Source organism: Diadema antillarum, unplaced genomic scaffold, assembly GCF_040938485.1.
Source record: "Diadema antillarum isolate AM-2024a unplaced genomic scaffold, OU_Dant_1.0 seq00001795_RagTag, whole genome shotgun sequence".
In the NCBI taxonomy this organism is placed as follows: Eukaryota; Metazoa; Echinodermata; class Echinoidea; order Diadematoida; family Diadematidae; genus Diadema; species Diadema antillarum.
Window position 1 is genome coordinate 541,173 of NW_027272473.1, and position 72,089 is coordinate 613,261.

At 38.9% G+C, this 72,089-nt stretch overlaps 2 protein-coding genes across 2 annotated transcripts; one reads left to right on the forward strand and one right to left on the reverse strand.

Moving 5' to 3' along the window:
• Positions 1-16,754: 16,754 nt before the first annotated feature.
• Positions 16,755-23,605, forward strand: LOC139712373 (beta-1,4-galactosyltransferase 5-like). Its single transcript, XM_071624200.1, has 7 exons — positions 16,755-17,016; positions 18,328-18,390; positions 19,118-19,389; positions 20,115-20,231; positions 21,292-21,479; positions 22,335-22,559; positions 23,374-23,605. Exons 1-7 carry the CDS (start codon positions 16,755-16,757, stop codon positions 23,603-23,605), a joined length of 1,359 nt encoding a protein of 452 aa, XP_071480301.1.
• A 5,963-nt stretch (positions 23,606-29,568) lies between these two features.
• Positions 29,569-57,716, reverse strand: LOC139712378 (monocarboxylate transporter 7-like). Its single transcript, XM_071624204.1, has 4 exons — positions 56,752-57,716; positions 33,036-33,179; positions 30,690-31,754; positions 29,569-29,805 (listed from the first exon to the last, which is right to left on the reverse strand). Exons 1-4 carry the CDS (start codon positions 57,515-57,517, stop codon positions 29,648-29,650), a joined length of 2,133 nt encoding a protein of 710 aa, XP_071480305.1. The 5' UTR covers positions 57,518-57,716; the 3' UTR covers positions 29,569-29,647.
• Positions 57,717-72,089: the final 14,373 nt, after the last annotated feature.

Sequence of the window (72,089 nt, forward strand, 5' to 3'; positions counted from 1 at the left end):
CAGAGATTTGTGACTTGATCATTAGTAACAACTTAGATCTTCTGTTCCTGACCGAATCATGGCTGTGTGGTGATTACCATGACAACGTCACAATTGCGGACATTACCTCAACTCTGCCAGACTTTCGTGTAATACATGAACCTCGCAAATCTAGGGGTGGAGGCATATGCATCATACATCGCTCGTCCTTGGAACTCACCAGGAATTCCTCCGCGAATTTCTCTTCTTTTGAGCACATGGATGTTATGGTCCGAATCTCGAGTTCTGTCGTTTTCAGATCTTGTGTCATATACAGACCACCCCCATCATCGAGGAACAAACTGTCATATCACAATTTTGTGACAGAATTTTCATCACTACTAGAATCACTTGTGATTGATCAACATCAACTGATGATTGTAGGGGATTTTAACATCCATGTCGATGACGAATCTGACAGAGATGCTAAGATATTCCTGGATATCTTAGATGCAAGTAATATGCAACAGCACGTTAGGTTAGCTACACACCAAGCTGGGCACATTTTGGATCTGCTCATTTCAAGGAAGTTCGGTCATCCAATATTGAACATGGACATCATTTCTGGACTTCCTTCGGACCATTCAGCTGTGCTTACCACTCTGAACTTTGTACGTCCTGTGTCTTCAAAGAAGCTGATCACTTGTAGGGAACTTCGTGATATTGACATTGTCAAGTTCAGGAATGACCTTAAACTTGCTTTCCTTGAACTCCCTCCAACCAATGATGCTTCTGATATGGCTGTACAGTATAACACTGTCTTGAAACAACTCCTCGACAATCATGCACCGAAGCAATCTAAACTTGTCTCTCTCAGGCCAAAAGCTCCTTGGTACACGGATGAAGTTCGCGAAGCGAAAAGAGCCAAACGCCGTGCTGAACGTAAACTGAAGAAGTCTGCCCTTGAAATCAATAGACAAATATACAAGGAGAATTGCAAATCCTACTACACTATCTTACGTCAATCAAAATCTCAGTACCTGACCGATGAGATAGCGCAGTGTGATACTAAGCAGCTTTTCCAGTTCACGCAGAGGCTTTCTTGTCCAACGGCACAAGTTCTTCCTGATCATGAGTCAGATACAGGTCTTGCCAACGACTTTGGACTCTTCTTTTACAACAAGATCCAGAATATTATCTCGAGTCTTAAAGAGGTCTGTCATTCACCCGATGTTGATGGAGAAACAATTACGTCCTGTAGACTTTCCAACTTTGAACCTGTTACGGTTTCTGAAGTTCAGCAGGAGATTCGCAAAAGCCCTTCAAAATCATGTCTACTAGATCCTATCCCAACGTGTCTTGTGAAGGACTGCATCGAAGAGCTTGCTCCATTTATAACCAGACTTATAAACCACTCTTTGTCTTCTGGAGTAGTACCGGCGGCATTCAAACAATCGCATGTCTTTCCTCTCCTGAAAAACGCATCACTGAATCGCAACGACTTCAATCACTACCGTCCCATTGCAAACCAGGCTTTTATCGGTAAGGTCCTTGAGAGGATTGTTGCTGCCCGACTGAGGTCACATCTGGACGATAATAGACTATTTCCCGCAACGCAGTCCGCTTATCGCCAATACCACTCCACGGAAACAGCCCTTCTAAAAGTCACTAATGATCTGCTGTTAGCTATAGATAATGGACACGAGGCTGTTCTGATACTGTTGGACTTCTCTGCAGCGTTCGACACGATCGACCACACCACAATGATACAGCGCTTCCATTGCAGATATGGGTTTGACGGAATGGTCCTGCAGTGGCTCAGTTCTTACCTGGAAGATCGAACGCAGGTTGTAGCTATCAACAATGTGCAGTCTAACCCATTTCCCCTTCCATGTGGAGTACCGCAAGGGTCCGTCATGGGACCACTGGACTTCATATTGTACACCGGACCTCTGACTGATGTCATCAATGCTCACCAGGACATTCAGCACATCATGTACGCAGATGACACTCAGTTGTATGTCATCTTAAACTCTAGTGAGGTTGCAAGTGGGATGTCAAAACTAGAACACTGCATATCTTCTGTGAAATCCTGGGCTACTAGAAATCATCTGAAGTTCAATGGTGCCAAGACTGAATTTGTCCATGTTACATCCACATTCCGCAGGTCATCAGAGCTCCCAAAGTTTGAAGTTGATGGGGCTGTTGTCAAGCCATCGGAATGCTCTAAAGACCTTGGGGTTGTAGTGGACGGTAAACTCTGCATGAAACAACACATTCAGAAGATCTGCAGAGCTGCTTCATTCGGCATCCATAGAATAGGGAAACTGCGAAAGTACCTTGACAAAAATTCCACCGAGAGACTGGTCAATGCATTTGTTACTTCGCAGATTGACTATTGTAATAGTCTGTTGATCAACTTGCCTGCATCTCACTTGTCTAAACTCCAGCACATCCAGAACACAGCCGCACGTCTAATCACACGCACGAGAAAGCACGAGCACGTTACTCCTATTCTTCGTTCACTTCACTGGCTTCCTATTCCACAACGTATTCAGTTCAAGATTCTTCTTCTAACCAGGGAGGTGGAAGAGAGAGTCTTCTTCCACCTCCCTGTTCTAACCTACAAGGCTTTCAATGGACTCGCACCATCATACATCAAAGAACTCATCAAGCGCAAGACGCAGACCACTTCCATCCGGCTCCGTTCATCATCATCAATTCACTTACAGCTAGCACCGGGTCCACGTACTAAGACTCGCTACGGTGACCGTGCTTTCTCTGTGTGTGCCCCCAAGCTTTGGAACGATCTCCCAGTGATAATCCGTGACTCTCCTTCTGTTGACGCCTTCAAAATCAGACTCAAAACATATCTATTCAATGGACTGTAGTTCGATTCACTGATTCCATGTCATCCAATCTATTTCGTTCAATTACTTATTATAATGTCATGCAATGTAATGTAATATAACGTAATTTAATGTAATATTATGTAACGTAATGTTATATAATTTTATTATGTTTTTCAAAATCCTTATACATGTATTAATTTAAGATTTAAATGTTAAGCGCTTAGAAACTACTGTAATAAGCGCTATATAAATGTACATTATAATTATTATTATTATTAAATAAAACATCGACACCCTGATTCAATTATGATAAGAAAAGTATTCCTACACATTTTTTTTTTGAAGCCTCAAGGAAACGTCCTAGCTCAGAGGTATAATGATATTCTTGCAGCATGTTCATATGCCAAGTGGATTCACGGTATGTCGAAACGTTCAGCACGCACAATGCTATGCCACTGCCTTGAGTGCAATGATACAATGGATACATAGCAGTGAATAATAATACTAGTAAGTAACTGTACTTTGGACTTCGAACTTAATTCATCCGTACACTCACAGGATTCACCCTCACTGAACCTGACGCTTTTCTTTGGTGCAAAATGCCGTCACTGTTATTATAACAATATCGTTGGACCCTGAAGAAAAAACAATTTTAGTATGATAATGGTGAGGCCCTTGATGAAAAAAAAAAGGAATATTATAGTTCTGCTGCACACTTAGTGTGGGTGGTATAGCATGTGCATTCATTGCAACTGATTGACAAATTGCCCTACATCGACGGTGATCAGGAGGTCGTAGGTTCAAATCCTGCTCAAGTATGTACGCCCATGATTTTTTATCATGGCTACTACTAAGACACTGATCAATTCAGTGCTTATTTACGTCGATGTAGGGCAATTTGTCAATCAGTTGCAATGAAAACATCTCGACGGAAGAAAATCATAAATTTGAATGTGTAGTCATTGCTGTTGCTTAATGAATATCGTCATTACATGTAGCAGTATATATATATATTTTTTTTTTTTGGGGGGGGGGGGGTAGGTGACGACAATGCAGTAAAAGATCTCAGGCCATTTGCATTTCAACAATGTGTAACTTTTTTTTTTAGCGTACGTTCGAAATTAGAATGTGATTATTTGTTCACAAATTATTTGTCGGGGACACGGACAAAATTGCAGGATTTAGGGTTAGGGTAATGGTTGTGATAGCGTTTTATAGGTTTAGCTTGATGTGAGGATAAGGATTAAGGTTACAGGGTTATATTATGTTTATGGGTAGAATGTATGTTTGGCTTTGCGTGCAGGTATTTCATGGGAGCAATTGTTGCAGGAGCAAAGGTCATAGAACCCATTTTTCACTGTCGTTTCTCTGACATATTGACTTCTAAATGACGTTGCCATTTATTCATTTTTCTGTCCAAAATGCTTTCTGTGCAGGCTAACCGAGACTTATTCAACCGAGCAATGCTAATGAATGTTGGATTCCTAGAGGCACTAAACTTCACCAGATACGACTGCTTTATCTTCCACGATGTCGACCACATACCCCACGACGACCGCAACTACTACGGCTGCACGGGCATGCCGAGGCATTTCTTGTCCGGAGTGGACCGGTGGAATTACAAGTAGGCGTACGGTAGTCCCACAGACTGATATACGTGTGGGTTGGATTATTGGGGCATTCAAGACATTTTATATAATTTCACATCATGCAGTACACGATTCGATAGTGCCATGTATAGATTTGTTGAATGATTATTGTGGTCCTTGAGCAGATAAATTAACACTATGAAAAAAAAAACCCAAACATAATACACTGAACAATAATGATGACAGAGGAGGCTCACATATTCCAGTAATGTAGCAATGTAATTGCACTATACCACTTGCTTAACAGTTCACCTGTGTAGAATTTATGCATGATTTTTTTTTTCTTTCGTTCTGGGTCCTTGAGCACCCATTCATGCATTCTTATGTGAATCTGCTATCAGTCATCACTCTTGTTCATTGTGATTTGTTGTAAATTTCGAAAACAGTCTCATTCCTCATACCAATCACTATTGATTGGGAAACTCTGTACCAATATAGATGTTAAAGTGTAAAAGCCTAAAAGTCCATTATTCTATAAGCAATTAGAGAGAAATCTAGCAATCTTGAGATAATTTTTTTAAAAGATCTTTCCTGTTTGAGCACTCTGAGCTCCATGGTTCTGTTTATGCTAACATTTCTATTATACAATATTATATTGTGTCAGAATGGTCCTGTGGTTGAATTACGGGGAAAATTATTAATAAACATTTGAAAAAAGAAATAAATCACTATTTTGAGTGACTTAAGACTTACCCTACTCATCCCCCCACCCTTGATGACAATGAGATAAAGATAGAATAAACCTCATCGAAAACCGCTTTCTAGCATGTTAATGTTTGTTCTAGGTATTTTAAGTGAAATCAATTTTATATGCAATAGGTTATGATACAGGTCACTCTACTGTTACTGCCACTGCAACACTACACATATTGATACAGCGTGTGTAAACCTACTGGATTAATTGCTTAGAATAATGGACACGTGAGCATATAAATCATACCAAAACTAAACATACCCTTGGCTAGCCGCAACAATTGAGGCTACTCCCCAAAGTGCAATGACATTTCCTGTCAAGAGCGAACGAATATTCTTTGACTAACTGCCGTTGATTCAATATATACAATGACTAATCCTTTCCGTGTGCCACGTTCATATTTCTTAACAAAATGTTTCACTTGCATTATTTGGTTTGTCTATTACTTTCTTTTGCTTATGTTTTTTTTCTTTGTTTTGTTACTATGTCTCCCTTTCTTTTTCAAGATTGATGTATGAAGACTTTTTCGGAGCCGTGACAGGGTTGACGAGGGCCCAGATCCTGCAGATCAACGGCTTCCCAAACGTATACTGGGGATGGGGCGGGGAGGATGACGAGATCCGAATGAGAGTAGAGGAGGCTCACCTAAACATAACGCGGGCAAAGGGCCCTATAGCATTCTATGATGTCATTCATCACCACCATAACAGGGCGCCGCCTGCTTTAGATAGGTAGGTCATACTGAAACACATCGTGTGTTTCTAGAGCAGTATCTGCTTTAGCTCGTTATGAACTGACGTCATATGTTGTTGTTTTGGTTGTAATGGCGTGTATCACTCAGAATTGAATATTTACACCAGGCTCCTCTTTTCCATCTTATTTTTTTTCTCTTTTTTGTCAAGTTGGCGTGTTTCATCACTTTCCTCATAGAATTGAGTAAACATGTGATGGCCTTTGTTTGGTCGGCTATTAATTGGTCCCCTGAATATTTGCTGACAAGATACCTTCTGGCCAGACCGGCTCAGTGCGTCGAGCAGTTTTCTCAGCAGAAAAGTAATCTGCCTAGGGCAGTAGGGTCCAACGCTCTCCAAAGTATGAATTTTGGCCAACTATTGTGCCATGGTGCTAGCCGTTCTTACAGAGGGAGCCCTTCCATTATTGTTAGCTTTCTTGCGCCAGCCGTGCGATAAACGTTTGAAGCAGATTTTCCTTACAAAAAAAAGTTTGTCTGTAGGTGTCTCTTCGTGAGTATTTGCGTGTGTTTTATAACTTCAAGTCTTCACCATGTCTCTTTTCTCCCTCTTAATCCGCGACAGATGTTCCTTCACACAGAAAATATTGTTGTCTATCAATTTACTTATTAAATGTTATCTATCTCTTTGGTCATTGACCTTTGTATTTTCGTATTTCCTCAGGTTTACTCTTTTGGACGCGTTTAGAACTCGCTACAGAGAAGATGGACTAAACAACATTTTCTACCCTGAACCGACATACACATTTAATTTACTTTACACTAACGTGAGCGTTGATATTAAGCGAATATATCCGACTGGTGGAGAAATGAGATCAACGGCACATACTAAATTACCTGATCGCCGATGATATTGCAATAATATTGCAATAATGTGCACTTCGAACGATAGTGATTTGGTGACACGGGATTGTAGGATACAGAACGAGCTTCAGGGTTCAAGTATAAGGCTGACGTCACACATCGCTGAAATTGACGCAAGATTGCCGTGCGAATATGCAATTTTCAATTCCGCATGAAGTTAACCCCGAACGTGGTTAAAAAGCCGATCAAAAGCCCAAGCAAGTACGACCTTTTTTTTAGCAGCCTGAGAAATTCCAACGGTGGCGGTTGTGCGATGACTTTAAGATGCCCTCACGACTAATCAGTGTTTATACGATCAGAGACGATACAGTATTTGAACATTATCCTTTACCGTGTGCCCATCTTTGCTCAACTTCGGGACAGAGTGATGCCTTTCTTTAAGTTTTCCCTTGAAAGTGCCTCCAACCGCTACACAGTCAACCAGTGTGTGCCGTATTATCATGAGTGCCTCTTTTGAGCTACGTCCATGATTTCGGAATCTACACCTATAATTTGATAACGGGTGTATTTCAATGTGAGTGTTTGACGCATACTGTGTATGTGTGCGTGTTTGCGTGTGTTTGTGTGCGTGTATTCGTGTGTCGTTATCACTGTTCGTGTCGATGTGATAGCATTACTGCATCATCGGTATTGCTGCACAATCAACACGTATGTCTTTCTCAAAGAGATTTTATGGTGTAAAATCTCTTTGGTCTTTGAGTAATATGTACGTTGGCCAGTGTTTGTGCGTCCGAGTGCGTCGCATGTAAATGTATACGTTTATACTACACACGTGAATATTTATTACACATGCTTTAGTTTCTTTCTTTTTTTCCGTTATGTGCCTTCGTATCAGACAGTTTACTAGCATTACGAAAGCAGATGGATTTACTGTTTATGTGTTTTTTTTTTCTATTACGACATAGTGTGGCTATGTCAGGAATCAACGTAATACCTGGGGCCCGTTTCATAAAACTTGTTATCGGTGACAACTGCCACATTTCTATGCCAAACATGCCAATCAAATGCAAGGATTTCAGTAGCTTGTCACATCTATGACAACTTGTCACTGATGACAAGTTTTATGAAACGCGCCCCACTGATCTAGCCTAAAGAAAAAGCTGAGGTTTTAGCCGAGTACAGTGCCGAGCTTCGGCGAGTTGTGGCGAGTTGCCTCAAAGGGGCACTCGCGATAACTCGCGACAACTCGCGTAACTCGTAGTGAATCTGCAAAACTCCCCGTGAACTCGCGAGTGGTTCAAAAAATTTTGAACATGTTCAAAATTTTCCCTAACTCGAAGTAACTCGTGCTAAACTCTTTTAAACTCGTAACACACTCGTAATACTCGTAACAAACTCTCCATACTCGGACGAAGCTCGCGATGAACTCTTCGTAACTCCCAACCTTTAAGTATATACGCGAGTTCTGCTCGAGTTTTGAAGAGTGCGATACGAACACTACCGCCCTACTACCAGTATGTGTAATTGCCCTCGAGCCAATGGCGAGTTTAGATCGAGATATGCGACTTACAACGAGTTTTGTATTAGCTTATTCAGAGTGCATTGTACTGACCTATCAATATGGAATTATTCACATTTTCCCAGCGTTTTCAAGACAGGAGACATTCATTCGACTTTAAATGCACATGCACGTGCAAAAATACGTCATTGCCAGTACATTTGTAGAACTACGTAAAACTTAAGACAAAAAAAAAACAGACCTCGGCTCACGAAATCCAAGAAAAAACCGGAGAAGGAAATGGAGATCAATCAAGCAATGGTAGAAGTAGAGGTAGAAGAGCAGGAAGAGACAGTAGAAACAGAAGAGATCATCCGTGATGAGCTACAGAGGCAGTCAGAAGACTAGGCCTCTAAACAATTAGACCCACAAGACCAGCCTGGTCCCAATAAAAGAAAATGGGAGAAAAGATCCCACTGGAGGCCAAACCGATCAGCAGGGATTGCGCGAACTCATAACGGGCTAGTAACGGGCTCGTAACAAGCTCTTTATAACTCCAAGATCGGCGTGACTCGTATCACACTCGGATCACTCGTACAACTATCGTAATAAACTCGATGTTGCCTCGTAGATCGCTTATGCGCAGCTCATCAAAATTGACAAATTTTACGCGAGTTCACGCGAGTTCAAGCTCGCGCAGCTCGGCACAACTCGAGACTCCAACTCGGCTAAGTGGGAACCTTGCTAAAGGCTTTGCTGATTTTTATTTAATTCCAATTATTGACTTAATACTTTAAACTTTGCATGCGTCTTGTTGACGGAGTGTTCCTGTATATCTTTACGATGCATATCACATGTTAATTGCAACGAAGTATTCAATATCGTTTTATGAGCAAGGTTCCCACTTAGCCGAGTTGGAGTCTCGAGTTGTGCCGTCCTGCGCGAGTTTGAGCTTGCGTGAACTCGCGTGAAATTTGTCAATTTCAATGAGCTGCGCATGAGTGATCAACGAGGCGACATCGAGTTTACTACGATAGCTGTACGAGTGATCCGAGCGTGATACGAGTCACACCGATCTTGGTGTGAGTTGTGATGACCTGTGTACGACTTAAACCGAGCTTTCATCGAGTTATAGAGCTTGTTACTAGCCCGTTATGAGCCCGTTATGAGTTCGCGCAATCCCTGCTGTTCGGTTTGGTCTCCAGTGGGGTCTTTTCTCTAATTTTCTTCTACTCGTATCGCACTCTTCAAAACTCGAGCAAAACTCGCGTATATACTTGAAGGTGGCTAGTAACGAAGAGTTCATCGCGAGCTTCGTACGAGTATTGAGAGTTTGTTACGAGTAGTACGAGTATGCTGCGAGTTTAAACGAGTTCAGCACGAGTTAATTCGGGTTAGGGAAAATTTTGAACATGTTCAAAAATTTTGGAACCATTCGCGAGTTCACGGAGATTTTTGCAGATTCACTACGCGTTTCGCCGAGTCGTGCCGACTTGTCGCGAGTTATCCCGAGTTACATGAAGAGCTTTACGCGAGTTATCGCGAGTGCCCCTTTAAGGCAACTCGCCACAACTCGCCAAAGCTCGGCACTGTAACTCGGCTTAGTGGGAACCCTGCATTTAAGCCTTTATGTAAATATAAACGTTTCTCACTGACCAGGTTTAGCCACCAAATTTTTGAAGGATGTCGAGACCTCTTAGGATAAGCAAATTTCTTTTTACCGTTTATCAATAAACTTATCTTATAAACGGGTATTAACATAAAGCTTTACCCTGAATAGAAACAAATAAGAATTGATATGCATAACCGCGACATCCTAGTGCATTACGAATAATTTAAAAAGAAACCACTTTGCCAAACAATTCAAAATTTATAAACTCTAACTTTAAATCTAATAAAACCTGGCTGGTAATAAACAATGAAATCATTTTAAAAAAATATGAACCAGTTGCTGATGTTTATATAACAATTATCATATTACAAGAACCAAGACAATATCAGAAGCCTTCAACAATCTGTTTGGAAAATAGGCCAAGATCTTGCCATCAACATACCACAACCAAATCACCTGGCCACTATTCAACTCTTTAGTTATTTTATTTTCTAGACATTCTCTAAATTCCTCTATAGATTGGAAATCAATCTATAACATTGTGGTTAGGCAGGGCAAATCCAAAATTACACTTGAAATTAGATTTCGAAATCTATCAGATTGAGATTTTCAATCTAATTTTGGATTTTCCCACATCTCAATCTAAGGAATTTAGAGAGCAAAAGCAAAGAAGAGGAAGTAAAGGATATAATGAATATTTTAGCTACGTAAAAAAGCTAGTGCTTTTGAATGTATAACAAATATAGAACGAAATTTATCTTCCCTTTATCATTTATTTTGAATATGCCCTGATTGATAGACATTGTACAGGACCGCTTGAACTTTTGAAAGTCGATCCCTGGAGGCATTCAGTATACATCATAAAACGGGACAAAGGAAAAGACCCACTTTATCAGACCTAGTCAATATCCCTCTTAAAACCCTTGTCTGAAATATTGAAAAAGAACATCGATAGTGAACATAACGACCTTTTAAGATTTATAGTTTGGATTCAGAAAATTAGTATCCCCTAAACCACTCGTGCTTTACTAACGTTGATTCATAAGATCGCCAGTGAGTGCTATCGACGACCAAGCTTTTATACATTGTCGTCAATTTCTTGGACCTCTCCAAGATCTCTGACACGAGAAATCATGATATTTTGTTATACGAACTTTGCTATTTCTGAATACGTAGAAAGGCCTTGGACAGATTCGAAAGCTGTAAATCCTTATATAAAACAATTTGTTGCCATATGGACATGAATCTCGATCTTGAATTAGAAGAACACCGTGTGGTGTTGCACAAACAAACAAAAAAGTCCTTACTCGGACCATACACTTCTTTTCATATTTCACATTAATGATTTCCCTAACATTTCCGACAGTCTGTCCGACCTGCTGTCTTTTCCCTCTTGCAGATGAGTCTAACATTTTTATTTTGTTATCAGAACGTGATCCCCAAATCCTCGTACTGTAGATACAGAACTAAAGCAATGAACTGAAGTTCGTCCAAGATTGGATATAATAATATTGCATTACATCGTGCAAATAAGTTATCTCTGAATATGTGACCCGCCACAACAAAAGGGTCCGAAAGTCGCTGACGGCTGAGCCGAGAAAATCGAGTTTGAAGTCAGATCATCAAAGTCGATCAAAACCATCGAATATCTGTTTTTGACATGAGTTTGTAGTCTGATGCTAGGAGCATACCTTTTATTGTCAAGAGGTGAAAACTGTCTTTCCTCCCCTTGATCACGATTGCGTCGGAAGAAAAACTTTGAAGGCGGTTTTCTCAAAACGCAGATTTCTTAGACCATTGTAGACCACTCGACGTGCTCTCATAATATCATCGATATCTCCGCAACCGAGTTTATGAGTCGTGTTATGTGGAATTAATGTGGAACAGTAAGGGAATAATGTCTAAGAAAATCGACCTCCCCCTGACTTTTGGATCCTTTTCTTGTAGCGGGTCACATATAAAAAAGAAAGAAAAGAAAGTTACAACCATTTTTTAGTAAAACACAAACAAACATGATTTTCAAAACTTTTTTTTTTCTGAATTTCAACGCTTACTCTCACTTTAACACTTATATATTTCTGGAAGTTCGTCAAGGATTGGATAAATATCACAATTACATGCATTGTGCAAATAAATTGTCTCTGAATGAAAAGGAAAGTTACAATGAAAACCACGATTTTTGCTATTTTTTGTTCTCCCTCACACGGTAACACTTGTATACTTCTTGAAGTTCGTGAAGACTTGCATTCTTATAAATTCCGAAGGGGTTACGCAATCAAGCTCCATTATCAAAAACACTGCAAAGTATACTGTTTAAGGAATTACATTAATTTGTTTATTCCTTACATCACGTCCGCAAATAATCCAAATATGCGGTGCTTGGGCTTGGCCCCAATTTAAGAGAGTGTAAATGTATTTTCATCATAAATGTTATCCTATTGTAAGAAATCCGTCTTCCTGTGAATAGATTGATGTTTTGTTGTTGTTGTTGTTTTTTCAAAGATTCTTAGCGTGGCTTCTTCTTTGTAGCCAATGTGCTATCGAATGGCATGTAACTAGTTTTAATTATAGTGTCGCCTTCGGGTTTGAGGCAATTATGCGCACAAATACTCAAGCAGTTTTGTGCAATACTGAAACAGTACATCCTATTTACAATACATGGATTTCAATGTAGGGCAAGTGACAATTTGATATTCAATCATTTGACTCTCAAAGTTTTGCCACAGTAAATATTTTAAAGCAATATGTTTTTGCATTGCATATGTAGTTTTATTTTTTTATATATAGTAGATTATTATTCATTGCCAAAGTTTGATAATTTAACGTGTATCTGTAAATGTAACGTAATACTATGTGAAGCTCACACTATTCTGTTTACACCAATTTGCCTTATTCCAAACTTGAAATTCAGTCACTTTCAGGCGTACCTCTCTATCAAAATAAATTCAAAATAAATTTCTTAAGCATGAGACGTGCAAACGCAGTGTATTTATTGAGTTTATGTTTCTATCTCTTTGTTTCTATGGGTTTTTTATGCCTCCGCCACGAAGTGGTGCCGGAGGCATTATGTTTTCCGGTTGTCCGTCCGTCCGTCCTTCCGTCCGTCCGTCCTTCCGTCCGTCCGTAATGAATTTTGTGGACAGGGTAACTATCAAAACCTTTTGAGGTATCCTAATGAAACTTGGCATGTATGTGTATTAGGAGGTGAAGTTGTGCCTATTAACTGTTGGGTGCACATGCTCAAGGTCAAAGGTCAAAAGGTCAAGGTCAAATGCTTAAAATTTCACTATTTCCCCCATATCTATGCAATGCCTGAAGATATTTTCTTGAAACTTAGTGTATACATGTATTACCCAATTAAGATTCTCTGGTAAAAGTTTGGGGTCATGAGGTCAAAAGGTCAAAAGGTCAAAAGGTCAAAAGGTCAAGTAAAATGTTAAAATTTCACTTTTTTCTCTGTATCTTGGAAATTGTTCAAGGTATCTTCATGGAACATAGTATATATGCATCTACTGACTGGCAGTAGTTATCTAGGGAATTTAGGGTTCATATGGCCAAAGGTCAGGGGTCAAAGGTCAAGGGCAATACTTCAAAATTTTACTATTTTCCTTATATTTATGCAATGCCAGCAGGATTATTTTTTTTTTTAACTTGATGTATGCATGTATAACCCAATAGAGATTCTCTGGGATTTTTTTTTTTGCCAAGAAGGCCAAACGTCAAAAGGTCAAAGATCAAGTGAAAGTGCTGAACTTACTCCTTTCTCCATATCTCGGAAGTGGCTCCAGTTATCTTGAAACTTAGTACATGCTGAATTTATGTATGCTCTGCCTGACAGTGATTCTCTCATAAATCAAAGGCCAGATGATGTTCAATTTACTGTTCGATACAGAAATTGCGCTTTTTCTCCATACCTTGAAAATTACTCAGTGCATAAACTTATGAAATGGTCAAAGTCAAGTTAAAGTTCTTAAATCCCCAAATGCATGCTCTCCTATTCATCCAGTTAAACATACAATGTAGGTCAAAGAAGGTAAACATTCGATACATTTGTGACAAACATGTCATTTTGATATTTTGCCAATTTTGTGAAAATGTAATCACACATTGTCCACATGAACTATAGACCTATTAGGAGAATATTGCATTATGGCGGAGGCATACCAGTCGCAATAGCGACATTTCTAGTTTTCATATAATTTGGGAAGAAAATTCTTATCGTATAATAATTAAGCACTTTTCTATGTCTATCCTTGTCTATCTAGAGAAAAGGATATCATCAACACCCTCAACATTCACAAGTGATTTACTTAACAACATCTTCCATAAAGGCAATCATAGGCGTAGTGGAATTCTGACTTCAAGTTCAAGTTCAAGTTCAAGTTCATATTTATTCGTTTTTTCCACAATATATAACATATGACTTATGACATGTAAGATTACTTTCCAATATTATTGATATCTTATCGCACTTAACAATAATGAAAAAAAATCTTTGAAAAGAACCATACGGACAAAATACACTATTCATACATTGTCATATGAAGACATATATGTAGACATTTTCATCAATTAGTAGACTTAATTGTTTATATAAGTATATATTTAGGTCCCTATCACATTTAAGAAACATTTTGAGAAGAAAAGCAAACAAAAATTGACACGCAAAGAGTCATAGATTCAGTAAGTTGAAAAAAAAGAACATCACATTTAACTCAAACATAATCATTTGTAAACCAAATCAACACATACACATTCGTTGTAAACATAATCTCCATGCCCTGTTGATTGATACAATCGTAGTTGTATATATATATATATATATATATATATATATATATATAACACAATTGTACAACATAGTATGATATCCTAAAGAGGGGAGTCACATTTATTTCTTTAACGTCATTTTTTCCTTAAAGGCCATTTTGCTTTGTGGATGGCGGCTTCATTTCTTACATGGTTAACTCCATCATTTGAACGTTATACAATTTGCAATGCAATTCTTGACCACGTTCAAGTTGATTTTGGTTGTCAGAGTAGAAAAGAGACAGAAAAATACTGGTATACATATATATATATATATATATATATATATATATATATATGTAAAGTGGAGTTTTAATGTTTTACACGTATCAAGAAAACAGTGACATTTGCTTGAAGCACGCACCTGTATACAAATTGGATGCGGTGGTGGTGTCACGGGCCATAAATTAGATTAAACAAATCTCTTTACCAATCGCAAATGTTCTGTGTGTGTCTGTGTGTGTGTTTGTGTGGGTTTAACATTTAAAAACTTACACGGCAAATTATAGCAACCTAAAACATGAATACATTACTTATGGCAATTCTCCGGTGATCGTCATCTTAGCTGTAAACTTTTGAGTGAGTTGCAATAGCTGGTAACACTCCAATGTTTGAAAACAAGTGGAACTTTAAGTTTTTTAAGCAAAAGAGATCTCATTTTGATGAAACTGGTATTCCATGTGTATGATGTAACTCCTTTTATAATTTTTGATTGGATTATGTTTTGGAATTCATCACTGTGACAAACCTTGAATGATACAGAATTTAAAGATTTTGAGACGAAACGTTCAATATATTAAGGTGACACAAGGCCATGCCTTGCTGATGTGTAGAAATTCTTATAAACATTGTTGAAGCTTCAAACATGTCAAAAACACATTTCCTCTTGCAATGAGACTTAACAACATCATGTCTTAATAAATCAAAGGCGAATAGTACGATAAATGCTCCTAATTATGGAACAACAAAATTATGTAGTAATGCATTATACTAAAAAGAAAGAGAGTTAGGGCAATAAAGAAAATCATATCCAGATTTTTTGAAGATGATTACATTTCATTTCATTTCATTTATTTCCACATTAAAAACAACAATCATTACATTTCAAGTCATAGTATAGACATATTCATTGTGGGGGACCAATTAAAGCCTTTCAGGCTTGTTGGGAATAGGCCCCAAAGTAAATACAAGACTTTCTCAACTTACAATATCTACAGTAGATACAAAATAATTTATATAGAACACAAATGGTGCACAATCAAAGCAGGATGAAGAAGGAAAAAAGAAAAGAGTAAAATACTGGCAGAATATACAAAACCTTTAGATTCAACATTATTATCTAAAAAGAAAAAAAATATAGGCTTATATATTTTCATTATTCAGGATAAATAATTACATAGCCGTTATGTATAGCTAAACTGAATATTATTTTCCACTACCTCTTTTTAGACGCTAAAAAATATACAAAACGTTTTTTTTTTTCTTACCAAATTTCTACATCTTTTAGAAAGCATGATTGTGCTACTTTTATTAGCCTTATTCATTCTTATTATGTTGCAAAACGTAATATTGATTTATTCCAAATTCATCAAGTACGGGCAGCTTAAAAAGAAATGGGACAACAAAGGAGTAGAAAATAAAGACCTGAGAAAGTAACTTGTCTTCAATTATTCTCGGTTCGAAGGTATAGTCGCTTTGTAGATCATTAACTGTACACCAGCCACACTATCTTCATACAATTAATACTGTCTATAACTTTATGATGAGTTCATACTTTCACCGTCACTGTGGAGGTATTTGCCGTGGTAGAAAATTGGATAACAACACAGGCAGGGATCAATCGATTGTTATCTCTGTAGAAGTGGCGGCGATCCTCAGGTTAGCAGCTGCGGTTCTGTGAATAGAACAGCAACAGTACAGCTTTATCGATCTCATTTCTTCAGGGCTGAACTCGAGGGCCTTACCAGCGGAAGTTGTTATTCCAGCATGTAGAAATGAATGCTGGCGTGAAGACATCGACTTCGTGTATTCGGTGGCATGACAGACACACACAAGTCCAGCGCACATCATTTTATCTATCATAACCATGTAGACCAGTGACAGAAACCGTCCCAATCCAACGGCTAGATGGCCGTGAGGCGATCACTATATTACTTGCCGTGTTCAAGGAGCTTGCGATGGGTAGTTACGTGCCTTCGAGACTTCGTCGGATGTTGGCTATCAAAGAGTACCTATGTATGCTCATTGTACGTGCGAGTCCGGCGGAGGTTTGCTGGTTACGGAGCCGGGAGGTTCCGGCGATCAAGGGGGACCCTCTCGCTACTCGCGTTTGCACTTGCGTGCATACTCTTGTACCTTCTGATGCGGTTCTTTGAACTCACTCACCAAGGTAAGGTTAGAACCGGTAGTTTGTCTGTCAGTTGGAATGTCAATGCACAAATACTGGTACTTTACTTATGTGTAGTTATATCTGAAAGGATAACAAATACAAATCCAAGCAACCTTCAAGCAACATATAAATACAAATTCACTGAATCAATTTTGTGCGCACTATTTCTGCATGCCGAAAAACGCTGCAGGTGTGGTTCTAGTCGTAAATGAGGTAAATGTATTACCGCGCATAAGATGAACCCGAGATATGTGTGTACAGACAGAATACCATATCAGTGTAGACTATTGATAACACATTAATAGTTGTTGTATTTAATACAACTCTGAAGTTTCTTCAAAACACGCGCGACTCATTTCGAGTGCGTTTGTGTGCATTCAAAAACTAATTCTAGTTATTGAAAAAGCGAAGCACCATCGGCAGGTCGAATAAGATTCTCCACCATGTGAATTAACTCTTTGTCTTGATGAAAAATAAGTGATACGAATGATTTTTTTTTTTTTTGGGCAAAATGTATTTGGTATGTATAACGTTTAGATTAAGAGTTTTGTGTAGGTTTATTGGTGTTGTATATTCGTATATTTAAGATAGGGCCTCATTCACGTCGAGCTCTGCTTATGATGACGGTCCTCGATCTGTATTGATTTTTCCTTTGTTGATATACAGTATGCCTTAACATGTTGCTTTGATTCATATATTATTGCAGACTGACGTTGTTATGAAATTGACATTTCTTATATTGATTTGTATGTTAAACACTCCTTTTCTTTGCATACGCTGTATCACTTTGTTTTCATTTGTTATTGTATTTGGAGAAAGAAAATTCAGAAATAAACCAGACCAAACCAAACCAAACCAAACCGCCAGTATGTGAAGTTATGAAGATTCTCAAAATGTGTATTTTACTGGATGGATATTATTTCAGAAAGAAATTGCCACGCACATACGTCCTCAAAATAATAATAATTACCCCTCCCCAAGGATACACAGCTGATGTGAAAAGCTGCGCAGCTGATAGTCTTGCCCCCCCCCCCCCCCCGTCCATGCACAGAATGCTTAAACGTCCTCACCTCCATCAAGGCAGCAGACTCCATGCATGTCATTTTGATTCAGAAGTCTGACTGTCATGAAAACTGAAAGCATACAAGATTGAAAGGACTTTACATTTCATAATATTATCTTATTTCAAACTTCTTTTTGATAGGAAAAAAAAAGTACAGTTGGGCAGTATCAATGTGGTCGTAATTTTTCCCCAGTTTTCTTTGAATACATTTTAATAATGATTATTTCTTTCACAATGTCCCATCACAGGTCCTTTTGCTTGTTCTTGTGGTGAGAAGTCAACATGCCCAGAAGTCGATATTTCTGGTCTTGGTAAGATTTTAATATTATGCAATGAACAGGTATAGATGTAGATATCATATTCAGTGATAGATATATAAACATACATAAATGGAGATAGATGAGTAGACAGACAGACAGACAGACAGAGAATAGATCAGTGATTAGCAACGTTTATGTCGTATGTGTGAAAATATGGCAATCAAAGATGAATGCTTTGATGAATAATGAATACGCACACGGGTTGATATCAGCCTATTAAGATAAACACCACAGATAAGCATGAGACATAACAATTCGATGAATAATGATTACGCACACTGGCCAATATTGACTGAAAATAAGCATCACAGATAAGCAGGCATAAAATAAACTATTGGACAGCTCGATTGACGGGAAAAAGAGATAATGATTTCGATGCAAGTGACGTGTTTGAATGTATTATTGTGATCTTACGGATTATATACGTATATGCATATATAATACATATTGATATTTGTGTGTGTGTGTGTGTGTGTGTGTGTGTGCGTGGATAATCCTATGATATATCTCTTGTAAGAATAGCGTATGCACATTGATTCTCCATGCACCATAACGACACTATGAATACCGCAATGTATTTTAAAACAATCACGAATTGGGTATAAATGCATTACTGATGGTACTGTATGGGTGGGTGTAGGCTTGTGACTACCTTTCTGTTTTTGTTTTTGTTTTTTTCCATGATCTCTTATATGTACCGGATTCAATTTACATACAGTGGGAAGACAAAATGTGAATCTTGATTCCACGTCCATGCTGGAGTCGGAAAACCATATTTTCGGATCAGCTTCCGATGACGTCAGACAGGCAGTCAAACGGGCCAATGAGATCCTCCAGAGGAGACTGGTAGAGTTATCACTATCTGGCGCCAACAAGAAAGTCGCCAGTCTGTTTGACACTGCCATCGAGTCGCAGGCAGTGAAGATAGCCGACAATTGGTATTTACCGGGTGGTCACTGGAAGCCCGCGCGCTGCACCCCCCGATGGAAGGTACGTCATATTCAAATGATTCTTCCCTGGTCATTTGACAATAACAGTCATGACGTCAAGGACGTAAATAAATGGATCCATACCTCATATTTCATTTTTATCAGCTAAATTCATATTAACATCATGTGGAAACATATCTCAAACATAACTACATAACGCATCGAAGGAAGAATTCTGTCTGTCTCACCCACTGCATAATATTATGGCAATTGTATGCAGCACATTGATTCATGATATGTTACAAAGTGGCGTCTTAATCTGAGACCATTGTAGAAATGGGGCCACAACAAATCAATCAATCACACTCTAGCAAGCCCTTTTGTAGTGCGTTCGTAGACTTCCGTTGATATGCAAACTGCAGAATAAGTTATCTATCTCATACATATGTATATGCTTAAGTGTTTCTTCCGGCACGATAATTAGTTATCTTTTATAAATCAACTTTTTTTTTCAGGTTTTACTCCAAAGTTCTCATGGTGATATACGAATAAACTCACCACACCATCACCACTGATCATTCGCCGCATCTTTTAGAGTTATCGGTCTCTGCTGGTGTTCGAACTAAATGGGGACAACTTATACAAACCTGGAGAAAAAAATGACCCCAAGCAAATCACAAGTTCAATCGACACGGTATTGATATCAACGGATGCGATAGTTTTGAGAGCGCACTAATCATTGGCATACCTGAAAAGTCTTTCACCATTATCTTTCTCACAATACAGGTGGCCATCATAATCCCATTCCGCGATCGATTCGCCCACCTCCCGATCATACTGAAGTACTTGGTGCCAATGCTTAACAGACAGCGTCTCGAATTTGGCGTCTTTACGATCAACCAAGTAAGATTTCTTTCGTAGATGCACATTACTTGTATGGAGCAGGTTCACACTGTTTATGTGAGACAGTGGCGGATCCAGGAATTTTGTAAAGGGGGCGCCTTTACAAAATTAAAGGGGGCGCACGCCCCTCTCCCCCCCTTTTTTTTTTTTCTTTTCATTTTCTTTGTTGAAACAAAAAATAAGGATCCACCATTGTATGAGATGACTTTGTATAACCATACACTAATGTCATTATCACTGATTATGAAGAGTCAGTATCAGAAGAGACTGCTTAGTTTTTTTTTCAGTTTCGGTAATGTCTCTTTCCTTAGGGAGGGGTAATGTAATGAAAAAATCAGTGAAGCAAAGTTCAAATAGTTAACAAAGGCAATCAAAATGTGAAAATTGGGCAATGGTCGTCAAAACAACACCCTTGAAATACTGCATGATCGAGAGCTGGTACTGGTAGAAGGAAAGGATGACAACTTATTTCCACCGTTTACTGAATAGTGCACCCCTAATCACATGGTGTTATTGCTCGCAGAAAAGAGAGTAAAATATGAAAAGTATAAGGAACATATAATAAGTATAAAATCTTTTATTCAGCATCTTTATACAGGAGAGTACTCTACAGATCTGCATTTACACTAGTATGTGTACTGCACAAAGATAGAGAGTGCAATGTGAATGGTCGCACATCACGTGACCAGATATTTCTCTTGAAAGAAAACAATGAGAAAACGATACGTATCTAATGTTGTTGGTCCCGCAACATTTGATTTGATTGATTTGATTTTGTTGTTCCACATCTCAACACAAATAACGTGATACAATCGATTGAACATAAGACTAGGCATAGCGTCGTAATTAAAGTAGAAGACAAGCGAAGACAATTTTACAAACATGAAATGTGGGGGACTACTAAAAAGCAGAGCTTGTAATTTATAGGTCCCTTGATAAATATATTGGTCTTGTTTAACAAACAACCCAGTAACGAAAGCTATGAAATGAAGGAAAGGGACGTAAAGGAAAAGCAGATATTGGCAATGCAGACATTTTCATACTTCCGTGACTTTAACAGGCCAACCAAGAGTTATTCAACCGGGCGATGTTGATGAACGTAGGCTTCCTGGAGGCGCTGAACTTCACCGACTACGACTGCTTCATCTTCCACGATGTCGACCACATACCACTCGACGACCGCAACTACTACGGCTGCTCTCGGATGCCAAGGCACTTTTTATCCGGGTCAGATCGATGGAATTACAGGTAAGACCTTCAACTGTATTTTAATATTCTAATTACTTTTCATTTTTTAGTTCATAATATGTGTGACATAGATTATTTGGATGTGTATCCCAGTTTAGGCATCCTTCCGCCAGTGTATCGAAATTACAGGTAGGCCTATGTAAAACTAATCCGACTCTGAACGTGATCCGGAAAGAGTTTACAGCTACATGGAGTTAATTTTGTTTAAAACTCCCTCCCCTCCCATCTCTCCCTGCCTCATGGTTTCTTTGCAGTAGTTAACAGACCCTATTGCCTTCAGTGTGCTTGCATACTTTTCTTTTTAGGAATGCAATGACAGTGTTCCATTGTGACACGGCATAGGCTCCAATTACTTCGCTGATGTCTGGTATTGCACACGAGACCGTGACAAAACCTGGGTCCCGTTTCATAACCTTGTTATCAGTAACAACTGCCACATTCCTATGACATATTGCTCTCAGCCAATCAGATGCAAGGATTTTGGTAGCTTATAAGAACCATCATAACTTGTTATTGATAACAGGTTTTATGAGACGGGGCCTAGTTGTTCTAAGCATTATGCTAAGGTAGGCACTCAACACAGAAATGAGAAGGAGCGAATATTAGCAGATGAGTTAAAACGATTTCCGTATCGTGATAGAACATGGCTTAACAGACTTGGACTCGCGGTAATCAAACAGAATAACTCAGATCAATCTATTTTAATGCGTTCTGTTCCAAATTCATCGGTATTTCAATGTTGAATCTTTCATGCACAGGATCCAGATACTTATCAAAATACAGGAACAAACAGAAACATGCCGCACTTAAATAGACGTTATGTATTGTGCTAAAATTTCCTTCCAATCGATCCAGACTGCCCTACGACAATTTCTTCGGCGCCGTGACGGGGCTGAGCAAGGGGCAAATCCGGCTGATAAACGGATTTCCGAACGTCTACTGGGGGTGGGGCGGAGAGGACGACGAAATATTGAAGAGGGTGAAGGACGTCGGTCTCGAGGTCAGCAGGGTGAAGGGCACCGTCGGACATTATGACGTCATCACCCACCACCATGAGAGCGCGCCGCAGGTGCAAGACAGGTAAGACTATGGTTTATTTTAAAGCAAACAAAATGCATTGTTGTGTTTTCTAACAGATGCACTTTGGTATAATTTCATATTTGCTACTGCAGCGTACTGCGACAACTGCTCCTATGAAATATCTGCACGATAAGCCATACATAGTTCTATCCACAAACATAAACCCTATAGCCCTAATCCTGATCTTTACATCAAAATATATTTAAAACCCTACCACAACCCTAACCCTAAGCCCCTGGAGAAAGTAAGACTGGAGCAATTGTCGCAGGAGCAAATGTCGTGTCACCCTTTGCTATGGAATTGTAGAGAATTTGATGATACTTGTCACAAGCCATAACTGACACTTGTTCTCTGAGCCTAAAATGTATAGTTATTATGGTGTATTCAACAAGTTGAAGAATTCCGCACACGGTTACCCATTGGTCTTGGTTTAATATTTACTTCCTTCTTTTTTTGTGGTCATTTTGGTAAACATTCTAGTCTCATTTTACAGTTTCGACAAGCAAATTCGACAAATGATTGACATGAATACTTGTAAGGAGACATTGTGAATGTGTGCATGATCACGCACACGTAGGCCCTACATGTTAGCCTTTACTTTAAAAAAAAGTCTTATTAGCAGACCTCCATTTACAAATAACATTTTTTTTTAAATTCCATATAATTATTTCAAAGCAGAAAGGTCCAATGTACTGCGTTCAGTAAAAGTTGTCAATCAGGGATGAACTTCTGTGAACACAAGAAAGATAAACCTAATCGCTCAAGTTTAGTTGTCACCTGTTACCATGGAAACGTACTGGTTGATACCCTGCAGGTACGGTCTTATGAAGACTTTCAACATCCGCTACAAAGGAGATGGTCTCAGCGATATCGCTTACCCGACCCCAAGTTACACCCTCAACGCCCTGTACACCAACGTTAGCGTCGACATACGTAAAATCAAGCCGCACTATCCGATGCCGGCCCCGCCAGAGGCCAGACAGGCAGCGCAGAAGGCGCTATTAGATAAGTTTGCTGATCTGAAAAAGCGGCAAGCTCGTAAGTGATCCCTGACAGATTCTGGCAGTTTTTTGTTCGTCTTGACCTCGAACTTCCACTCACTCGGCGGCAACGCCAAAAGCATTTGGAGCCGTATGCTTTTTCAACCGTTCGTGACCTCTACATACATACTATGATACCCTCCAAAGAATGAACAAGCCAGTTCACTGTTCCAATCTGAGCATGTGCAGATAAAGGTCATTGCAGACCATCTCTTGAAATTAATTTGCAACTGAGGTATTCAAAACCTAGATAGGGCTTAATGACAACTGTGTTATAAATGAGCCAGGTGCAGATTGGTATTTACAGATAAATGTACATTCTTTTCAGCAACATTAACAAAAGCCATTCATGCAGCACTGACATGTAAATGACCACTTCCTGCATGACTGTTTTCAAATGGCCTTCTTGAAGACTACTCCATGTTTTGCAAAGTCTGTGGTTGGAGAGGTCATTGCAGACTAGTGCTAACTGTGAACTGGCTTATACCCGACTAAACAAAAAGGAATAGAAAAGGAAAGAGCGTAACAAAAGCAGATTTTGGAGTATGCACGCCATCAGCGGCGGTAATTGATTGGAGCGTCATGCTTCTTCACGTAGCCTCATGAAGCCGAACGAGGCTGTACAGTTGACTAGGTTCATTTTCGCTGAATGGTTCCACACGTGCTTTGAATTCAAACTTGCACTTCAATCCATTAGCTCCTCCGGCATGATGTTGCCGTCGTTCTGAAACTTTTGCAGCATGTTTTTTTTTATTTTTTTTTATACATTTTGTTCAAGTAATTAGGTTGCTTCTTTGACTGGACAAGGTTTTGTTTTGTTTTGTTTTGTTTTGTTTTGTTTTGTTTTTTAAATAAGCATACATCGATGTTGGTATTAATTTCTACTTTGGAATTTGACTTTGTCAGCGACACGTTACTTTGTAAATTGTTTTACCATAACTTCAAAATGTTGCCCAATACCAAGATGAATACTGAAATCACGGCAGTTCATGCTATTCATGATTCCTTGAAAAATGATGCTTTCTTTCAAATTTATTGGAATTAAATTGGACACACACACACACACACACACGCACAAACAAACAAACAAAACCTGCTGGCAAGCGACTTATTCTTCTCAAGCGAAATATAATATCGTGAAATGACAACTCTTATCGATACAAACAAGCAATAAGACGAAAAGGAATAAGAAAATAATAGCACGTACACAAAAAGCATTGCAAGTTGATAAGGAATTTTATTGGATAGAAAGTTTACAAATGTCATTCAAATAATGATCTGTTAGACACGCAATAAAACATTACCTCTTTCGTTCAGACATATTGAGTAGATGAAGCATTTTTGTGTTTTGGCTGTGTGTGGCTATCAAAACTAACGCCCTTTAAGTTCATGCCTGGCGAGTTGCATTCCAGAACGCGCTTTCATGTGTGTGTTCATGTGTGTCTTTCATGTGTGTGTTCATGTGTGTATTTCATATGTGTGTGTGTGTGTGTGTGTGTGTGTGTGTGTGTGTGTGTGTGTGTGTGTGTGTGTGTGTGTGTGTGTGTGTGAGTGTGTGCTACACCTGGCTTAAAGAGAAGATCACTCCAAGCGTTGAGTTTTAGGCATCTCTGGAAATTAAAGGGATATCAATTTTGTTGTTTGTAGTCAAAGGAAGAACGCCAAGAAGGACAAGCAGCACTTTAAGGAAATATATGTGTTAAGTCGATTGTTTGTTATACAAATAATTCGATGAATAAATGTGTATTCATGGATAGTGTAGACACAGTATGTTGTATATACATAATACATACAAAATGATAGGTGATACGTCAATTCAATACAAAAAGTAATCATTTGCAAACACATCCTTTTTTCTCGTTCACAATATTATAATCACACAAAGCATAGCACACACAAAAATGACATTTATGAGCACCATAAATACACGGATAAACAGGAACAGGCTAGAGACACTATGACAGAATTTCATTAGATAATCACATTTTCAGCATTAATTAAACTCACAACTTTACACAGATAAACGAGAACAGACTAGAGACACTATAATAGAATTTCATTAGATGGTCAAATCTTTAACTCGAGTTGTAATCAAATGGCATGAATACGTTTGAAGTAGTATAACGCGAAGCGAAAGAAAAGTAGATATCGCACAACGTCCCCTCCCCCGTTGACCTAATGTCAGTGACGTCACAACTTTACACAGATAAACGAGAACAGACTAGAGACACTATAATAGAATTTCATTAGATGGTCAAATCTTTAACTCGAGTTGTAATCAAATGGCATGAATACGTTTGAAGTAGTATAACGCGAAGCGAAAGAAAAGTAGATATCGCACAACGTCCCCTCCCCCGTTGACCTAATGTCAGTGACGTCACAATTAGTCAAGTTCATAATGATAATACGTGACACATTAAAGGTGACGCCACATAACAGCTATGAAAAGAGATACAATGTAAAAGAAAAAGTGCACTTTACACAGACTGCATCAAGGCATAAGCCGTGGGCATAATGCTTGGCTTTAATGGATAATTTCAATATGCCAGTTTCCACGCAGCTGCATAATGGAATGACAGCCATAATTATTGTAACAATGTAAGTAATTGGCGAGATGTCAAAGGCAAGATACTGGTAAAAATGTGCCGAAGACTTCAAAGATTATTATTTCCACTTAACACAACCGTATACGTGCTTATACAGAGAAGTTCCCTCCCTCTCCATCTCCCTCCTATATCTCTTCTTTATCTTTTCCCCTTTACCTTTACTATTACTCTGTGTGGCAAATTCAGTTGAAGAGTCATATCGCCAAACGAGCTAATTCCATTCTTGGAAAGTTCAGATATTCGGGAGTACAGCTGCTGAAAATAGAACATAGGAAAATACAAGATATTTTTAATCATAACTTCAAGAATATTCCTTGTTATGTAACAAGTGAGGTATCAATGGATAGGTTTTATTTCGCTCTACCTGATGGTTTATGGATATATACTGTAAAATGCTTTAGAATGGTGCTTTTGCGATGAAACTCTTTAAACATATCCCGTCTTAACTTTAGTCCATCACCAAGATAGTGTAAGGCTCCATAGCTTGTTTGGTTTTTTAGAGCATTTTTTAACTAGCCCGTATGGGTCAGGGAAAGTCCAAATGTAATTTCAAGTTTATGTAATATATGAACACAAATAACACTTTAATATATTATTCTACTTTGCTTGATACTCAGAATATCTCCTGGACAATAGACATGTACCAGACCGCCACACTTTTCACTTTACTAATACCGGCAGCAAAAGCCTAAAATCAAACATCTAATAACAAAAATAAAACAAACCATATGCATAGGGCGCCCTTCTTCTCACCAGAAAAATGTGCAAACAAAACAAAACAGGAGCTACTGTGGATCATTGGATGGACCTCACACTACCAATCACGAGGTTGCTGGTTCGAGTCCCCTATATACTGTAGCTGCAGTAGCTGTGCCCCTATAGGCAAGGCTCTTTACCCTCACTACCTAGTTTTTCGGAGGGGCCGTCAGTTGCGTATTTTTTTTCATATTAGGCATTCATTACCTTCTTAGCAGTCACATAAATCAGTCTAAAATCAATGCAAGCACGATCAAAAACTAAATCAAACCAAAATTGGGCATGCACCTTCGACTACAACGGATGAACGGAATCGCGGCTGCCGCGAAACAAACAGACTATGCAAAAAGCACACCGGCACTACTTAACTTCGCGATATCTTCATTCACATTCTAACATAATTTGACACAAACTTTGATGCACTGCGATGTCATCACAAACACACTAGGTTGTGAGTGCGTAACGGTCGCTGTAATAACGTGTTTTTCTTTGCTTCTCATTTTTTATTGACCGGGGTGATTTCATTAGGGTGCCATTCATGGTGGTAATACAACGATATTGAACTCCTAAAATGTCTCCTTGCCGGTAGGTATATAATGGCAGGCACACTGTGGTTGCAAGCACTGGTGGCGATGCTCAGTACGTATCAGTGAAAATACATCGATAAGATGTTATATTCAATCATTTAATGCCATTACTGAGATATCGGATTTCAATTGCCTGTTTTTCGGCATCTGATTTCTTTCACAAAAACAAAGCAATGACCCAGAGTTAGTTGTAATCATACGGTAATCCCTCCAAATGCACACATTGATCACTGATAGTATGCATACAAAAAGTGAAAGTAGCTTTGTAATCATAATGTACACACACGGATTATGAAATGGCCATTATCTGAGCATAATCATAAGAACCCTAAGATTTGAAATTGACATAGTCCATCAATTCTTAAATTCAATATATTAATATCTAATTCAATTCTAAACCCAAGATTATCATTTCATGTACAATATATAAACTGTTCACATTATGTCCTAGCACCATTCAAACATTGCATTTATTCACAACCATAGACGTTCATACAATGTATCAGCTTTCGGGAGCAAAGCACATCATTGCACTGGAAGTATTTCCATGTAAAGATGACCCGTTATACGATGACCCAAAGACACGCACTGAGAGCGATGTTATCCAGGCCGACATCTCCATCTCAACCTGTAAAACGTTTCCCACATACCGGAAGGTACTGCTACTATTTTATTTTGAAAGGCATTCATCGCAGTAGCTAGGCACTTGAGTCGGTCGTCAGCCTGTAGCTGCGCGAAAAAAAAATCTATTCTTTCTTTTGATTTCAACCATTATTCCCTGAAGATATATCCCCGAAACTCCTCTGCCGGTTCCTTCACGACCCTGCTTCATACAGCGCTTAACAAAAGTATTGCAGGTTGAAGTGATATCAGAATGAAAATGTCATGGATTGCAATACATGTATCAAGAGTTTTTATATGCCATATTCGTATGCAAGTACTGAGATATTAATACAACCGATTCCTCTGTCGCATCTCTGCGGTCTAGTATGTTCCTGATCCCTACGGATAATAATATGTATGTAATATAGACTAAAGCTCTGTTTTTGTTTGTTTGTTTGTTTGTGGGTTGTTTTTTTTTTTGGTCCTCGGGGCTCTACATAGCTGTTATCTTTTTTTAATTAAATCCTCTTTAAGCAAGTCTACGTGACATTTTCTTTTCTGATACAAAAGAAATCCATACTACACATAAAACTACCAACTACTGCACTACGAATCTACGTTCGCACCACATGACAACTACTCGGTAAGTAAGATTTTGAAAGCTGCATTCTGTGAGTACCAATATACAGGTTCTCTATTATTCCACAAGTTATGAGCTTTTATTTGATTTGGATATTACTGAAGTAAGCTCCGAATATAGCACAAATTATTCCGTAAGTAATATCCTGTGATGTGCATGATAAGCAGTACTTGTATGATTGCATAAATATGGATGAAGTTCAAGATAAAAGTGCAGCAATAAAGGCACAACCAAAATGTACACATGTATGGAATTCCACTTTCTTGTGCAACATTTTCGAGCACACCTTGTCTCATTTTGAGCGTATTGTCTTCAGCATACGTTCAGATGACATCAATCTTTTATGACTCAACCCGTTTTAGTGCAATTCGATCTTCGATACTTGTTACAAGAAATGTGTCAAAAGCATAACACGCTATCTCGGGAGTGTCCACTACAGCCGTTTACTCTACAGGACGCCCTCAACGTCTGTTCTCTGGTTTCAGCTGAACGACGTGCGCGGTGCTGGGCTGATATTTTTTTTTTATTAATCTTTTATACATTCCACCCTAATGATTTTGTCATAAAGATGCACTTTATGTCCGTTACTCTTGTCATGCTGGATTCTGATTTCTTTTTCAGAGGCTTTTTTTTTGACAGAATAACGTCAAACGTTATGTGAAATAGTAACAAATCCAGCTTTATAGGAAAGCTGCAAAAATCATTATGAAGAAAATGCATGCCTCCTCTTGGTGAATTCAGCTTGATTAAGGTAGTAGCCTGCCACGTTTACTGGATACAAAGGGTTTTAAGAACTACTTCCGGAGATCTACTACGTTCATTCCTTGCGTGTGTTTGCATGACTGTCTTGGTCCCGTCAAATGCTTGCAGATTGACAGGGAATCCTCCTCTGACGGACGCCAATCACTCGCCGGATGACGGCAATCAGGATGACCAGGCAAGCTGCTGCTGACGTCAGGACCCCACAGGCCGTGAAAGACATCTTGTAACTTCCGGAGACGTCACGTATAGCCCCTGAAGACAATATAATGAGGGTCGACAAATTCACAATTATACACAAATCATGCACGGGACGGGACAGTTTGAAACATAATTTACACTCAACCCAACCCCATCCCTAAGCTTTTTCTTCGAAAGTGACAAGGAAAATTAACGATTTGTATTTCTTTTGCGAGTCTTTTGCAAACATAATCAAATTCTGACAATTTTTCATCCGCTTTACTTAAATTGACATAGCAATTGCATTAGAAATGTCAAAAGAGGAATTAGATATCGACATTAGAGTGAATTGTCTGAAGATAGCCTGTCATATATGGGCATTCTTGTCCAAGCAAAGAACTCATAAACGTCAAAAGGAATAGATGAATAAGTGAAATAAGTTGTTGTTGTTGTTGTTTTATAGAAAGAAAGAAGAGAGAGAAAAAATGGGGCCCTATACAAATAATTTGCCCCAAACAGCACTTAACATAAAACAGACATTATAAATCTTAGAGAAATATAAACAAGATTGTTAAATATATATATGTATGTATGTATGTACCAAGTCTCCACGAGGGAGCTCATATCGTCTCCACAAAGGAGCTCATTAAGTCTCCACGGGGGAGCTCATATTGTCTCCACAAAGGAGCTAATAGGTCTCCACAAGGGAGCTCATATGATATTTATAAATACCTCAAATTTGAAGTGAAATAAGCAAAGATCGATTATCATGTCTTTTCTGAAATTTTAGCATTACGTGCACGTGAGACAACTGTATTTTGCAAAATAAGTAAATTAGCCTATGATTTGTATGTTCAATGGCGTTGCTCTCTCTCTCTCTCTCTCTCTCTCTCTCTCTCAATATACCCGATTACTATGAGTTATTAAGTATGTTAGAGGTGTCTGACGGAGATGCCTACCCATGCAGTAACCCCCAAGAGCACCAGCCACGCCCTCGACGAAGATAAGCCAGCCAGTCGCCTGGACACCGGCACGCCCATCTAGAGAGCGCTGCACCACCAAGTTGAGGGATGTGATTGCACCCGTGCCCAACCCGAAGACAGCCGCCGACACGATGCCCGTGATGTAGCGTTGGAAGAGCGCCAGACTGAACTCGGCAACGGCCATGACGACGAACATGACCAGGTAGAGCGTCAGCGGCGTCATCCAGCCCCGCGAGATGAATATGCCGTGGCCGAAGAGCGTGGCGCAGGAAGCGACGCCCGTTGACGACAGCAGCACCGCCCCCTGGATGGACGACATACCCCGCTCGACGCCGGCGGCGACAAGATATTTCATCACCGCGGTGTTGGAGGCAGACCATAACATCACGACCACGCAGAGAAGACCATGGGTGACGTTCTCGGTCAGGTGCATGGCATACTTTTCCCTGATGCTCAGCCGACGCGGCATCCCACCACTAACAACAAGCGTACTCTGAAGGGGTTTGACAACGATCGTGCCGTTGGTGTATACGCTTTGAAGCGGCATTTTGCCGCCGTGTCGAGAATCGTGAGGAAACGCATACTCTTTGGTGCACTTACAGCCGTTGCTGCTCAGATCTCTCTTGGAAGATGAACACTCGGATTTTGTAGACAAACAATGCTCTTTGCAAGGATGCCAATCATTTTTTGCTTTCTCGTCTGGACATGGATTCCACTGGGGAGACGACATACGGGCGGAAAAACTCGCGGGAAGTTGCGGCTTTGCATCTTCAAGATTCGCCGCCTTCGTCGTCTTTCGCGGCTTGCTCCCTCCTTTCATGAGAGCCCCCGTCACGACGGCGTTGAGCGAGATTGCTGATATAATGAACAGGGCTCCCCGCCATCCAAAGTGATTTATAAGGACGCGTATGATTGGTGGAAAGATGAATACGGCCACAGACACTCCAGATAGCGTTATCCCATTGGCTAGCGCGTAGTATGTGGAGAAGTGACGTCGAACGGTGACGAGCGCCGCCACGTATATGAGGGAAGATCCTATACCTGGAACCAAGAATTAGCGACAATATAATTAGCGGATCAGTTGCGATGGTCATAGGAGTCAGTTCTGTACTGCTTCTCACAAAACAAACAAATTTCGCCATTTCGGATAGCTGCGACAAACACAAGAACGCTCTCTACGTGACGGGACAGTGACAAAAAATAATGGTAGCAAAATAGGAGAGGGAATATATTGAGTATATCCAGGTGGCGTAGAAGTGGCTATTGGACAGAGCCATTATTTATCTCATTCATTTGTTCAGTTCAGTTCAGTTCAGTTTTTATTTTTTATTTGCATTATCTTTTATTTGCATTTGCATTATCTACCACGAGAACGCTGGTTGATCAAGACAAAATTAATGATTTAACAATTTCTCTGCATTGTGTGCTCACTATTAAAAACTCTTGCAGACTAGCTAGACGCGTTTTGTGTGTGTGTGTTTGTTTGTTTGTTTTTGTTCATTCGTTTTATACATGTATTATGATTAGTGGACCACGTGTCCTCCCCTCTTCAACAGGAGAAAGGTTATGCATAATTGTCACGAAGTGGCAGATATCACGAGAGGTGATAATCATTTACGATCGTCTTATCTCGCCTAATTTTATTTCTATTCAAACGCCAAAGCAAGTAATACTCGGCAACTTTTTGACGGATGGTTTTCATGCCATTGATTTGTGCATTAGAATGCATTTGATCCCAGCTTATTGTTTATCTCAGCACATTATGCGTAATTTCATATCCACCTCATCACACACTGCACAGAAACAGGCTATATATAGCAATAAGTGTGTTCACATGGGCTTGTCAGTTAATATCAAGTCACGATTTAATTTCCAATATCATATACATCATTTCAGGTACCATAATGACAGAAAGTCAATAATTATACTATAAACTAAGACCCTTATCATCGAAATATGCGCGTTATACCCTGAAGATAGGTAACTAGACTCACTATGGATAAAATTCACTGAGTCACTTTTATATAGTTATGATTCCAGTAATTATTACGGTCTGGTATATACTCCACATTTCTTCATTTGAAAATGGTGACATTTCATTCAGCTCATTGCAGAAAAAAAAAATACGGCACACATAGCGATGTATCACATTCGTGTTCTCGTCAACAGTAATTGCCCCTATATATCCTACAAACAAACACGTTATTTACATTGACATGTAGAGTGTGATAAAATATGGCAAATTACAGCATGGGTATTGAATTCTCTAAATGACAAGAAATACATTACAGATTGAATAGAGAAGACGGTTATTCGTTGTACCTGCTATAACGGAAATGCCGGCCCCAACCATGACGACGTTGGTTGCTAGGAACGCTACCATTATCCCCACGGAGTTAATGATCCCCCCAGCCATCATCACACAGCGGGGTCCCAGCTTCTTCGTGGCCAGGGATGCAAATGGACCTGCGGGTTAAGCATGGAAATTAACTATCAATGAGTCAGTAATTTTTGCGATCCGCTTTTCAAATACCTCTCCCGTTTATTTCTCTCATTCATTCCTCTCATTCATTCGTTCATTCATTCGTTCATTCATTCATTCATTCATTCATTCATTCATCCATTCATTCAATCAATCATTCATTCATTCATTCATTCATTCATTCATTTAGTACCAAGTGTCTGGTTGACACCGTCCTGTTTGTTAGTTGTTTGTTCGTTTGTTTTTGTTATCGTTTTCTCTTTTTATTTGGGGGCGCGTGTAGGGAGGGGGTATTGCTCATGTTGGTTCGGTGAAGGGTTAATTCTCCCCCCCCCCCCCCCCCACCCCCAACACTCCAACAGGTCTGAGCCCTAAAAAAATAGTTGATCTTTTCCTCTTTTTTTCTAATTTGTGTAGCCCACGGTGCGGGGCAGGGCTGCAGCCTACAATGAAACTCACTCTCCATCCCTGTTACGTGGCTTCATACCATTTACCAAGGAGCTTCAATGAAGCTCCTTGCATTTACTGACACCTGCTGGGCAAACAACAAAGAGTAGGTATACAGGTGGGGCGCACGTTTTCAGGTGCGTGTGTGAGACGTTCCATCCAGGGCTCGCACTCTGACTGTACCGGGCCAGTGCACTGGGAATGTTTGAATCATGGAGTTACTTAAAGTGCAAAGTGGTTGATAACGTGTCTGTGCTCTTGTTAGCACAGAAAACATTCGTTTTACTTCCTATCCCGACAGGTTATATGTATCTCGAGGACGGGACACTAATCAGTACTCGTTACCTGTCTAATGGGACAGCATGGTAGTACACGTGACAGTCTCGTTAGGTTGGGTGAACCCGAGCCTCTTTTTATCAATGTTTATCGGAAGTCTGAGACCAAGGACACCTCCTTGCTGAGACGATAATGACTGCAACACAACTCCCATCAAATCAAGTACAGTAGGGCCTCGATTATTCGGATTCTCTGTTATCCGGACGTCGACTGGCTGACATTATTTTAATGTTTTCATGTATTTTCAGTGCCAAGTCTTTCTATAAACAAACGCACGTTCAACCATTAACGTGCGATTACAGGACGGGGCATAGTCCAATCAGCGCAGCTCACTGTAAAGTCAGTTCGTGAGACGATGTCAGTGACTGGTGCCAAGCTTGTCACTGGCACTGAGTGCATGACAGTGATTACCTTACAATGCAGTATTCGACGAGTCGCAATATCGATCTCATACAATGTCGGTCAATATGAATCAAACGAACAATACATGAAGGGATATTTTACTTATATTTCACTTAATTTCCATATCACCTATGACGTATGAAATATGACAACGCCATGCAGATAATCATAATATTACTGATTTGGTGATGACATGTATACCCCTAGCATGATATGCTATAAAGTGCTGCATTTGAGCATACAGTACCTCTCTTAACCGACCAAATCGATTATCCGGACGTCCGCCGGTCCGACGTGGCCGGGCAATTCGAGGTCCAACTGTAGTTGACTTTTTGTGTAATACGATAAAGGAAGGTGAGCCTTTCTTCGAGCCTCGAGGATTTTGGTATAGGGGTCATTTGAGGGGCAGCCAATAGTTCAAGGCGATGTTATCAGACCGTCTCAGGTTCAGACAACTGAAAAAAAAGTCTTTATCTGGTCTCGTCGTCAAAAGTTTTGGTGCAAATTGCACATGCAGTTCTGATGGACAGCGGAGAAGTCACGGCAAATGTCTTTCTTCTATCTTTTTTTATTATTTTCCCCTTTTCTTCGTCTCCTTCCGATTCTATTCTTACGTCAAATCTTGATTTGTTTTTCCTTTCTCGTCGATCTCCCTTCATTGTTGAATATGTTCAGTTTGACAGCGGCGCATTGACGTATACTGGTAGTTTGGGCAGTGTCGGGATTCCACAGTGCTCTATGAAAGCAACATCGACGGGGACGACGACGACGACGACGACAATAGCAGCAACACCAACAATAGCAATAATGATAATAATGATGATGATGATAATAACAATAACAATAATGATAAGGATAATAATAATAATAATAATAATAATAATAATAGCAATAATAATAATAATTATAATAATCATAATGATAATAATAATATTTGTAATAATGACAGTCCTTCTTTTCCGTTCTTACGAAGAGGGTCGAGAGCGGCTGCCAGTCTTTCTATCATTTTTGTATTTTCCGTTCAAACAAGGACCAGGCAATCATCAGAATCAGAGAAAAAGAAAAAGAAAACTAAACAAAACAGACCAAATCAGAGACGAAGCGATTGCATACAATCGGCCGCGGGGAAAAGCATTTTACTCCAGCCTATTCGCGCAGGCTGACAACAACAGCTGACAGTACACGTGACCGCGGTAACGATTAGTCTTCTTTCACAGACCCTCGCAGGAGAGAACTTGTAGCTGCGAGGACTAGCAGAAAATCTACACGCAAGAAGAACACATGATTTCCCTGCGACAGGAGCACACACAATATTCAAATACGAGACGGTGTGCATCGGCGCCTTTGAAGGAGAATACATCAAAATACTTATGCGGGTTTAGTTGATGCAGAAAATAATATTACAAGTAATGGAAGTTTGTTGAAAATAAGACAGTCCGTCTAAAAGTTATTACAAACTTCGGTCAATTCCGTGTGTTGCCATCATCAGTGGATAACAAGACTACAATTTGTTATGTCACAGTAGGGCAAAGAAGTAAAGAAAAAAAGCGAAGTCAACAAATTTGCATTTTTTTTTAGCATTATGGAAGAGCGCTTGACTACAAACTCTGTCAGTCAGATGGCTGTGGGAAGTACAACATTTGTAATGTTACCATCAATACATGTCAGTCCAAGTATCGAGTCCAAGTAATGAGTATTTTTCTATCAAAATACGAAATTTATGAGGAACTCCCCACTTTCAAAATGACTTGAAGAGTAACGATATTATTGGAGAACGTGCCCTTGAAATGGGACAATGCTAATAAGGATTCGGGAAGAATTAGTTTTACATGATTCCACAATGTAGTGATTTCGGACACACTGACTGTAGGCCTATTCAAAGTTCAAGCGGGCTTGATATCTCATGCAGACACGAGATTCATAGTAAAGTTCCATACCTTAAAATATTCTTTTCCAGTCAGGACGAATTATCGCTTTTCCATTGTTGTCCAATAGTGAGCCATTCACTGAAGCCAGTTCAAAATGTATATCACCATCAGGTTCTCTCTCAGTCATGTTTTCTTTTTCGTTTTGCATTGTTTGTTTTTTTTCTACTAGCGCATCTTTAGGTAAGCGGGATTAAATAAATAAATATATACAGCATATCGACAAAGGGGAACGGGATAACGAAATTATGTCCTCTGGCGTGTTTCTCATATAAACATCTTTCTTTGTCCATAAGTCATCATGGAGCCCCGTATGAAACTAATTTCAAGGGCAAACACGGAATATCTATTAACACCACAATAGGTATCGCACTGACCAAAACTGGAAAAACAAACACAAAGACAAATCTAAAACTAAAAGCTCTGAACAATGGATAGGTCCTTGCGATTTTCATCCAGTATTATGTACACGTAAGGACATTTTGCTACGAGACAAGCATAATTGTATTCATTTTTGTTTTATACCATTGTTCGTGCTGTCGTAGTTGGTGCTGTTATTGGCAGATTCTTCAAGACTGATAATGAGATTGATAATGAGGGCGAGGTTTTTGTGGGAAGAGAGCGGCTGGCAGCGTAATTGAGGTCATTGTAGTCAACTGTAGGAGTCAGCAGTGAGCTGGAGAGCTCGTTCTTTGTACAGTGATGTCATGGATGTGTGTGAAGTTCAGGAAACACTCTTTGAACAGCTGCGCTTGCTGCGCATAGCAAAACCATGCTTTAGTACCTGTACTGGAAATAGGAGAGATGAAGGTGACTATGTTGTGTTCAAATGCTGGCATCCATGGACTCTCTGTTGCACAGGAAAGAAGTCAGACTTATTCAGTTACAACAATTCACGCGTGTATGCAACCGACTTGCATATCACTACAGCTGAATGCGACAAAACAAAGTGCGTCGCATGATCGCACTATGATAGGTCGAAGGATCTGGGCCCCATTTCATAAAAAGGTGATATGATAGCAACTCTTGCTGGAATGGCAATTGTCATATAGTAACGACAAGAATCCAGCTTCCTGATTGGCTGTTGCCATTGGAAGTTGCCATTCCAGCAAGAAATGCCATCCTAACATCTTTTATGAAATGGGGCCCTGTTCTCCACAAAGCATTCTGAGTTGTGTTCTTCCCACCACCCCCAACACACCAAAGCAACACTGCAAAAAATGCGGTGTTAAAAGTGTAACACCAACCGGGTGTCAAACTGTGGGTGTTAAATTTGGTGTTAAATTGACACAATTTGACACCCTTCGGTGTTAATTTAACACCAACATTCTCTCATTCATTGGGTGTTAGATTCTCGGTGTTAAAATGACACCCAAGTGGTGTTATAGTTTTGTCATGAAAAGGGGGTTTTCACTAATAACACCGTATCGGTGTTAGTTGTCCACCAGAGAAAGTCACGTGTTCGCAGTCCGATGATCTCATTGGTTACACATGCCAATGCCTGAAATTTGTTGCTGTGGCGCGGAGTCGTCAACGTCTGTCATCGCGATAGTCAGGTTTTCGATGTCGCCTGGGGCTAAAAATGACATTAAATCTATGATGGTGACTTTGCTAAGTCTGTCAACGGGGATAAGTATCTTTTAAGGTAATTATTTCCTGTACCAGTTATTTTCTTTCATAAACGATGTGCATGATTTTCACGGATTTCATCGCATATTATAGACAACTTTGTCTTTCCACGCACGTAATACTATAGTATACTATGTAGCGCAGCATACTAAGTACATGTAGCCTATAGTGTTTGCCATACATAATAGGCCATAACACCAACGCGCTGTGCACAGCGGTGCATTGAGTCCGAATTTCGCTGAGGGTTCCTTTGTCCAATAATTGCATTTTAAAAATATCATCAAATTTTAAATATAAAAGGTTCCGTGGCATTTTGTATTGTTATTGATGTAGTTTTCTTACCTCTGAGGCTCTGGTGCGGATCTTTGTTAGCGCGCAAATCATTACCCGCTACTGACGTGCACGAAGACGAAGTTCGAACAATGTTTGTGTGTACATGTTCGTAGGTATACTGGTAGGCTGGTAGGCCCCTAGGCCTACTATATTTTTTGTAGGGCCTACTGTAACTGTTCTAGGTCCAAACTGTTAGGTATGAATTAGTACTAGGTACTAGTAGCAAATATCGCTCTAAAAAGAGCGTAAATACCCGATTAAAGGGGCTGGGTGGGGGGTTCTCCCGACCCGATTTTTGTTTATTCAATCACAACAGGTTACGTGATGTTTTCAGTAGCTACAGTGTACACGTAGGAACGTAGGGGCCTATATAGGATGCTAGTGTTTGCGTGTGGATCTTACGTTAGAATCTACTAACTAGTTTCTAATATGAGTACTACTATTTATGAGTTTGCTAACCGCTTACAAATTTACATTATATAAGAATATGCTCTTATAAAGTTGATGACGTCACATGCATGTAAAACCGGTATTTCCACCGAGTCCATGTTAAGACTCTAGACTCTAGATCTAATTGTAAGGTGCGAGTTCAAGGGTAGCGAGAAACAGAATCACAGCCCATCTCTGGCAGTTGTTCTCTGTCTGAGAACTGATCCTAAATTTCACAAATGAGTCAAAATGGAATACATGTATCATCGCTTTTTTCATGATTCAGGTGAGGGAATATACGTCTACTTTGATGGTAGTATTTGTTGAAATAATCTCTTGAAAAAAAAAAAATCCCTTCTGGAATATGCCTCTTCCCCATACTTATGTTATTGCCACACTTAATGATATTGGCAATAGTGCACTTGAGAATCTTGCAAATGACAGAATTGCAAAAAGACCTTTTATTATCTATCTAAAAAACCTTGAAAATGAGAGTAGATCAATTGCAAAATGGCATTTGATTTTTCCATTTCTCCTCAAATAATATTTGCATAAATGTACACTGCATAAAGATGATGAATACCTGGAAGCAGGATATTATTGCCCCCCCCCCCCCCCCCCCCCCCCCCTGGTGGCTAATTAAAACGAACTTGAAATTATGAGCATATCTCAAGTAGGTATATATAATAGAATCACCGACTGAATTAATCTGAAGCCACCTGAACAAAACCCTTTGTTTTCTGCAGTTCTGATCAAATCTTTCATGCACACAAGATAAATCTGTTTCATGCACTTGTATACAGTAAATACACTAGTGCAGTTATGTGGATGTTCAGTACTTTGAGTCCTAAGCCAGTGCATCACACCTTGCGCACCAGTTTGACAGTTTGTGGACTTGTAGCCACTTGATAATTATGTATGTTCATGGTCCTTACACTTGCAGGTTGAACAGTACTTCTCACTCCTTCTCCCAGGCAACGATGCCAAGCTTTTTTTGAGCAGTGGCCAGTTTTTGGTGGAAGGTCTTGTCAAGCTAGCAAGAGGAAAGCCTTCAGAAACCACAGTCAAGCTGTTGAGATTGCTGGGAGAACACATGCGGAAAACTGATGTGGATTCATGAGACTTGGAGTAATCATCAAATAGTGTACCACCAGACCTGGTAGCAGTCAGGGTATGCACAATACTATAGGTTTTGAAAGCCCCTTTTTTATGTTCTAGATGTCTATCCATCCAATATCGTTTCTTGTGTATCATGCCGCAAGTTGAAAACAATCATCTGTGAATGAAACTTGGTAAGGCTATGTAAATCCAGGGGGCGTTCCACAAAACTTGTCATTGGTGACAACTGTTATAAGTAGCTGAAATCTTTGCATCTGACAATACATTTTATCAAACGTTTCCCTGGAGTCGATAAGGGTCATGAGGTCAATAATCAAGGGTCAGGAGCCCTTCATTATGAAAAAAAATGCAGGAAATATCTTGTGACTTTGATTTTTCAAAGGCAGATGAATGGATTTCACCAAACTCAATTGTAATATAAAAGTTCACAGTCACAAATCAATATGTAATGTAATTTTGTTATTTTGGAGATGCTGATGAAATAAAGAAGAGTTTTTTTTTTCTTGTTTTTTTTTTTAAAGAAGTCACACATCAACCCATGGGTTCATCCTACTTGAAGGATCATATGTTTTACTTAATGCTCCCTGATTATGCAGTGCAATTCACTGATAATTTCTGTTGATACCTGGATACTTTGTTAATGAGTCGTAGAATATATTGTATATAACATGCATTTCTTACAACACAGCATAGAATGTAAGTAACCTGCAAATCCTTCTTGTACTCTATCTGCTTCCACCTGTGAACCAGGGCGCAAGGATTGTGCAAGATTGCTGTGCTTTGGCTATAGACTACCTTATCCGATTTCAAAAGGTAAGTCTACATGACTATAAGGTTTGTTCAAATATGATGCGACAAACCCCCTGACATTTTTAGTGTTCAGATATGGTGCGCCGAACCACGCCACTTTCATTATGTTTATGAATGCACATGACTCAAAAAAAAATAAGATAAAGATAAACTCATGACATTGTATCTTCACTTACTTTTGAGCTTGATTGCACCATAACTTCTTGCCACTGTGTGGCAAAATATATTCCTCTTGCCTCAGTGTTTTTGTTTTGTTTTGTTGCATTTTGATCTGTTTATTTGTTTTTTACCATCTCATATCGCATTGATTTGTGCACTAAAATGTTGCCGGAGTTTGACTCATCATATCTGAACAAGCCTTTATGAGTCATTTTGGACAGGCAATTAGAACTCACAGTACTTTGGTATTCTGAAAATGAAATTGATTTTTACGAGTTTAATTGATTTTGCATTTTCTACTTTCTATGATCTGTTTTTGTATTAGAAAAGAAATTAGAGGTCAAGGGAAATTTTCTGGGTTTTTTTTTGTGTTGTTGGACTATGTAATTTATTAAGATCACTTGCTTTTCCATGTTTCACAGGTTAACTTTTTTTTTTGGATGTTGTGAATATTTTTGCGCACTTGCCTTTGTCAGGGTTATGTCCTGATGTCGACGAGAACTTTACTCATGAATGCTTCAAAGTCGATCCTTGAACTTTAAAGATTGTCTTCCCCATATGTAGGCTGAAATTTTGAAGTTGCTTTTTGATCAGTCACGAATAAGAGAAAAGTGATAAATTTCAAAGCTTCTTTAAGAAAAAAATAGGTATAAGTGAGTTTTAATTGTGAAATTATAGTGATCTTTAAGTAAAATGGAATAAGATCCATTTATTATCCTCTGCCAAGAAGTGGTGCCTGAATTGTTATAGTTTTGAGTAGTCCATCCCTCCGTGTGTGTGATAGCTTGAAATCTGTTAAAATAATCATAAATGTGAATAAAATGTGTTAAGCCTATGTATGACTGAGTCTATCAAATTGCATTATGGAATCGAAATAAAGGTCACAGTCAAATTTGTCTAGTTTTTCTTTGTAATAGATTCATACAATGTCTGTTTGTTTTTCATTGTTTCCTTACATTTTCAGCCTGATGCTAGTTTTGATCACCACTTGAAGAGGGAAAGCAGAAGAAGATGCAGCTCTTGATGCAGCTTGCTTGCTTGAAGATCAGAAGATGCAGCTTGCTTGACAGAGGACGTCAGAAGGATAACATACATGTGTACCAATATTACTTCATTGTTGACCACTTGGTACTACCCTGCCCTGGTGATATCATTCAGAGTGCCTTCGACACATTGTTCAAAGCACATTAAATATGTGTTTTGTCTACGGTATGCAAAACCTCTCATCAACCTTTGGACATTTGGAATTACCCCGAGTTCGTGAACCGAGATCTAAACTTTCAAATAGATAATGAAGTGATGCATTCTTTAGGAGTTCCCACTGAAACTGCTTTTTTTCACTGTTTGCCATACGAACATGGACTGAGTGATGGACAAACAATAAATTTCGCCCAGGGGGCCTGTGTACGGACATAATTTGATTCGTTCAATGGTTTTAGAAGATACTTGAAGAATCATCATTGTGACAATGAAACTGTGAAGATACTCCAAGTCCAGTTCTATGGAGGAACCGAGATAGAGACTGATGATACAAGTTGTATACAGTTGATGAAGCAGTACTCTCCATTAGTCGATGACAGTTTTTGATGAGGAGGTGATTACCTTTAGTCAAGAGGACATTGAACAACGACCTTGTAATTTTTACATGTCCTAGTTTACATGTGTCAGTATGGAGTAATGCATTACCATGGTAACATCAAATTTTCATAAAGATTACAAATACAGAATGTGGATCAAGCTACTCAATTTTAAATCAATTCTGTTGAAATTCGATTGTCCAGAAATCTGTTGCCATGGCAATTGCAGTTTTTAAACAAATCATACAAAATTGTGTGGATCACGCTGCTCTCTTAGTTTCTTTTTTTTAGCATTTAAATTTGAATTTGATACATATGGTCACTATGATATGTTATCGTGCAAGACACTTTTTGTGGGGGTCATAAATCCGTTTCCATGGCAACAGCATCTTCATACAAATCATCCACAAATACGATGTGGATTCAGCTAACTTCCTCAGATTTTGAGCATTTGACTTTAAATTTGGCACATGTGACCACTGTATTATGTACCTGTGCAAATTTTATTTTTCGTCATTGTCAAATAGTATGTTGTCAAGTTAATGGTATTTTGTAATGAGAATCGTATAAACTACAAGTGGATTGAGCTTACTCTCTCAATTTTTAGCAATAACCTTGAGATATGACACCTATATATTGTGACAAGATAAATTCTAGATGTGCAAAACACTTTTCTCGTCAATGTTAAACCATGCGTTGCCATGCTAACTTATTATTTATTTTAATACAAAGCAATCGAAGATATTGTGATTGACTCATAACTCCCTCATGTTTTAGGCATTTGACTTGAAATTTGGCACGTGACCACTGTAGTGCGCTAATGTGCAAATGTCATCTTTTGTATCGGTCAAAGAAAGTGTTATCATGGCAGTGACATTTTCAAATTAAAAACTTACACAACAGTTGATTATGCAATCTCCCTCAGTTTCTGAGCATCTGGCCTGAAATATTGAACAGAGTGCTAATGTAATGGCAACCATCTTTTAAAATGAAAATCAAACAAAAAATACTGTGAATTGGGTGAGCTCCCTCAGTTTTCTAGCATTTGACTTGAGGTTTCGCTCATGTAACCAGTGTAATCTTAAAATGAGTCGCACACTGATCTCACTGTTGAGTAATCTTGCTTTGGTAACAACTTTTGTTACATTGTACTTTTTTTTTCAACAAAAGGCATACAAGAATATCATGAATTGAGCTAACTCTCTAAGTTTTAGGTGGGGGTATCAATTACATCCAGTTCGAGTTGAAAATATTGGCCCAAGAAGGCCTTATGTGTGTCATTTGAATATTCAAATGATCCGAATTTCACATGCTTGTATCATCACTTGCAATAGCATTGATCAAAAGAAAGAGTATAATCTTTTTTTTTATGTTAACATTTTACAACCAGACTGGATGATCTATGTTGAATATTTGAATTACACAGCTGAGTAGGCAATTCAATTTGAACATTTGAATGATAGAGCCAAGAAGATATAATACTAGTATCAATTTCATTTGAAAATTCAACTTGATAGTGCCAAGAAGGCCAAAGGTATTCAGAGTGAGTATTTAAATTTGATATTTTAGCCTACAATAGCCATAATGTATCTCATTTGCATAGATAATCAAAGAACCAACTGACAGGGTCAAAGGTATTCCATTTTGATACTTATATTGTAGAGATGAGGCTTTCATTACATGTAATAGAATTATTGTGTTTTGTTGTGACAGACAGAATTTATTAAATATTTTGATCAACCTAGTAGCACGTGACTGTCTTTCACCTACTTACATTACTGTGTTATTTTGTGCGATTGAATGTGGAGAGTGTGAAATGATGTCGAGGTATCGACACTTCAAATTGTTAATAAGTTGGCATCACTTGGAATTTATTTCTCACCCTGAAGCGTTGAATCAACACTTCTGTGGTGTCAAATAAACACCAAATAATGCAAACTTATAACACTTTGAAGTGTTAGAATAACACCATGACAGGTGTTGGGGTATATATTCTAACAACAAATAGTGTTGAAGTTACACCGTCATTGGTGTTAAAGGGTGTCAAAAGAACACCAAAGTGGTGTCAACTTATCAATAATCTAAGCAACACCAAAGCTGGTGTTGGTATATTTTAACACCACGGGTGTTGAACTTACACCATAACTGGTGTTGGGATGTCAAATGAACACCATTATGGTGTCAACTTCTTAACACTCTCTTAAGTGTTGAAAAAACACCGAGGCTGGTGTTGGTATATTTTTACACCCTTTAACACCCATGGGTGTTGGATATTTTAACACCAGAGACGGTGTTACTTCAACACCAGATGGTGTGGTCCTTTATTGAAGTTCGGCCGGTGTTAGATTCAACACCAGTGGTGTTAAATCTAACACCACTGTTTTTGCAGTGAATACAGATCACAGCGCTATCAAAAGTCAGCAAAGAGCACTTTAGAGAATCTTTCCCTGTTTTCAGTTTTGTTTGTATTGTGTATAAATATGAGAACTGAGAAATCAACGATCGCAATCATTCTGTCGAAATTGATTCTTATCTTGCGCCGCGTCAATCGCCAAACCATGACTAAAGTATTCGGTTTTATTCATTCGTGGAAATCAATGACCTTTGACCTGTAAGACTAGTTTGGCTTCATATCAACTTGAACGAAGAGCGAGTGTCCCTCTCGAAAACGAAACGGCTTCCGTTAATCACGTCACTTGATTCTTTAATCCCCGTGACCTAATTCATTGGTTTACGTAATTTATTACACAAGACTGATAAGTGTGCGCTACTATTGATTAAAGGGGAAGGAATCTAAAACCAAGAACAATGCATCTATCAAACGGCTTCCTCACAAATCAAGGCTTAGTGGACTCTACCTACATACAGTACGTTTTGACAGTTCTTTTCCTTGCTTCATTTACTTGGTTTATGTTTGTCTTTCACAGAGAACGGACCGTAGGACTTTAAAGAGATTGTACAGTTATGGTTGAGACCTAATTTCAAGTTTCTAACATTTTTTGGTGAGATAATCAGAAACCTCTTATAAAATGTGAAAGAGCATGTAATTCTATGAGGAATTCAACGTTTATTTGATGAAAATTGGTTTTGAAATGGCTGAGATATCAAAAAGAGCGATTTTAATAAAGTGTGGGACCCACACTTTATTACAATCGCTTTGTTTTACTTTGTTTTTTGATGTTTCAGTCATTCCAAACCCGATCTTCGTCAAATAAACTTTGAATTCCTCTTAAAATGGTATGTTCTGTACTATATTATAAGTGTTTTCTTGTTATCTCGCAAAAAGTTAAAAACCAAATTCTCATCTCCACCAAAACTGTACTATCCCTTTAACCCTCTATACCTGCCACATTAAATGCCTGTCTATCGGTATGTGTGTGAAATTTGTTCACACGTGACTCATTGATACAGAAAGGGGTTTAGTTATATTGAAGCGTAAATTGAAGCGTAAATTCCACATACAAGCTCTGCTTCTTAGTGGGACCCTCCACTTCCATCCTTATCCTATAGTTGACTTGTATTATACGCTTTATGTATATATTAACAAAGATGTAATCGCATCTACTTCTCATTTTCATGTGTACCTTGTCAAATTATGTTCTGTAAGTATTACAATTATCATGTACATATGGAATGTATATAATTTCTTTGTTTATTTGATGGAAGTGGAAATAAAGTTGAATCTAAACATTATAATGACTGTCATGAATGCGCGAGCTCAGCATACACACAGAATTCGAGGATTGCCGTCTAGGCGGTGAGTTGGCTCAGTCGGTAGGGCGTCTGCCTCACGATCCTAAGGACCCGGGTTCGAACCCGAGTCTGGACTGAGCAATATTGTGTGTAATCATACCGTCCCCTAACAAGAGGCAAAACACTCTGTCCCTCTGACAGAACATAAAATGGAGGTCCCGTGTATGAGAGAGTCACAACTCATGCACGTAACAGATCCCGCTTCGTTCGTTCATCGCAAAGAGCAACCCGGTGAAGTGGTCCCGCCTCACATCCAGCTGGACCCCATGGAAGACCAGCTTAGTGTAACTGAATATGGGATATCCAGCCATCTTCTCAGATGGAAGTAAACAAACAAAACAAACAAAACAAGGCCTATACATCTGATATGAAATCGGGAGGTTTAGGGGCTCCAATATCAGTTCCACACGCCACAGAATGCACGCCTTCTGGAAGATCCCATGTTTTGTAATGATGATGTCATCGTCTCGCAACATCCTTCCCGAAATTATTAACCCTCTGTGTATCAGGTTTATTTCCTGTCCATAGGTTTGTGTGTGACAATATCTATGCACATTTGACTCACTGACTCAGAAAGGGTTAAAAACCGCTCTCCCCTGCAATGCAAGTCCTCAGCATAGTCCTCTCCTGGGTTGACTGGGTTAATTAGCACACATTGTTAATAGTGCACAATTAGCTACAGTTGTATATACTGTACAACAGCCACATATAACTGATGTGCAGAGGGATGGGAATGGATGATGCTATAGATATGGAATAGCTAAAAAAAACACGAATTTGAACTAATTACATTCGAAAGGGAACAATGCTGTTGTAAGGGAATACTAGCATATCATAAAACAAGGGTACCATTGTATCATGTATGAAGACACAATCCACATGTATTAAGAATGCCTGTTTGTGAGTAGGAGAGAGTGTGTGTTAAACAGTGCGAAAAACAACAAAAGATCGCGAAAATTAGACCAGTAGAACACAAAGGCTGACCCCAGATATTTCTCTACCAGAACAAACACAAACGCAATCACGGATGATTTGCCGCGAGGACATGGAAAAATAATCCGCTTTTAGACCGTTTTAAAACAAGTCCATTCTTCTCCTGACGGATTACGGGGTTGACGGAAATTTGGGTTAAGACAAATCCCTGTCAGCAAAACATTCGAGAGTGTGTGAAAACAAAGATGGAAATAGATCTAGTTTAGAACTGAAATCATTGAAATGAACATACAGACGAGATTTCGCTAGAAGTGCACACACATCAGGTGCAACTGCAAACATTTAAAAGTTTCTATATTTTGCTCTCTTTTTTTTTCTCGAAACAACACCTCATTAGCATTCATAATCTCATCCATGGAGAACTCAACTTATAGACCATGCATGGAGCTAGCAGATCCATGTCTCCAATAAAGTAACTATAGACAACGACATACGTTCCCATGAGCGATCCACTTCCGACAAGCTTTGCTTTTTAGTGGATCACTATTTTCCATAATCGAATTTATTTTCCGCTCGCCCACGAAGTATTTTTACAGTGTTTTTCCTAAATATTGTACATGTTATATGCTGTTCTATAATTTGTCTCGTATATATATATTACATGAACCTTTTGCAAACGTTTGAGCAATATCATTTCATCACATGTATACTTTGTACTATGTTTTTTTTTTTTTTGATTTTCGATGATTGGAAATAAACTATGATTGAATTGAATTGATTGAATTGAATGATGAACAGTGTCATCATGAAGTGTCTGGTACATACACCTCCCACACTGCTCCACGGTATGACGCTGTATTAAATATCCACAAGCCAGCTAGAAAACTCATTCTTCCCAGACGCAATCTCCTACTGAAGTAACCTCCCAGAAGAAACTTTACCTTCTCAAGCTTATATACAACAACAGAACCTGATTTGAACTAAATACATTCGAAGGGGAACAATGCTGTTGCTGCTGAATTATACTGGCATAATTAAAGGATATATGACGTTTCACATGCAAACCAATTATGACAGTTTTAGAGTGGTGACGTCATCAACCTGTTTGTAATTTGCATTTGACTGTCATCAGTATCTCTGTTTAAAAAACAAAAACAAAACAAAACAAAACAAAACTTAAAACTTCCAAATATTTGTAGCCTCCCCCTTGTGGGTACACTTCTTGCGAAACATCATCTGAATATTCATTTCAATGCTTTCATCTATAATCTTTTTTTACTTTCGAATGTTAGCGTTGAAGGGAATTGCACTCAACCCAATTTCTTCGACCCCTTAATTCATCATGAGAAAAGTAAACCGTGTTTATAAAACGATCTAAAAAAAAAAAACCGACTATTTTTCCTCAGTTGAGTTATACTGACATAAAAATGAATGAACTTTTAGATGCAAACCATTACAATAGTTGTGAAAACATTTTAATGGGAGATGATAGTAATAGAATTTGGGTCACTGGCTCTTCTCTTTTTCCAAAATAAGACTTGACCTCGCTGCTCACACCGCGAATCAAATATAAAAGCAAATAAACCAATAACAGGCAGACAAACATTACGTAATGGAGGGGGTGCACCATAACACCACAAAAGACAGACAGACAGACAGACGCAAAATGTTTAGCCCAAACTCAGCAAACTGATAGGCCTACACAAAGGCTTAGGGAATAGACCTATACCAGAGTAGTATATCATAATAAGGGCACTCGATTATACACCATGCATGAAGACACAGTGTTTAATCCTCAGGTATTAAAAACAGGTGTTTGTGAGTGGGAGAGAGGGAGGGAGGGAAAACACAACAAAGGATCGCATAAATTAGACCAACAGAACACAAAGGACGGCCCCGGATATCTCTCTCCCAGAACAGACACAAATGTAATCGCACATGGTTGGCCATGAAGACATTTTTTGAGGGAAATAATCTGCTATTAGACCGTTATAAAACCAGTTCATTCTTCTTCTGACGGATTACGGGGTTGACGGAAATTTGGGTTAGGAGCAATCCCTGTAAACAAAACATTCGAGGCTGAAAATATAGATGGAAATACAGAGTTAGTTTGTAAAAAGAAAGCATTGAAATGAACATACAGAAGAGATTTCTGTTTCAGCTTTTAAACGCTCATCCACGAAATATGTCTCCAGAAAAGTGACTACGACGTTCCAGTGACGAACAGGATATAGCGTCGATATATGATATCAAACAAACTTTACCTCGAAGTCTATAAGCACGCTGCCAAACTCAATCTTCAGGCACAATATCCCACTGGAACGACCCCAGAAGAAACTGTAACTTCCAACAGTTTAGAAGTATTTGAAGCAAAATTAAAAGTGCAAAAATTTACCCTCAAAAAGAGCAAAATCAACTAGCATCCCGCTCTAGTAAGCCATGAAAAATTGGCTTAAAAACCATAGCCTAAATGAGGATATCTCTGGAAACATTCTTTTTTCTGACACTAGAGGTCCTAACAAACAAAATGGTACCCATGGCGGAGGGTCGGGGGGGGGGGGTGCACGGTGGCCCCCTTTGGACCACGGACTATTCCTAGGCTTTCGGGAGAATCAACTATACAATAGGAGCTCGAGCTCCATGCTATACGTGGAACAAGGTCCAAGCATGAAGCTACGAATAGCAGCTCCATGGTACAAGGTAGTGATATCGCTGACTGTCAAAGAATGCAAATTATTGACAGGGTGATAATGTCACTCACGATCTCACAACTGTCATATCGCTTTTCATAAAAGCATCATCATTCCTTAGTATAATTCAGCAGTACTAACGCTGTTACCGGTTGCAGTGTCATGAGAATTAATTATCTGTGCAAGTTAATATAAATGCGAGGAAATACGTCGTCCTTCTGTAAAGAACAACGGATTTCAAAGACAATATTGGTGAGCCAAGCTATTGGGAGGCACGTTAAAGGGTGTGCGCCATTAGCATCCCAGGTATTGTGCAAAAATTTGAATCTAATAACTTTCTTCAATTTCTGGTAATGAAACGCTCACCGATTGGTGCATTTGATTTTACTTGCCATTCATGGAAGTATACTCTCGGACGCGGTATGGATTTTCAATCCAAATTTAATTTGAAATAGTTTATGAGGGGGAATGGGACATTGTAGCACAGAAAAAGGGTCATGGTCATACTTACTAGGTCATTCTGTCTGAAACCTAACTTAGAAATAAATCTGTAATTTAATGAAACTGATTTATGCTTTCATTTCTAAATCACCTCCAACAAAATTGTACACTATTCAGCTATTGCTCATGTCAATGACAGTGTTATCTGATGTAATATTTTTTTTTGAACCATTAAGGATCGAAAGTGGGAAATGTTTTTGTAACACCTAGTACCTCTTAATGCAAAACTCACATGTGGCATACCCAATACTGATTCTAAATAGGAACGTTTGGTAGCAATGGGAAAGACAGGAGAGATCGGAAACAATGGGATCGACAGGAGGGATCGGAAGGCCGTTCTTCCCTTCCTGGAGGACGGTATATATATATATACACGGCATAAGTAGGTTGGTCCTGTCCGTTTATGACGGACCCGTCTGAAGCATGGCAACCATCAACAAGTTCGTGCACCTCACACCCCTGACGTAACAATGCTTGTGTAAAGTAACATTTCCATTTTATTTTTTTTCTTTGAACTGATATATATACATGCATATAAAAACAACTAGATTTGGTGTGAGTTCAGCTATAACCAGAGCGTAACAGATAAGGTTCTCTATAACTGTTGAGTAAGCCCCATTGTAACAATTAATCCTTCACGCACCAAGATCTCCACAACGAAAAAAACAAATGAGAGAAACATATGAACAAATAAATAGATACAGAAATATAAAGAAAGAAAGAGAAGAAAGAAAGAAAGAAAGAAAGAAAGAAAGAAGCGAATAACAAATAGATATATGAAGAGAATTGAATGCAAAAAAAAAAAGGATTACGCCATTTTTAAAGTAAGGTCTTCATCGAATCGAGAAAAATAAAATCTTCAAATGATACTGCAATCATTACATTTAGTTAAATAACTAAAATATTTTTGAAGATATAATTTAATCTATCACATAGGTTTTAAGTATAATCCCCCTGTTTTTCAGCAGATTATATCTAGAATATCTTAAATTGATAGAAATGGATACAATTATCTGTTTTTGAATTTGGACTTTTTAAATAGATCGAGAGAGAGACAGAGCAAAAGGACTCATGTAATATCAGACTAGATCAGACTTTCTAGAAAATTATTAACAAAACGAAAATCACATTTCCACACTGGAGTATATACTGCTAAGAAATATCAATCCCTTCAACAAGAAACTATGCTGAACAAAGCAACTATATCTAACATTTTTGACTGCTGTCATTTTTACCATTGGTATTTTTCAACGAACTTGCCAAATGAGTATTATTTTATTGGAAGATAAAAGGGGAAAGAAGACCAGCAAAAAAACGACACGACGACAATGAGATATATTTCCCAATGATGCATTCCTCCTTCCTGTTCTTTTCTTTCTTTTCTTTTTTTTTTGTTCAGTCACCTCTCGTTTTAGTAGGCCTATTCAGGTTAAGCAGGATATGATTTTTGATGCCAGTATACAAAAAACAAACCAACAACTGTGTTCGTTCATTCGAAGCAAACTAATATTGACCTACCCCCTCAATATTCATTATCAGTACCTAATCTTTGAATGCTCTGATAGCCGAGCTGATGCCACGTTTGCGATGGTCTACTTCCATCGATAATGTATGTCACATCTTGATCTACTCAATGACATCGCGGTTCACAATGTACTTTTCCTTCTTTATCAGTGGCAAGAGAAAAAAAAAACAGAAGAAAAACCCCGACAATGATCGACTGTTCGTTGCTCCTGAACTTTGTGCTTTGCATTTAAGTCCTCAAATATACAGATAGCGAGGTATGTTTGACTTCTGTCGAACGATAGATGTGACATTCAAGGGGGCGAAATAAAGATGATTGTCAATTCTCATCACCTTATAGAAACGTGATTCTCGCGTGATTCTAACGTCAAGGAACAAGTGCAATTCATTTTAAAAATTAAGTTAACCCTTTATGTGCCACATTCATATTTTCTTTTCCGTCCCAGGTATGTGTGTGTGACGTTTGTGCACATTTGACTTACACACACATAACTCACAATAAAAATCACGGGAGCAGTGTTATCAAGAAGAATGGTGTAAGTTTCTTCATCATCTATGAATTTGACATGAATGAAAATGATATGGGAATATATACGCTTAATCTACCTTGGCCAATGTCCCATAATCTTAAAAATATCACTTTATTATATTCAGCATCAAAATTATTGAATGCATTACCTACAGAAAGTAGATGAATAACTTAAGTTAGTGCATTCTCAAGAGCTATGTCGAAAAATCATTTGGAAATGTAATAGTTACATTGTACTTAATTTGTTTACATGAAATTGTCATATTATATGTTTTGGCCGGAAATGAAATAAAAATGAAATGAAAAGAAATGAAATCTCTTTATGAATCATTCGAACCGATCGTATCATTTTTTTTTTTTTGTTTAACAGTGTAAATCATTACCGTCCCTCACTGTCTTTTCATAAAATAATGCTTGCCATTTTTAATCTATATGTACTAATACTTAGTAAGGTTTTTTTTTTTTCCACTGGGTTTCTGACTTCATTTATATTGATTATATATTTTTGAATGTATTCTCTCCATTATGTGATTTTTGTTGTATATGTTTTCATTTAAAAACCTTTTCAAAAACAGTTCAACTCAAAATAATCTCGACATAAAGCAAAACTTTAACAGAATTTCATATAATTTCAAGAGGCAGTGACATCAGCCGCATCCAATGGATCTACTTCATTGATTTGAAATGGATGATATCGTTTTAATTGATATTCGGGATTAAGATTTTAACTTTTTTTGCGAGATGATTAGAAACCATTTATAAGATATAAAAGTGCATACAGTATTTGATATGAATTCAAACTTAATTTTTATAAAAATCGGTTTTGAAGTGCCTGAGATATTCTATAAAAAAAGTAAAATAAAGTGACCACAATACCAGATGGCTCAGACATTTTATTAGAATCGCTTTACTTTGGATATCTCAGCCATTTCAAAACATATTCTCATCAAATAGACTTTGAATTTGGTTTTGGAATCGTATGTTCCTTCATAGTGCATAAAGAGTCTTCTCATTATCTCTTTTTCTCACACACACACAAATGGAAACCTGAAGCTCCATCCCAAACAAAACTGCGCTGTCCCTTAAATCTATCGACAATAATACACTGACAAAGTTTCCCTCTTTTGCGCGAATCACCGAGAAAACTGCACCTATATGGTATCATCGATGTCATTCTATATCTATAGTTGAATACAAAAGAAGTTCATATGTGACAAATATCACTGTTCCGTAGAAATGTGAAGCTTCACAATTAGCATCATTATTTCATTTCCGAACTTAATGAAACGTTTACCATTTCGTTTATTTGGATTGCCTTTGTTCTTATGTTTATTATGTGTACGCTATGTCATGCAGTTTTGTCTAACTGCACAGATAATGATAAATATGACAATATCAAAACGAACTCATCAGACCCTACTGGTACGATGCCATCTATACACAAGTATAAAGCAAAGTATCCTCATCGTATTTCATCGCCTACCGCCAGATATGACTGAGATTTCGCTATTCTATCTCAAACAATCCCTCCCCCCCCCCCCTTTCTGCAATATTACCAAAACATATCGGGTAAGATCCGATTACAACCCTTTGATTTCCGTCAGCCGTGGAGATCTTCATTACAGACGGACATGTTTGTTTGTTTGTTTGTTTTTTTCGCATTCGTTAGTACAGCTCACAAACGCGACTGTATAATGGTACGTAATATGTATACAGCCAGATTGTGCTGTTTCCTCATAACCAATTCAAATTAACAAACAGTGTAACTGAATTGAGGACAAAGACTCAATGGAATATGTGTCAAACCAGTATAGCCTGGTATATCTATGTCATTTATCTTATCAGCATAAGAAAAGCGATTGTCCAGTTTGACCTTAACCTAGGTTTGTCTGAAGGTGAGGTGGGAAGCGAAAACTTGTCGTTATTGTTCTCTTCGTAATCCCTCTCTCTCTCTCTCTCACGCGCTTGTTTCAAATTTTCGCAGATGCGTTTAGCTTCGGCAATTTTTGTTTCAAGTTCATGTCGATGCAATTAAATTATTTTTATTTCCCTTTCCTCTTCCAGAGAAAAATGACATAATATATCAATATGAAAATTGCAAATGTCCTTGAGTACACAACAGTTGACTTTAAGATGAAACTTAAAGGTAATCAACGAATTTAGGGCATGCATGTATACATAGGTTGAAACAAAATTTGTTACTATTATGTCAACAATCAAGGAAGAATACAAAATCAGTCGCGCGTGTTATTTCGCCACCAAAATCTGCCTCAAGTCAAGGAATTGTTCGTAAGATGAGTCGTTGAGGTCGTGGCGAACAAATGGCAGACTCTTCCTTTGAGTCGACTATACCTACTTGTCCTTTGCAGCGCAGTAGATTAAAATATGAAATGATTTCCACTTAATTTACCACGGAAACCCTCAACAGACTTTATAGGCCAACTCTCTGACAATGTACGCTTAGAAGTAATTACGATGTGAGCTAGTAATCATTGATCTGACCACTGCACTTCAGAAAACACTCCCAGCTACAGTAACGAGAGAACAGCGTCGTTTCCCTGTCACAATATTACACTAACACTCGGAAGCAACTTATTTTTTTTTTCGAGTCCGTGAGAATCTTAAAGCGAATCGCAGGTCATTCATCTGTCTGAGACTAATCAACTTGATCTTTGAGTTCTTTAATGACAAATGGCTTGATGGGTTGGTAAATGGACCCTCGTAATTGGTGCCACGTTTATTGATCCTGAGGGCACCATAAGAGACAGAGTTGAAGTAGGCCCAGATGATAATGCCCAGGAAGCTAATTGACCATAGGTTATAATTGTTTGCCACCATGGCTTGATTCATAACCTTAACTGGTAATGACGATATCCCGAAAGACACGTGGGGATGGGGGCACATGCGGCATAGTGGATAAGACTCTTGACTTTATTGGCGACCCGAGCTGGCGGTCGCTAGTTCGAATCTCATCAAGTATCTACGTCATTTGAAAAGATGTTTTACCAAGGAGACGGTGGCCCGGCCGCGGCTCCACCGTTTTAAAGGGATGGCACAGTATTGGTGGAGATGAGAATTGGGCTTTTAACTTTTTGCGAGATATCAAGAAAATACTTATGAAATAGTACAGAGCATACCATTTTAAGAGGAATTCAAAGTTTATTTGATGAAAATCGGGTTTAGAATGACTGAAACATCAAAAACAGAGGAAAACTAAGCTATCGTAATAAAATGTGGGTCACACACATTATTAGAAACTCTCTGATTTTAGATATCTCAGCCATTTCAAAAACAATTTTCATCAAATAAACGTTGAATTCCTCATGGAATTACATGCTCTTTCATATTTCATAAGAGGTTTCTCATTATCTCATTAAGAATGTTAGAAACCTGAAATTAGGTCTCAACCAAAACTATACGATCCCTTTAACCACCTTGTTGCTCTTGACCCAGGTGCATAGAAGGGTACCTGGCAATGCTTTCAGGTTGCTGACCACGCTGATAAAGACAGGGCCTTCTGCTTAAAGGGATCATACAGTTTTGGTTGAGACCTAATTTCAGGTTTCTAACATTTTTGGTGAGATAATGAGAAACCTCTTATGAAATATGAAAGAGCATGTAATTCTATGAGGAATTCAACGTTTATTTGATGAAAATTGGTTTTGAAATGGCTGAGATATCAAAAAAGAGCGATTCTAATAAAGTGTGGGACCCACACTTTATTACAGTCGCTTTGTTTTACTTTGTTTTTGGATGTTTCAGTCATTCAAAACCCGATTTTCATCAAATAAACTTTGAATTCCTCTTACAATGGTATGCTCTGTACTACATCATAAGCGTTTTCTTGGTATCTCGCAAAAGGTTCAAAGCCCAATTCTTATCTCTACCAATACTGTACTACCCTTTGAGCAGCGATAATACTCAAAACTCACTGCGCTAGATAAAGAAGACTTATTATCATTGTTATCATTATTTCATATCTAAACACAGTGATCAGTAAAACCTTATGGGATGTCGCGAAAAGATTAAGGATGGGATTCAAAATGGTCATGAATGAAAATTAGCGAGATGAGAAGAAGCGAAGGACAGTGAAGTAAAGTAAAAAGTTGTTTTTTTTTTAAGTTGGCACATGAAGTAAATGACAAAGAAAGAGAGAAAAAATAATGACGAAGATGATAATGGTGAGGTGAATTCGGAAGAAGAGGAAGGTGAAGGGGGTTTTAACGAATTATATGCCAAGAAAAGCAGGGGGTATACTGCGTGAGTGTGTTTTATAAAATGTAAGATGTATTTACATGTTTTTTCTGTATTGTCCTTTGTCTTCGCCTTGTGCCTCCTGTTCAATCCAGGAGACAACCTAGGCCTTTCATGTTTCATTGTTGATTGATATGATAAAGAATGTTGAACAACAACAAAAAAATTACCGTGAATGGAAAATAATCGCCATTTAAGATACTCACACGTGACACCAAAGAAGAACGCTTCGAGAGAGAACATCCATCCCATGAATGCTACGCTAGAATCAAACTCCTGCAAGATGTCGTCCAGGAAGACCGCCAGACTCTTGAGAAGACCTCCCGCCAGGATCTGGCTCAGGTGACACCAGATCAGCAGAGTCCATTTCCAGCGGTACTTGGCGGCGGGAACACAGGACGGGGAGGCACGTCGTCGGTCGTTCGTGGTCCCGGCGGAAGACGTCGAGTTGGTGGAGTCCAGCGGCACGTTCGTACGTCGTTCTGCCGTGCCCGAAGGAGAAGACTTACGCCCTAATGAGTAGGTGGTGGATGAGGTGGAGTTTGGGCGGCTGGAAGTCGAGTGAGTGAGGGCGGCGTAGTGGAACGACGCGGCTTCTTCCACGTCTTCCTTGTCTGTTGCGATATGGCAAGAATCTGGTGATGGGAAATCGTTCCTCTTTGAAAAGTTGCAAGCAGGGAATTCACTGACTTCATCACTGCTTCCTTCCCACCCTGACTCCGCATCCGACAGTGCATCGATGTTGAGGACTTCGCTCGATAGGCGATGTAAACATGACAGCGACGAATTCATCGATGACGTCGTGGACGAAGTCGACGTTGATGCTCCGGACGATAACGGGTTTTGCACTCCATTCATCCCGGGCAAAACCGGCCTCTGTGTCGAGATTTGCTGTTCACCTCCGGGTGGGCCCCTATCGGGCTCGACTACATCGGCCAGCATTTCAAATCGCTTTCGCTTGGCGACTCCCATGGTGATTGCAGTCTGGTAAATGCAGAAGTAGGGAATCGCTAGCACTTGAGCAAATGGGGGATCAGTATCCGTTGGTCTTACTAGTTGTGGATGTTTTATTGCACTGTAAATTCAGTCGTCTGGGAATCAGCAAGCTGGCCACCGGGCTCCCATCTCAACGATCTACGGCGAGAGCTCAACGCCTAGTGGAACCGTCGGACACTCGTAATACATAGGCCTATATATACCTATGCTTCGCTCGTCAGCCCCTGTACGGAGGAAATGTGCGCACATTCGGAATAATAACCAGGTCCGATGATCGCTAATTCAAAGAGGTATTATGTGTAATACCTCCTTGGTTAGATTATTTTACAGTTCAGGTTTTTCTTGACCTACACACCGGTCTCTCACTTGCTCTAGGATGACTGTCAGTTCAGCATGACAGCTAGTAGCGAGTGAACAGTGGTACTGCTTGTAAGCGACTAATGGTACATTCGTATATTACACTACTGCAGGCGATGAGATATCTGAGCATATACTGCATTGAGCGGACGGGAAAAATTGCACGCAGTACGCACCGTCAAGATTGCGTCGTTGCAGAATAACAAACTTGCCTTCGATCAAAGACACAACACGGAGTTAGGACAAAACAAAATTCATTGTGGTTGGTAATTGTTATTTTTTTCAAGGTATAAGGTACTTCCCGTATGTTTTCGATAAATAAGCAGGCAGGCAAGTCTTCCATTGTTAAGATTGGCGTACTCTGTATCCGTTATCTATTGGTCGCAAACATGTGCAAAGATCGTTTTAAACAAACATTCTGAAAAGCCAGACTACGAAGCCACCAGTTTCTATTCCGCATGTTGTGCCAGCACACTTAAGACCTTGGAGTCAGCTGATTGTCAGCTCGCCCCTGCGAACTACGACTGTTTGTGATAGTCTTTACCTCCACACCCTTTTTTACATTTGATCCAATGTGTGTGTGTGTCTGTGTGTGTGTGTGTGTGTGTGTGTGTGTGTGTGTGTGTGTGTGTGTGTGTGTGTGTGTGTCTGTGTGTGTGTATGTGTGTGTGTGTGTTTCCACTGTATCCTATTGCACAGTTTTGTTTTGTTGTCATGCTGTCTGCGTTTATACATACATACACATCCAAGCACACGCTGCGCTATTCGCGTGTTAGTCGTTAGTTCTATCAGACTTATGTTTATAAGGGATGATAGATACCTAATTACTATTCCTCATAAAATTACAAGCAGTTTGTCTTTGACATGCACAAAATACTTTTTTGACAGCGCTTGCAGTTGCACAAGCATCATTGTGTACTGTTTTTTGTTTTCTTTCTCTTTATCAGCCTTGCAGTCATGAAGCAGTTTTTCCTCAAGCAGCAGTGAGCCATTTGATTAGCCTAGTTTGGAAATCTCCTAGGCATGGTCATCTGAATTACCTATTGTTAGCTTTTGCACAATATACAGTATATAAAAACTGATAATAATAATGTCCCTGAACCACTCCTGATCAGTCGAGAGATACATGGTTGTTCTGCCAAACGGCTACGAAGGCTATTGAACTCTCTGTACTGAAAATGAACTTATACCATACAATTTTCATAAACAGACAGAAATACAGACAGATAAATACATGCATATCAGTAAAGTAAATATACCACTTATAGATAAAGAATCACAAAGATGATTGCGAGCCAGATTCTTTGTATGTTTAGAATAACTCCAATTTGATAATAAGGTGAAGGACTTTTCTTAATGAACCATTTTCGAGAATGACGTTTCCATTATAACAAGTGAGGACTACTTTGTACTGAAAGCGATAGTACTGAAATTGTAGAGCTAACACTCAAAAGCAACAAACAAACAACTAAACAAACTCTAACAAAAGTAAGAATCAACCATTAGTAAGACAATCATACCAGTCTATGAGTTGTTTTAGTCTGTACTCAACCGGATCATGCCAAGCACGGAAAAAGGTGGATAAAATGAATGACTACTAAATGAATAGATGTAATACGTACATGTATCTTGATATACCCTCGATCTCTCTTCAAACAACGTGGGGTGCTCATATACTGAGGTAACCTTTCAAATCGACGGGAATTGTACGGGTCCTTTTGAAAGACCGTACGTTGCATACGGTAAACTGAAATACATCTGTAGGCTTATATATCTGTTTAAAGGAATATATTCCACCCTGTGTTCGAGGTGACTCAATACGAAGACAGAGTGAAGACAAACGTACTAATAAACTAGTTAAAGGACAAGTTCACCTTCATATACATGAAGGATTGAGTGAATGCAACAATATCAGTAGAACACATGAGTGAAAGATTGGGGGAAATCGGACGATCCGTTCAAAAGTTATGAATTTTTAACGTATTTGCGCAATTACTGCTGGATGAGAAAACTACTCCAGTGTATGATGTCATATGCGTACAACGACATAAAGAAAATAAAAAGAGAATTTCACAAAATGTTACCTTTTGTACATCTCCTCAACTTGTCATGGACGTATATTAAGGGTGCTATTATTCCCCATGCCTTCTGAAAGAGGGAAGTCAAAAGACCTTTTATTAAGCAAGGAAAGTAAAAATATGTTGAATTTTCTTTACATTTTCTTTATATACAGCTGTAGTTGTACTCATGTGACATCACAAGCTATATAGTAGTTTTCTCATCCAGCCTTCATTGAGCAGAAACTTCAAAAGTTCACAACTCTAGAACGGATTGCCTGATTTTCCTCAAACTTTCACTGATGTGTTTTACTAATGTTGCTGCATTCACTCAACCCACATGTCTGTGAAGATGAAAGTGTTCATCAGCAGCGGGCAGAGAATAATGAAGTTTTGTACCGTTGAGAGTTAAACATTTTTCGCGAAAGCCTTGGCCTGTTCCCAGCCACGCGTTCATACATATTCGACAGTTGATTATGTAATCGACTCACAATTATATACACCTCTGCTTTAGACTTGAAAGAAAGAATAAAGACATGATGATGGAGTAACTACCCTGCTGTATGGAAAGAACACAGTATCCCACAGTGTGAGAAACCACAGTGTGAACACAATGTGAAATCTCTGCACGTTGTTTGATTCGAGCGTTTTAACAGTGTGAGCACAATGTGAGTCATCAATTCATAGTGTGAAACAACGCATTTGTGAACACTGTGAAAATTACACCACAGTTTGAAATCATCTTCACACTGTTAATTAAATTCGAGCGTTTTCACAGAGTCAACAATGTGAACACACTGCTGGACACTGTAATCTTTCCAGTAGGGTATATAACCTATTATACGCGATTCCATGGCTTTTTATATTGTATCACCTCTTTATATCGTTGCAACTGGTTGTGATGTGACTTCATCTAAAAAGGGGAAAAAATGAAGACTAGTGTATCACACAGGCGAATGGGAGGCTTGATCTCATGACATCATCCCACGGCTAATTAACATGTTGTATGGGTCTGTGACAAAAATAATAGCACTAGCAATGCGGAATGCATGGAACACTTTCAAATTTCAAAATTGTGGTAACTATATTCGAGTTAAATTAAACTTTAATTGTTCCTGTTGTTAGACATTCACTCTCATATAGTCTTCATAGTCAACTTGGATAATGCGTGGATACGCAGTTTGCACAGTAGAGCCCATATACATGTTACAGGCGTGTACGTTTTGTATCCTGTACTAAAATTTATGAATAGGACTATCATTTTGTGTATGACGCACATAAAACTGTACTATTTTTGTTTGGCAAACAAGAATTATACAGAGGCTGCGGAGAGCGTATGTGCTGAGGGCTGTAAAAAAAAATCATGTCCACTTTTTGATCATGGGCAATAACGGATAGATAAGAGAACATTGGCCTCGTGTCGGAAATTAAGTACACCATAATATACAAAGATAGGTACACTGGCAGTTATGAATAGAAACGGTTATTCTTTCTACATTACTAGTATTGCTTTCTACATTACTAGTATCAGTTTTGAATTATGTTGTTGTGTGTTTCTTTGCGTGTGTGTATATGGAGGGGGTGGGGTGGGACTCTTTATCTGCACAATGCATGCACTTCCCTACTTAAAGAATCCGTTTGAAAACAAATTCAAGCTTTCTAGCTCAACACAATGAGATGATAAATTCACCTTGTGGGCTTTGTTCTTGCTTGATCGGCACGACTGCGGAAAACCGTTATAATTAGTCCAGGCTAGAAGGCACCCAACCTTGTTTTTTGATATATACAATGTTTTTTGACGGTTTCTTGTCAATTCGAGGGTGCTGATTCCAAATCCGATTGATGCCACTCGCGTAACCTTGAGCATTTTCGGCAAAATGCAGAAATCCAAAATGGCCGCCAGATATGCTAATTCGGCCATGATAAACACAAAAATGTGCATTATATGACCAATTATTCCGCCAAACATTGTACATTTCTGTTCCTAGAGTTACTCAATCTGCATTTGCAAGAGAACTTTCATTTCATATAGGTTCATTTAGTATTTAAGGATCATTTTTTATTCAAAATGGCCGCCATTCCTATGCTTATGTACTATATGAATGGCAAAACATATACATGGACAGTCATACAGAACAAAATTACTGTATTTGCAGTCCCGTACCTACGCTATCATAAAGTGTTGAATGTGCAATACAAATATGTTGGGTGTCACTTACAATATAGAGGGCCTACATGTATATTTGAGCATTTAATATTCATAAACCTTACGATGTTTAACACAATTTCTTAAATATTTCATTTTGTCTCAACAACGAATATAAGTTCACTAAACGTCTCGCAAGAAATCAATATACCATCACATTCGACATGCAGGTTGAATATAAAAATGTTATACTAACCAGGGAGGTGTCTCACCTCCCTGGTATACTAACACAATATATTAAAAAGCCTAGATACACGGTATTTATCAAATAATGTTGAAAATGGAGGGGAAGCTAGAAAGCAAAGCTTCTAATATGCATTCCCCTAAAACCATATTAACAAAGTACAGAAAAATCCTGTACAGTATTAAAGTGCAGAGATATATGGTTTCAGACAAAAACACATCGGACATTAATGACACAGCTAAATACCCTTTACATTGTAGATTTTTTTTTTCCAGCAAGGAGTTGGGGAGGGAGGAGTCCTGAGGCGAGTTTGAAATGGATCATAACCTCCATCGCTTTGATATGATATAATTTAGAAGTACCGCCTTGATATTATCGAGCAAACTTGATTTTCTTATTGAAGTAAAACAAACAAAAACTGGTGAAGGCATAAACGAAACTGTCCAAACACAATACCGTACAAACTATTCATTGAACATCAATCGAGGAGCAATGTGAGATACCTCTTTCAGTTCTCTCACAGTTCCCAGGTGTTGATAATATACACTTTGACATCATGATTTCAGTCAGTCTTGTCTTAAAACTAAAACTGTCATTTTTATTGTCTTTAAAGAACCCTTTGATTGGATGTTTGGCAGCAGGCGACATCAGCCCCAAATTTGCAGAATTCTCAGGCTAAAGATGCTTATTAGTCCTGCAATTTCTTTAATTGCAACCACATCTTATGATATGTTCAGCACTTCCTAAGGGGTCAGAGGGCGATTATTTGCCATAGAAACAGAATGAAGACATGAAGATTTGCTTGATCACCACCCATTGAAGCCCTATGGCTTTGTTGCCAGGCCAGAGACAGTGTTGTAGGTAACTTGGGTGGTATCAGAGATGACATCAGACCAGCATCTGCACCACCCTGTTTTTGGGTCAAAGCTTTCAAGTTACGAGAGGGAAATCTAGGCTTGTGGGATTTCAGACGCATTGATGGCAGGTTGTTCAAGGGGGCCTTTCATGAAGCGTTTTGTAAGATCTTTTCTTATTGACAAACTGTTATAAGCTACTAAAATCCTTGCATCTGATTGGCTGAGAGCAACTTTGTCAGACAAAACGCTTCATGAAATACCCCCCATGCTATCGTGTTTGGAAGGTCAGGGTATGCGTTGACGGCACTGGTGACACTTGCCATCCTTTCCTTCCAGCGTGAGGGAAAGTGATCGAGTGCCATTGAAGGAGGGTGGACTTCCTTAGCCTATGCTTGGAAGGCTTGCCACAGAGGGCTACCTTGAACATAGCGTTGGCAAGATGGTTACTAAGATGGAAGGCATGGGTCTGATGATAATCTCATGAAGGTTGGGGCAAAGTCTCCGGAAGGTGAAGTACTCCTCTATTGTCTTGAGATGGGTCAGTACTCAGCTCATGTCATCCAAGGACTTTCTATGAAACGTGAAGGCAAGATCATGTGCAAACTTCCTACGCGAAGTGAATGTTATGTCACCATGTATGTTAAGAAGAGCTCTAGTGGAGTTAGTTAACAGCCACCTTAAGGAGGCCATCATTCAGAGTCCTAACACAGTTGGTCTGGTTACCTAGAGCAATCCTGAATCTGCAAGTGCTGTAGATTAAAGACAAGCAGTGTGAAGGGGTGCACGTCACGAGACCGACACCCACGAGTCATACAGCTCACGAGTAATATAACCCATGAGTTATACAGCTCACGAGTCATACAGCCCATGAGTTCGACACTAAGCTAACAAGGCCCACGAGACCGACACATTATGCCCCGTGTTGAGTCTGTCGAACTCGTGGGCTGTTTTTGCCGATTGTCGAACTCATGGGCTTTATTTGCCTAATGTCGAACATATGGACTGTATGACTCGTGAGCTGTATGACTCAGGGACCTGTTTTCAATGTCGAACTCGTAGGCTGTATGACTCGTGGGTGTCGGTCTTGTGGGATGACCCCGTGTGAAGATGTTATAGCACTGCTTTCAGAATGAGGCAGCACTGTACATATCTCAGAGTCTCCGTTGACATCATATTATACGCAAACACATTCACTCCGAAAAAAAAACTGGTGGTAAAATTCATCTACCATACATAATTCATATGGGTTAACATGAAAAACTTTGGGCCATTGTTTTCACTTCAGAGATTTGACGACAGGAAGTGAGGTGGTCCCTTTTTTCCAATTTCCCCTGCCTCATGTTCTTTCTCGGATGAGGGGACTGAAAAGTTTGTATAATATCGCTTTTATAGAAAAGAACAGGACAGTTAATTGGGAATTTCATTTGTGTCATCATCTAGGATTTAGCCTTTTCATTAAGTAAAGTAGAGTGAATATTATGATGTTGAACATCTCAAGGCAAGTAAGTGTCAAATGTTCATATCTAATAATTCCTGATAAACGATCTTGACGTTGGCATCAATTCAAGTTTTGGTGGATTTTTCCAAATTCCTCGGGGAAAATTGAGATTGAGGGAGTAAATTTGGGTGTTTGCATCAAAAAACAAAACAGCTTTTGTTAGGAACAACCTTCTGATTTATAATCAGCACACAAATTGATAAACAGTGTACCTGAGTGACAGAAAAAAAAAGAAGAAAATTTGTTTATTTCCATGCACACTTTGCCGTCCATAATTGTGATGGGGTATATGAGTGGCACCCATTTTGAAGTTTTGTATTAAGAACGATAATAATAAGCCTAAAAACAATAAATTTTCTGTTTGTTTGCTTGTTTGTTTGCTTGTTTTGCTAGTGGCACTCATCAGATTTGCATTGCACATGCAAAACTTGATAAAAGCGTAGGTATGTGACTGAAAATTCATCTTCTATTTCTATGCACGTGTTTTGCCATTCATATAGTACATGAGTATAGGAGTGGCGGCCATTTTGAATTGAAAATAAGCTTAAAATACTAAATGCACCTCTTCAAAAGAAAAATTTCTTGCATGTGTATGTAGAATTAATCAAGGAACAAAAATTTAAACAACTTTGATGGAATGATTGGTCATAAAATTGACATAACTGGGATTAAGATGGCCAAATTAGCATATCTGGCGGCCATTTTGGATTTTTGCATTTTGCCGAAAATGCTCAAGGTTACGCGAGTGGCATCAATCGGATTTGGAATCAGCACCCTCGAATTGACAAGAAACCATCAAAAAACATTGTATATATAAAAAAACAAGGTTAGGTGCACTTTCTATGGAGCCTAGCCTGGACTATAATGACATGAACTCCAAGGGCGGTGAGTTGGCTCAGTCGGTAGTGCGTCTGCCTCACGATCACGCAGCCCGGATTCGAACCCGAGTTTGGTTGTGAGCAATGTTGTGTGTAACCATACCGTCCCCTCTAGCAAGAGGCAAAACACTCTGTCCCTCGGATAGGACATAAAATGGAGGTCCCGTGTATGAGAGAGTAACAACTCATGCACGTAAAAGATCCCACTTCATTATTCATCGCAAAGAGCAGGGTGTTTAGCCCGGTGAAGTGGTCCCACCTCACATCCAACTGGACCCCATGGAAGACCAGCTTAACGTAGCTGAATATGGGCTATCCAGCCATCTTCTCAGCTGGAAAATGAATAAACAAACAAACAAACCCTGAATTTCTTTATTTTTCTTCCCTTAGTACTTCTTTCTACTTCGTATCATACTTCGTATCATTTTAATTATTATTATTGCCAAAATTATCAACTTCATTGTCGTTATTTGTCTGTTAGTCTCAATGTCTATCCTAGCTATTCTCTTGATACGCAATATCGTCATAGCATATGGTAGATTGTGTGCTATAATAATGACATCAGCAACACGAATGATATACCGACAGACACAACGAATCCCGTGTTTCATATCCGTTATTGTTACTTTCTCGTTTGAGGTGACTGTTTCTGCTAAACAGTTGGCAAATTTGTTTTATGATTGATGAAATTAATAGAATACACATATTTTTCACTCGTAAAAGCACGACAAAACTTTAGAGAACTGAATTGCATGCAATGTTAAAGAAAAGGCATTGTTTAATTTGATCTATATAAAAGAAATGATTCGTCGAAGAAATTCATTTAATTCTAGCGATAGTTTCGAAAGACGCTGCCGCATGATAGGATTCTACCACAGTCAACGAAGAAATCTCTGCGTTAGCAGAGGTAGTGTGCCTTTTAGTAAACCCGTTTCAGGTGGTTCTCTAATTTGCATACAAACCAATATTCCGTTACTCTGCATCTGCATTGTAATTTGACGAAATGGCACAATCTTATCCCATGACCCAATACCCACCTTCATCTCCCACCCCCCCCCCCCCCCCCCCCCCCCCACCCCCCACACCATCAAGCCGACATCCGTACTTTGAGCTTTCACCGTGCTGGTGAAACAAACCAGGGAGGTGAGAGGAGCACCTCCCTGAACAAACTAACCAACGCTATTATAGTGGCACTCAAGTTACCCTGCGATCAGCGATATCTCTGCTGGCTAAATAATATCTGTGAACATGACCCATATAATACTTAGGAGGGTAGGCCGTCTGGATAGGTCGTGCCTATAGTTCCATCTTGTATACGGTATAGTATACCACAAGGAAAGATAACTGCAGATTATTGCCGTTTCTAACACACATGGATGGCTGTCACCATTCAACCGTATGCCAGTCCTTCTCTGAATTCTTACTACTTCTGAAGTACATTTCTATTTTCTTTCTCAAAAAGTGTCAGTGACGTGTTATAAAACAATTGATTACGCCAGGACTTTCTATATGTTACATCGGATAGCGAACAGATAAGGAATCCTCTCGTATTTTCGTTTTGGATTAGCTTGTTCACTTTTTCCTAATCAATATCATTTTCCTCTTTTTGTTTGAATAAGTATTGTCGTCGTTTAGTATTCTACTTATACAATATTTATTGTATAGTCTTTTCAGTCTACAATGCTTTGTTTACCTTATTCTCTTTTACCAAAGAAAGTGGAATGTATAATAATTGAATTGAATTCATTGAATTGAATTTGGTATGATTTTATGCGTCACACACACGCACGCACACACACACACATACACACACACACACATACACACACACACACACTCACACACATACTGCAAAACCACAATGTAGCTCTCATAGCCATTTTCTTTCCCTGCTTTTATGGGTACAGTTTTATATTATACGTTCTTCCTGCTAGATGGGGTTTATGGTACATTATGCCCTTTGACCATGTACATTAAAGCTATCTACTGATCAAAATGACTCTGGGACAAAGGAGAAAGGGCATTATGTTCATCTGTCTTCTGTCTGGGAAAATCTCAGAGCAGTCAAAAGTTAGTCTGAAAAGAAGGAGTGCAATTTTCTGCATGGCACAACGATGAAAATTTGATCAAAGTCGAATACAAAATAAGCAAGTTTTGAAATGTTAAAGTTTTGCTAATAGTCGATACGAATATACAAATAGTGAAGTGATAGAGTCAACGCCCACAGCTTCCAATATAGTTTGTACGTGGAATTATGAAATTTCTAGTTTTTTTTTTACTATATTACTATATTTCACACTTTAAGATACCAGAAAGACTGATTTTTTTTTAAATCTTTTTACACGATCAATGGGAAAAGGTCTCGCTCTTTTCCATATTCATATCAACTGTACAAGAGCTGTTCTGCAAAAGTCAGTGAAACTTCCATTGGCATAACTTATGTTGTGCATAATGTGACCGCCAGGCTAAAATATGTATATATAATATATATATATATATATATATGTATATATGTATATATATATATATATATATATATATATGAAGAGTTTGCTCGCTAAAACCGATAAGTCCATATTTGCCAAATGGAGATATTTGTGATTAAAGGTCAAGAAAAATAAAGAGAATAATAAGAAAATTTTTGCTTCTTTTGACCATAACTTCAAAAATGTATATACCTTTATATGTAGTGACCAATATATCATTTAAAAGGTATTATTTTGTACTTTATGACAGAGACCGCACTTCAAAATCTTCAAAAATGGACTTATCGGTTTTCGCGAACTCTCTCTCTCTCTCTCTCTCTCTCTCTCTCTCTATATATATATATATATATATATATATATATACATATATATATATATATATATATATATATATATATATATAAACTTCAAAAAAAGTTTGGAAATCTGACTTCAGTTGTAAATTTCTCCAGTTTATAAGCACTAAACAATACATGTTTGATATCAATGGAAAGAGTATTAAATTCTCTTTAAAATGATATCCTACTCATTATGATTATGCTATCAAGTAAAGAACTGTACTCAAAAGTGTCTGATAAGGTCTGCATTGAAAAGTTGCAAAACGAACAAGAACTGTCCTTATGAATGAGAATGGTCGTGAAGAGTACATAAAGAACATGTTCTTTCGTTTTATGTCTTTTGTTCTCAACTGGTCAGCCATGAAGGCAAATTTCAATAGACATCTTAACTTCACATTCAAGTTTTCAGTGGTGGCATGCCAGGCAATTTTGATAGATCATCAAGTTTTATGGTTGTACATCATGCCACTTGTAAGCAATGTTCAAAAATCCCGCGAATAAAAAGTTTTTAAATGTCAAATTAAAATCCAAAAATTTCTTCGATTTGAAGACTTACCAATTAAGTTGAAGTATTGAAAACAGCCTTCGAACAACGTTTGGTTCTGTCAATAGTCCCTTTCTGTTCGAATTGATGACTGAATGTGACTCGGTCGAGAGGACCTTGGGAGAGCTACATACACTGGATACCATGGCCAGCGCATGCGCACACAAACATCTTATCCGTTCATGGATTTGAAATTTGTGTGCGGGCTGCATGTGATGTGTTCGCATGCACTGGCTGTAGTATTCAGTGTACTGTATGTAGCTCTCCTAAGGTCCTGTCGACCAAGTCACATTCAGTCATCAATTCGAACAGAAAGGGACTATAGGCAGAACCAAACGTTGCCCGAAGCCTGTTTTCAATACTTCAACTTAATTTGTAAGTCTTCAAATTGAAGAATTTATGGGATTTTAAGTTGACATTTACCCTGCGATACTAAATCTGTCATGATCCTGAATGCTACAATGCGCTTCAAAAAGATGACAACGCAAAACCACACAGAGCGAGACATGTGCGCAACTTTCTCGAGAGAGAGAGGGCATCATTAGAAATGGACTGGCCTGCATGCAGCCCCGACCTCAACCCCATAGAACATTTTTGGGATGAACTTGGTCGAGCTGTGGGGAAGAGGGCAACGGCGTAGCCAGGATTTGATCTTAGGGGGGGGGGGGGGGCGGTTAGTGTGCGAGGGAGCGAGCGATGGGGGGGGGGGGGGAGGGTGTGGGAGGGGGGTAAGAACTGGGTAAGAACTGGGAGGGCGGTAAGAAGTTTTTGCATTTTGATGTTGTAAATGGTGCAATTTGATGCATGTTTTTGCGCGTTTTATCGACGTGAAACAGTCCCACTTGTTTAAGCTTGCAGTATATTTTGATGTAGATTATCATTGAACAATTTGCCTATAATATGGTATAATTTAAATACACTTCTTGTATTACTTCTTTTCACTGAATATCATGAACGCGACTGAACCCGAGCGAGCGGAGCGAGCGAGGGGGGAGGGGGAGGGTGTGGGAGGGGGGTGTCCCCCCCTCCCACGGTAAGAACTTTTTGCATATTGATGTTGTAAATGGTGCAATTTGATGCATGTTTTTGCGCGTTTTATCGACGTGAAACAGTCCCACTTGTTTAAGCTTGCAGTATATTTTGATGTAGATTATCATTGCACAATTTGCCTATAATAATATGGTATAATTTGAATACACTTCTTGTATTACTTCTTTTCACTGAATATCATGAACGCGACTGAACCCGAGCGAAGCGACCGAGCCCGAGCGAGCGAAGCGACCGAGCCCGAGCGAGCGAAGCGAGCGAGGGGTGGGGGGGGGGGGGTGTGGGAGGGGGTGTCCCCCCTCCCACGGTAAGAACTTTTTGCATTTTGATGTTGTAAATGGTGCAATTTGATGCATGTTTTTGCGCGTTTTATCGACGTGAAACTGTCCCACTTGTTTAAGCTTGCAGTTTATTTTGATGTAGATTATCATTGAACAATTTGCCTATAATATGGTATAATTTAAATACACTTCTTGTATTACTTCTTTTCACTGAATATCATGAACGCGACTGAACCCGAGCGAGCGGAGCGAGCGAGGGGGGAGGGGAGGGTGTGGGAGGGGGTGTCCCCCTCCCACGGTAAGAACTTTTTGCATTTTGATGTTGTAAATGGTGCAATTTGATGCATGTTTTTGCGCGTTTTGTCGACGTGAAACAGTCCCACTTGTTTAAGGTAGCAGTATATTTTAGTGTAGATTATTATTGAACAATCTGCCTATAAAATGGTATAAGTTTAATACACTTCTTGTATAAATTCTTTTCACTGAATATCATGAACGCGACTGAACCCGAGCGAGCGGAGCGAGTGAAGGGGGAGGGGAGGGTGTGGGAGGGGGTGTCCCCCCTCCCACGGTGAGAACTTTTTGCATTTTGATGTTGCAAATGGTGCAATTTGATGCATTTTTTGCGTGTTTTAACGAGTTGAAACAGTCCCACTTGTTTAAGGTAGCAGTATATTTTGATGTAGATTATCATTGAACAATTTGCCTATTTAATGGTATAATTTAAATACACTTCTTGTATAAATTCTTTTCACTGAATATCATGAACGCGACTGAACCCGAGCGAGCGGAGCGAGCGAGGGGGGAGGGGAGGGGGTGTCCCCCCTCCCACGATGAGAACTTTTTGCATTTTGATGTTGCAAATGGTGCAATTTGATGCATGTTTTTGCGCGTTTTATCGACGTGAAACAGTCCCACTTGGTTAAGGTAGCAGTATATTTTGATGTAGATTATCATTGAACAATTGTGACCCTGCACCTCAAAACAAACAAAAAGTCGCCAGACATGAATTTTTAGTTAAGACCATATTCTGAAATAGCAGACTTTAAGCTTTAAAATGATGTATAACTCAAATCAAATGGACTCTCCCAACCTATCTAAATATTGGAAAGAAAGCACAAACTCAGGAAAAGTGTGAACTGAGAAAAGAGGCTCTGAAGTACAGTGTCTATTCAAGCGCTTAATCTCTACCAAACCGTGCTGGCTGTGCGATGAATGGGACAAAAAAACAGGAAGTAAACCCCCAGAGTAACAACAATGAAGAGATTATCAGATTAAATTGAAATTAAGCATGAATCATTCACACATTCTGTCCATAATTAATACCAGCTTTGAAAGCAGTAGCACTATTTCCTCAAAAGTTATTAGAGTTGAAAGTGAAGAGTGTGGACAAGGTTTTTCAGAAATGAAAAAGGGATTCTTAAGACACACCTAATCACACTATTCTACCAAAAATGTTCGAGATAAACTGCTAAAAAAACACACTTTCCTGCCCGTTTTATGATCCCAAATTTTAGCATAATGTAAAAGAAGACCCGCTCTTTCAGAAAATATGAAAAAGTCAAGTTCGGCTAGGTTGACCCATTTCACTTATTTTCAGTCCTCACGCAAAATCAGTATGTGCGACTTTGTGTTTGTTTTGAGGTGCACGGTCACAATTTGCCTATAAAATGCTATCATTTAAATACGCTTCTTGTATTAATCCTTTTCACTGAATATCATGAACGTGACTGAACCCGAGAGAGCGGAGAGAGCGAAGGGGGGAGGGGAGAGTGTGGGAGGGGGTGTCCCCCCTCCCACGGTGAGAACTTTTTG

What these genes read in the sequence shown, in the direction of transcription:
- LOC139712378 (XM_071624204.1), bottom strand. Translation starts at nt 57,517, where the DNA reads ATGGGAGTCGCCAAGCGAAAGCGATTTGAAATGCTGGCCGATGTAGTC. An exon ending in CGGCATTTCCGTTATAGCAG is followed by an intron (nt 31,755 to 33,035) that starts GTACAACGAATA and finishes TCTTGGTTCCAG; the next exon opens with GTATAGGATCTTCCCTCATA. An exon ending in TCTTGGGGGTTACTGCATGG is followed by an intron (nt 29,806 to 30,689) that starts GTAGGCATCTCC and finishes TATTGTCTTCAG; the next exon opens with GGGCTATACGTGACGTCTCC.
- LOC139712373 (XM_071624200.1), top strand. Translation starts at nt 16,755, where the DNA reads ATGGCCGTGAGGCGATCACTATATTACTTGCCGTGTTCAAGGAGCTTG. An exon ending in AGTCGATATTTCTGGTCTTG is followed by an intron (nt 18,391 to 19,117) that starts GTAAGATTTTAA and finishes ATTTACATACAG; the next exon opens with TGGGAAGACAAAATGTGAAT. An exon ending in GCTGCACCCCCCGATGGAAG is followed by an intron (nt 19,390 to 20,114) that starts GTACGTCATATT and finishes CTCACAATACAG; the next exon opens with GTGGCCATCATAATCCCATT.